Below are 72089 nucleotides of genomic sequence, written 5' to 3' on the forward strand. Positions count from 1 at the left end.
GCAACAAGTAGCACATAACAAATACATAACCTAGGGGTAGTTTTTCCCTCACAGAGTTAGATAGGGGACTTACCTCGCCCCGAAGTTCTATAGCCAGCTCCAAAGCCTCTCTAACACCTCAAACAGATGCCCATCGATCCGAAACTAGTCAAACAATATGCAAACCAATCAAAATATACTCTAATGTCCATAATTAGTCAATTTAAATAATTTTCAACTCCGCTCGAAGCGTCGATAAAGTCAACGCTCGGGCCCACGTGCCCGAATTTCAAAATATTTCGAAGATAAACATTACCCATAACAATACGAACTCAAATATATGATTTATTCCCAATTCCATATCCAATTTCATGGTCAAAATCTAAAAATACCAATTTCTAGGTTTTCTACCAAAATCTCAATTTTTATAAATTTTCATGCTTAAATCCATATATAAACCATGTATTTAACTCATAATGTGAAGAAATCACTTACCCCATAATAGATGATGAAAATGGCACTCCAAAATTGCTCCCAACTCAGCTCACATGGGCGAAATGAAGTGAAAATGAGCCAAACCCCTATTTTTAAAAATCACACTGCCCAGAAAATCCTACTTCTGCGGTCCAAAATGTTGCTTCTGCGACGGCCGCTTCTGCGGCTTCAATCTCGCACCTGCGAGGACCCAAGCCAGGTCGTTGGCCGCTTCTACGGCCCTGATGGGCATCTGCGCCCCCGCTTCTGTGCTGCCCCACTCCGCAAGTGTGGTCCCGCTTCTGCGGTGAAACGACCGCATCTGCAGTCCCAGCACTGCCCAACAGGATCCGCTCCTGTGCTTGCCTGACCGCTTTTGCGGCATCGACCTGCGGCCCGCAGGTGCGATTGCACCAGTACTCAGGCCCTTCAGCAATACAACAAAGCTCCAAAGTGATCCGCGACTTATCCAAAACACACCCGAGTCCCCTGGGACCCCCGTCCGAATTTACCAACAAGTTCTATAACATAACACGGGCCTACTCGGGGTCTCAAATCACACCAAATAATATCACAATTGCTAATCGACGATCGAAACCTTTTTTAAAACTTTCAAACTTTTAAACTTCGACGAACGCGTCCGAATCACTCCAAAACATTCCGGAATGACGCCAAACTTTTCGTACAAGTCATAAATCACAACACGAACCTATTCCAAGGCTAGGAATCCATAACAGACATCGATAAGACCAAAATCCACCGCAAATCAAACTTAGGAAATTCTAAAACTTTCAAAATGCCAACTTTTCATAATACGCGCCGAAATGCTCCTCGGTGATCCGAAACTCAACCCGAACATACGCCCAAGTCCGAAATCATCATACGTACCTATTGGAACCTTCAAATCTCGATTCCTAGGTCTTTTACTCAAAAGTCAAACCTTAGTCAATTTTTCCAACTTAAAGCTTCCGAAATTAGAATTTTCCTTCCAAATCAACTCTGAACTTCCCGAAATTCAATTTCGACCACGCGTACAAGTCATAATATCTGATGTGAAGCTACTCAAGGTCTCAAACCGCCGGACGATACGCAAAAGCCCAAAACGATCGGTCGGATCATTACAATATATATATATATATATATATATATATATATATATATATATATATATATATATATATATATCTAGTTTACGACTTCTATTGTAATACATTATTAAATAACATTTTAATTGCCATTTGAAAAGAACCATAGGTTCAACTGCGTTGTCTGGATTTTTATCTAAAACAATGCATCTTTCGTCACAATTACTAAGACACAATTCATATATTGTTTCCATTTTAATTTATATGACACAGTTTGAATTGGTACAAAATATAAGAAATAAATGACGATTTTTGAAATCAGTTAGACATGATATAATACTTGTGTATATAAAATATTTGAAACTTGTGTCTTTAAACATGTTATAATATTTGTGTAGTTTCCGAAGATTTTCACTAAGAATAAAATTAGAAGTATTAAGTTAATTGTATATGTCACGACCCGAAATTCTCACCTTCGGAACCATGATGACGCCTAACATTTCACTTGCTAGACAAGCCAACGTTATAATATAATTAGCTATTTTAACAAAATTTTAAATTAATTAATACCAAGGAAAAAAATGCAGAAATAATGTCTGAATTAATCCATAATAATCGCGATATCTAAATACCATCCTAGAACTAGAGTCACAAGTGCACGAACTTCTAGAATAATACAAATAAGGGTCTGAATAAAATAAAGCTGTCTGAAAGCAAACACATAGCTAAAATAAAGTAGACGGAGACTTCAGAACTGCGGACAATGTGCAGTTATAGCTCAAGTCTCCTCTGGTTAGCTGAAATACGAGCAAGTCTATGGTACACTGCTGGGACCAACTCCGAAATCTGCACAAGAAGTGCAGAATATAGTATCAGTACAACCGACCCAATGTACTGGTAAGTGTCGAGCCTAACCTCGATGAAGTAGTGACGAGGCTAAGGTAGGTCACTTACATTAACCTGTACGCAATAATAATAATAATAATAATAATAATAATAATAATAATAATAATAATAATAATAATAATAATAATAATAATAATAATAATAATAATAATAATAAAAACAATAATAGAAATAAAACAGGTATCTCTTTTCAACAATTGAAGCCAACTCGGCAGTCATAACCAATTATTATTTTAATGAGTTTTTGTTGCGGCGTGCAACCCGATCCCACAATATATTCACATTCAATTCTGTTGCGGGGTGCAACCTGCCCCAACAATATAATTCCTCAATAAATTTTCGTTGCGGCGTGCAACCCGCTCCAACAATATAAATTTAAATAAATCTGTTGCGGCGTGCAATCCGATCCTCCAATATAAACTTTAAATAACTCTGTTGCGGCGTGCAACCCGATCCCCCAATATATTTATTTTTATTTTCATTGCGGCGTGCAACCCGATCCCCCCATATATATTTAAATAACTCTTAAATGTAATAAAAATACTCCAATAAATACCACGTTCAATGAGAAACTATTAAGCATCAAGGCATACAATAATTATAATTCATTTACGAAACAACAATGAAAAGTAGCAATTAATTGTGAAAATCAGGGAGAAAATAGGCAGTATAATATTTAATATGCTAAATGTCAAGTAACAATTAAGACACATAAATTAAATAAGCATGTGACAATTATTACAGGAATTCAAGAATTAATATTTGACAAGGAATAGGAGAGAAAAAATTATTATAACAATTAATTCGTGTCTTAAAATAATTTAAGATGTTTAAATAATTAAGCAAACAATTAAATTGACAAAGTGTAGGCACTCGTCACCTTGCCTATACATCGTTGCACATGAAATTCACATAGCAAATAATTCAGGGGTTTTATTCCCTCAAGTCAAGGTTAACCAAGACACTCACCTCGCTTTGCAACCAAGTTCAAGAATCCAATAAACCTTTGCCTCGCGAATTCGTGTCCGAAATACTCAAATCTAGTCATAAACAATTCAATATACTCAATACAAATCGTAGAAATTAATTCCATATGAATTTATTAATTTTCCGTATTAAAATCCGAAATCATCTCAAAATCGACAGTGGGGCCCACATCTCAAATCTCATAAAAACTTATGAAATCCGAACACCCGTTCCGATACGAGTTCAACCATATAAAAATTATTGAATTCTGACATCGGATTGGCTTTCAAATCTTTATTTTATATTTTATGAAGGTTTTATAAATATCTGATTTTTCTTCCATAAATTCACGGATTCATGATGTAAATGAGTATGGAATTATGAAATATAATCAATATAGGATAAGGAACACTTACCCCAATATTTTCCCATAAATATCGCCCAAAAAGCTTCTTCCCCGAGCTCAAAATCGAAAATGGTGGAAAATGGGACGAAATCCCATTTCCAGAACTTAAGTTCTGTTTGCCCAGATTTTTACTCATCGCGAACGCGGGAATTCGTTCGCAATCGCGTAGAAGAATTTTTGCCTGGTCCATTTTAACTCTACGTGATCGCGTAAATGCTCATGCAATCGCAGAGAACATTTTCTCAGCCTTACGCGATCGTGTACTCACTTGTGCGATCGTGTAGCACAAATGGCGTGCCCAGCTTCTGCCTTCATTCCTTCTACGCGGACGTGATCCACTCTACGCGTTCGCGGTGTACTAGGAGCTAACCTTCCGCGATCGCATGCCTATTTTAGCGAACGCGAAGGGTAAAACTCACGGCTCAAAAATTCCTCTTCGCGATCGCGAAAATGGCTTCGCGATCGCGAAGCACCAGGCACCAGATGACAGTTGAATCTCAAAAAACCAGATTCTTTTCAAAGTTTAAATGGTCCGTAGGATATCCGAAACTCACCCGAGCACTCAGAGCTCTAAACCGTACATACACACAAATCCAAAAATATTATACAAACTTGCTCGCACGATCAAAATACCAAAATAATGTCTAGAACTACGAATCGAACACCAAATCAAATGAAATTTTTAAGAAAACTTTAAAACTTCTATTTTCACAACGGAACGTCCGAATCACGTCAAATCAACTCCGTTTCTCACCAAATTAGACAGACAAGTCATAAATAACATAATAGACCTATAAAAATTTTCAGAACCCGAATTCGACCCCGATATCAATAAAAATCAATTGTGGTCAAACTTTGAAATCTTTAAACCTTTAGGCTTCTAGTTTTCGCCAACTAGCGATAATTTAATCTCGGGACATCCAAATTAAATTTCAGGCACACGCCCAAATCTCAAATCACGATACGGACCTACCGAAACTGTCAAAATACTGATCCAAATTCTTTTGCTCAAAATATTGACCAAAGTCAACTCAGTTGAGTTTTAAAGCTCTATTTCACATTTTAATCCATTTTCCACATAAAAACTTTTCAGAAAATTATACGGATTGTGCACGTAAGTTGAGAAATAATAAAATAGTACTTTTCGATGTCTTAGAACACAAAATTAATTATTAAATTTAAAGATGACCTTTTGGGTCATCACATTCTCCACCTCTAAAACAAACGTTCGTCCTCAAATGGAATTTAAAAAAAGTACCTGAGGTGGTGAAAAACTGTGGATATTTACTCCGTATGTCCGACTCGAACTCCCGGGTAGATGCTTCTACCGGCTGACCTCTCCATTGTACCTAAACTGAAAGATAACTCTTAGACCTCAACTGTCGGACCTGCCGGGCTAGAATAGCTACCGGTTTCTCTTCATAAATCAAATCTTTGTCCAACTGGACTGAGCTGAAATCTAGTACATGGGACGGATCATCATGATATTTCAGGAGCATAGACACATGAAACACCTGATGAACTGCTGATAAACTAGGTGGTAGTGCAAGCATGTAGGCTACTTCACCCACTCTTTCAAGAATTTCGAAGGGTCCTATATACCTAGGGCTCAACTTGCCCTTCTTTCCGAACCTCATTACACCTTTCATAGGTGAAACCCGGAGCAATACTCTTTCTCCAACCATGAATGCAATATCATGAACTTTACGTTCGACATAACTCTTTTGCCTAGACTGAGCTGTGCGAAGTCGACCCTGAATAACCTTGACCTTATCCAAGGCATCCTGTACCAAATCGGTACCCAACAACCGAGCCTCTCCCGGTTCAAACCAACCAACTGGCGATCGGCATCGCCTTCCGTATAATGCCTCATATGGAGCCATCTAAATGCTGGATTGGTAGCTATTATTATAAGCAAACTCCGCAAGTGGCAATAACTGATCCTAAGAACCTCCAAAGTCTATAACACAAGTGCGAAGCATATCTTCCAATATCTAAATGGTGCGCTCTGACTGTCCGTTTGTCTGTGGATGAAATGTTGTACTCAACTCAACCCGCGTGCCTAACTCATGCTGTACAGCCCTCCAGAAGTGTGAGGTAAACTGCGTACCCGATCTGAAATAATAGACAGGGCACACCGTGAAGGCGGACAATCTCACGAATGTAAATTTCTGCTAACCACTCTGAAGAATAGGTAACTTCCACCAGAATGAAATGTGCTGACTTGGTCAACTTGTCCACAATTATCCAAACTGCGTCAAATTTTCTCTAGGTCCATGGGAGTCCAACAACAAAATCTATAGTGATACGCTCCCACTTCCACTCAGGAATTTCTAACTTCTGAAGCAAACAACCAAGTCTCTGATGCTCGTACTTAACTTGCTGACAATTCAGACACCGAGCAACATATGCAACTATATCCTTCTTCATTATCCTCCACCAATAATGTTGTTGCAAATCTTGATACATTTTGGCGGCACCTGGATGAATAGAATACCTGGAACTGTGGGCCTCTTCCAGAATTAATTCACGAAGCCCATCCACATTAGGCACACAAATACGACCCTGCATTCGCAGATCTCCATCTCCCACCACAGCAACTTATTTGGGATCACCGTGCCGCACCGTGTCCTTAAGGACAAGCAAATGAGGATCATCATATTGTCGCTCTCTGATGCGCACATATAAAGAAGACCGAGCGATTGTGCAAGCTATAACCCGACTGGGTTCTGAAATATCTAGCCTCACAAACTGATTAGCCAAAGTCTGAACATCTGCAGCTAACGGCCTCTCACCAACTGAAATATAAGCAAGGCTACCCATACTCACAACCTTTCTACTCAAAGTATCGGCCACCACATTAGCCTTTCCGGGTTGATATAAAATGGTGATATCATAGTCTTTCAACAACTCCAACCATCTTCTCTACCTCAAATTGAGATCTTTTTGTTTGAACAGATATTGAAGGCTACGATGATCAGTAAATACCTCACACGAGACACCATAGAGGTAATGCCTCTAAATCTTCAGCGCGTGAATAATGGCTGTCAATTCTAAGTCATGAACAGGATAATTCTTCTCGTGAACTTTCAACTACCACGACGCATATGCAATCACCCTGCCATCTTACATCAATATTGTACCAAGCCCAACATGAGATGCATCACAATACACCGTATAAGATCCTGAACCTGTGGGTAATACCAACACTGGTGCCGTAGTCAAAGCAGTCTTGAGCTTCTGAAAGCTCAACTCACACTCGTCTGACCATCTGAATGGGACACCTTTCTGGGTCAGTCTGGTCAATGGGCTTGCTATAGATGAAAATCCCTCCACGAACCGACGATAATAACCTGCCAAACCCAGGAGACTCCGAATCTCTGTAACTGAAGTAGGTCTAGGCCAATTCTGAATAGCCTCAATCTTCTTAGGGTCCACCTTTATACCTTCTGCCGATACAACATGCCCCAAAAAGGCAACTGAGTCTAACCAAAATTCACATTTTGAAAATTTGGCGTATAAGTGATTATTTTTCAAAGTTTGAAGCACACTCCGAAGATGCTGCTCATGCTCCCCTCGACTGCTGGAGTAAATCAAGATATAATCAATGAATACAACCACAAAAGAATCCAAATAGGGCTTGACACCCGATTCATCAAATCTATAAATGCTGCTGGGGCATTTGTCAACCCAAATGACATCACTAGGAATTCATAATGCCCATACCGAGTCCGAAAAGCTATCTTAGGGATATCAGATGCCCTAATCTTCAACTGATGGTAACCAAACTTCAAGTCGATCTTTGAAAACACCTTGGCACCCTGAAGCTGATCGAATAAGTCATCAATTCTTGGTAGTGGATACTTGTTCTTGATAGTAACCTTGTCCAACTACCGATAATCTATACACATTCGCATTGAACCATCTTTATTCTTTACAAATAACACTGGTGCACCCCAGGGCGAGACACTGGCTCTAATGAATCCCTGATCAAGCAAGTCTTGTAACTGCTCCTTTAATTCTTTCAACTCCGGCGGGGCCATACGGTATGGTGGGATAGAAATGGGCTGAGTGCCCGAAGCTAAATCAATACAGAAGTCAATATCTCTGTCGGGTGGCATCCCCGGCAAATTTAAAAGAAATACTTCTGAAAATTCACGAACAACTGGTACTGAGTCCCTAGAAGGAACATCCGCACTAGGATCACGAATAAAAGCCAAATAGGCTAGACACCCTTTCTCGACCATACGCCGAGCCTTCATATAAGAAATAACCCTGCTGGTAGAATGACCAGGAGTTCCTTTCCACTCTAACAGAGGTAACCCCGGCATGGCTAGGGTCACCGTCTTGGCATGACAATCCAATATAGCATGATAAGGTGACATCCAATCCATACCCAAGATGGCATCAAAATCTACCATATCAAGAAGTAGAAGATCCACACTAGTCTCAAGACTACCAAAAGTAACCACACACGAATGATAGACATGGTTTACTACAACAGAGTCTCCCACCGGTGTAGATACACACACAGAAGCATTTAGAGAATCACGAGGAACAACCAAATATGAAGCAAAATAGGAGGACACGTAGGAATAAGTAGATCCTAGATCAAATAAAACTGAAGCATCTCTATGGAAAACTGGAATAATACCTGTGATCACGGCATCGGATGACTCGGCCTCAGGCATAGCTGGAAAAGCATAAAATCGAGGCTGGGCCCCACCACTCTGAACTGCATCTCTGGGACAGCCTCTAACTGGCTGGCCTCCACCTCAAACGGTCTAACCTCTATCTCTAATGGCCTGACCTCTACCTCTAGCTGCCTGACCCCTACCTCTAGCTGGCTGAGCAGGCGGTGAAGCAACCAGTGCCGGTATGATGGCACGAGAATCCTGCCGAGATTTGTTACTCGATAACCTAGGGCAATACCTCCTGATGTGACCAATGTTCCCACACTCATAACACCCATCCTGATGATGTGGCTGCTGAAGCTGAAGCTGACCCGAACGGGCCGGATAACCGTTATAGTGACTCTGGAGTGGTGGTGCACTGATAGGAGCTGAATGTGCACTAAATGTTGGCTGCCCAGAGTAAGGCATAATAGGACCAAGACTCCCTGAAGCACCGTGAGATGCCTGAAGTGCTGAATGAAACGGCCTGGGAGGATGACCCCTACAAAAATTACCCCTGCCTCCAGACGAGGTACCACTAAAACCACTGAACTGACAAGACCTCTTATCAGACCTCTGCCCTCTATCCTGTGCAAGAACCATCTCGATCCTCCGCACGATATTAGCAGCCGCCTGAAAGGAAATCTCACTTCCGGTCTCCTTGGCCATCTGAAGCCTGATAGGGTGAGTGAGTCCCTCAATAAACCTCCTCACTTTCTCTCCCTCAGTAGATAGTAAAAGGAGAGCATGACGGGCTAAATCCACAAAACGGGATTCATACTGAGCAACAGTCATACTGCCCTACTGTAGATGCTCAAATTGCCTGCGGTAATCCTCTCTCAATGTGTTAGGGAGGAACTTCTCTAGAAATAGCCGTGAAAAATGCTCCTAGGTCAATGCAGGCGATCCAGTTGGTCTGGTCAATGTATAATCTCTCCACCACCTCTTGGCGGAACCCGTCATCTGAAATACAGCAAAATCGACCCCATTGGTCTCAACTATACCCATGTTCCGCAGCACCTCATGAAAGCGGTCAAGATAATCCTGCAGGTCCTCAGAAAGTGTACCACTGAAGTGAACTGGAAAGAGCTTAGTAAACTTATCCAGTCTCAATAAGGCTTCAAAAGATATGGCGGGCCTATCACCGGCCTGTTCTGCAATAACTGGCTAAACTACCCCAACTGGCATGGCTGTTGGAGCCTCATTTTGGGGAGCCATCTGCTCCGGAGCGGGAGTAGTGGGAGTTTGTGCTTTTCCCCTATCCTGTGAGACGGCTGGTGCCACTGAAAATGTACCATTCTGGGCCACGCTCTCCATAAGACTTACCAAACGGACTAGAGCATCCTGAAGTACTAGAGTAGCTATGAATCCTTCCGGGGCCTAAACTGGTCCAACTGGTATAGTCTAAAGTGGAACCTCCTCCTGAAGATCCACCTGAGGTTCTACAACAGGTGCGACTTCTCAAGCTCTAGAATGAGCCCTACCTCTGCCTCGTCCTCTAGCACGACCTCGACCTCGACCTCTACCCCTGGCCATAGTTTCCACCAGAGACTCTGGTTCCTGTCCGTCGGTAGATGTATTAGGGTTCTCGCCATCTGCGAGAGAATAAGAATAGAATAGTTCAATTATCAAAGATAGAATAAAATCGCACGACAGGATAAGAAAGAAGTGATATTATTCCTAAACTTCATAGCCTCAGAAAGATAAATACAGACGTCTCTGTACCGATTCTTCAGACTCTACTAAGTTTGCTCGTGGCTCGTGAGACCTATGTAACCTAGTGCTCTGATACCAATTGTCACGACCCGGAATTTCCACCTTCGGAACCGTGATGGCGCCTAACATTTCACTTGCTAGGCAAGCCAACGTTAGAATATAATTAGCCATTTTAACAAAATTTTAAATTAATCAATACCAAGGAAACAAATGCGGAAATAATGTCTAAAATAATCCATAATAATCACGATATCTAAATACCATCCCAGAACTGGAGTCACAAGTGCAAGAGCTTCTAGAATGATACAAATAAGGGTTTGAATAAAATAAAGTTGTCTGAAAGCAAACACACAACTAAAATAAAGTAGACGGGAACTTCAGAACTGCGAACGCGGTGCAGTTATAGCTCAAGTCTCCTCTAGGTAGCTGAAATCCGAGCAAGTCTATGGTACGCTGCTGGGACCAACTCCGAAATCTGCACAAGGAGTGCAGAGTGTAGTATCAGTACAAGCGACCCCATATACTAGTAAGTGCCGAGCCTAACCTCGACGAAGTAGTGACGAGGCTAAGGCAGGTCACTTATATTAACCTATACGCAATAATAATAATAACAACAATAATAGAAATAAAACAGGTATCGCTTATCAACAATTGAAGCCAACTCGGCAGTCATAACCAATTATTATTTCAATGAGTTTTCGTTGCGGCGTGCAACCCGATCCCACAATATATTCACATTCAATTCTGTTGCGGAGTGCAACACGCCCCAACAATATAATTCCTCAATAAATTTCCGTTGCGGCATGCAACCCGCTCCAATAATATAAACTTTAAATAAATTTATTGCGGCGTGCAACCCGATCCCCCAATATAAACTTTAAATAACTCTGTTACGGCGTGCAACTCGATCCCCCAATATATTTATTTTTATTTTCATTGCGGCGTGTAACCCGATCCCCTCATATATTTTAACAACTCTTAAATGTAATAAAAATACTCCAATAAATACCACGTTCAATGAGAAACTATTAAGCATCAAGGCATACAATAATTATAATTCATTTATGAAACAACAATGACAAGTAGCAATTAATTGTGGAAATGAGGGAGAAAATAGGCAGTATAATATTTAATATGCTAAATGTCAAGTAGCAATTATGACACATAAATTAAATAAGCATGTGACAATTATTACAGGAATTCAAAAATTAATATTTGACAAGGAATATGAGAGAAATAATTATTATAACAATTAATTCGTGTCTAAAAATAATTTAAAATGATTAAATAATTAAGCAAATAATTAAATTGACAAAATATAGGCACTCTTCACCTTGACTATACATCGTTGTACATGAAATTCACATAGCAAATAATTCAGGGGTTCTATTCCCTCAAGTCAAGGTTAATCAAGACACTTACCTCGCTTTGTAACCAAGTTCAAAAATCCAATAAACCTTTGCCTCGCGAATTAGTGTCTGAAATCCTCAAATCTAGTCATAAACAATTCAATATACTCAATACAAATCGTAGGAATTAATTCCATATGAATTTACTAATTTTTCGGATTAAAATTTAAAATTCATCTCAAAAGTCGACAGTGGGGCCCACGTCTCGAATCTCGGGAAAACTTACGAAATACGAACACCCGTTCTGATACGAGTTCAACCATACAAAAATTATCGAATTCCGACATCGGATTGGCTTTCAAATCTTCATTTTATATTTTTGGAGATTTTATAAAAATCTGATTTTTCTTTCATAAATTCACGGATTCATGATGTAAATGAGTATGGAATTATGAAATATAATCAATATAGGATAAGGAATACTTACGCCAATGTTTTCTCGTAAAAATCGCCCAAAAAGCTTCTTACCCGAGCTCAAAATCGAAAATGGTAAAAATTGGGATGAAATCCCATTTCCAGAACTTAAGTTCTGTTTGCCCAGATATTTACTCATCGCGATCGCGGGAATTCGTTTGCGGTCGCGTAGAACAATTTCTGCCTGGTCCATTTTAACTCTACGCGATCGCGTAAATGCTCGTGCGATTGCAGAGAATATTTTCTCAGCCTTACGCGATCGCGTACTCACTTGTGCGATCGCGTAGCACAAATGGCATGCCCAGCTTCTGCCTTCATTCCTTCGATGCAGACGCGATCCACTCTACGCGTTCGCGGTGTACTGGGAGCTAACCTTCCGCGATCGCGTGCCTATTTTCGCGAACGCGAAGGGTAAAACTCACGGCTCAAAAATTCCTCTTCGTGATCGCGGAAATGACTTCGTGATCGCGATGCACCATGAGCCAGATGACAGCTGAAGCTCAAAAAACCAGATTCTTTCCAAAGTTCAAATGGTCCGTAGGCAATTCGAAACTCACCCGAGCCCTCGGGGCTCTAAACCGTACATGCACACAAGTTCAAAAATATCATATGAACTTACTCGCACGATCAAAATACTAAAATAATGTCTAGAACTATGAATCGGATACCAAATCAAATAAGATTTTTAAGAAAACTTTAAAACTTCTATTTTTACAACCGAACGTCCGAATCATGTCAAATCTACTCCGTTTCTTACCAAATTCGACAGACAAGTCATAAATAATATAACGGACCTATAACAATTTTTAAAACTCGAATCCGACCCTGATATCAATAAAAGTCAATTTGTGGTCAAACTTTAAAATCTTTAAGTCTGTAGGCTTCTAGTTTTCGCCAACTGGAGATAATTCAATCTAGGGACCTCCAAATTAAATTCCGGACATACGCCCAAGTCCCAAATTACGATACGGACCTACTGAAACTGTCAAAATACTGATCCGAGTCCATTTACTCAAAATATTGACCAAAGTCAACTCAGTTGAGTTTTAAAGCTCTATTTCATATTTTAATCCATTTTTCACATAAATACTTTCCGAAAAATTATACGGACTGCACACGCAAGTCGAGAAATAATAAATAGTACTTTTTAAGGTCTTAAAATATAAAATTAATTATTAAATTTAATGATGACCTTTTGGGTCATCACAGTATATGATAAATGATGGAAAGTGCATGTTTCCGAGTATGTTTACATATCATTTCTTGTGTATATATGATAAATGATGGAAAGTGCATGTTTCCGAGTATGTTTACATATCATTTCTTGTGTAAGTGCGGGAAGTTACATAGTTTTTTAAAGTGAAATATGCTCATTACGTATTTTTATATGTAGGAACGAGTTCAGATAAAAGTAAAGTAAAAGAAGAAGAATTATCGCCAAAAACAGAAGTAAGGGAGCAAAATTGGGAGCTCGTCTATGCCCGTGCGTCGCGCGAGGGAAGACGCGCTAGATGAGACAGCAGCGATGCAAAACAGTGAAGTATGAAAAAGGTGTGAATCACTTCGCGAAACAAAACTAAAAGAGCTGGGAGCTCGTCTGTGGTCGCGCGCTGCACGAAAGTTAACGCGCCTTCCATTTCTCCTATCCTACTTTTGGATTACATTGGACGAACCTCCACCCTACCTAGGTCATATAAATACACTCTAAATATACTTTTTACATAACTTTGGAGGAGGAGACACTACTTTAGGGTTAGACAACGCCTTTGGAGGCAAGAATACACTAGGAGCAAGGAGGAAGATTCAACCACGAGTTTTTTCTTTCTTCTTCTTCTTCTTCCTGTTTTTCATTGTTGGTTATGAATTTTAGTATTGTATTTTCACATACTACTATGAGTAGCTAATTCATTATTTAGAGTTTTGATGAGACCTTTTGCAGGATGAATTCTTGTTAAGTTTGAATATAATTTAGCCTTTGAATTTCTTTACTTGTTCAACTACGTGCTTATTTCTGTTGATTGATTGACCATCAATTGACTGTGCCTATTTATTATGTATTGCTTGGGAAAGGGTACATATTTAGGTAGTTTTTGAACAACGTCACTCCAAACGTATATGAAGAATCAATACGGAAGATTTAAAGGTGGGTTTAGGAATAACAAAGCCTTGACGTGGTCATAGTGAGCGGTAAGATTGTGCCAGCTAGCGTAGTTCGGGAGAATATATCTAGTAAATTATTGTATTTGCTCGGGAGAGAATTACGACACCTGAAGTACTCACGATCTGTAGAGAACAATTAGGCGAAATTATAGGAGACGTAGCGGGAAGGATTTCGAAAATTGAAAAAATCATAATTCTAGACCTCCTTAATCTTGTCTCCAACCCTTAGTATCTTTGGTTATTAATTAACTTTTTTAATTTGTTAGTTAATTAGTTAGACATAAGACTCTTAATATTTATAACTTAGGAATTGCTCAAACTTGTCTTCTTGGTGATAGTGAACAGTTGTATCTAAATCTTAGTTCTCTATGGGATTCGACTCCGGACTCTTAGACCGGATTATATTTGCAGCGACCGCTTATCCTTTTTAGGGCTAGAGTTGAGCGTGATCAGTATACGAATTCAAAAATATATCATTCTTTTTGGAACGAAAGCAAAAAAAAATTATCACATAAACTAAAACAAAAAGAATACTATATAACTTTCGATGATTCAAAGTCATTTCACGATTAAAATGTTAAATATTGATGTGATATTGTTACTATTAAGTTTTTTTGTAGTTGTTTTAATGTTTTTCTTCTAGTTCCACTAGTATTATATAGAAAAAATGCATAAGTACCCCTCACTTATAGCCGAATTTTTAATTACACACTCTACCTTTACGGAATTTTTATTACCCCCTAAACTATTTTAAAGTCAAATAAATTTACCCTTAAAATACCACAACCGAATTTCTATTTGGGCAGTGAACCACACTCGCTTGACACATCATATTTAATTAAAAAACAAAAAAATAATTCTTTTCCTTTCTCTTTTCTCTTCTTCATTACTCCAATCACCACCAATAAACCGAAATAACAAAGATTCACTCATATTTTTTTTTTTTGCTGCTACACTTCTTTAATGGCTATTATGGTAGAAGATTTTCGGATGGTGGCTACAATTGGTGATTGTGGGTGGCATAAAGATGATGACTGTTATAATTAAGAGGTGAGTGATGATATATAATATGAGTATAAATGTGTCTGCTACGTTAGAAGAAGACTTTTTCAGTTAAAATTTCAATACCTTCATTTTTTCTGGCGTGAGAAGGTTTTTCGATGATGAATTTTTCCTCCAAATCTGAGTGTATTTTGCTTTGCTTATGAATAGATCTTTTTGAGAGTTTAAATTGTGTGTAAAAGGGATAGAAAGAGGAAGAAGAAAAACATAATATATGGAAGAAGAATGGTTAGACAAAGTCGTCGGCGAGTGAATATCCATCGAAATTAGAGAAGAAACGAAAAAAGAAGTAAAAGAAAAAAAAAAGATAAAGGAAAAGGAAAAAGTAAGAAATTTTATCTCACTAAAAATGGTAAAAAACAAAAAAAAAAAATCTGAAAATCGTTTTTTCTTGCTTTTCAATCTCCCTGGAAGAGTGTAGAGTGAAATACACACACTCTACAAATAGTTCTACTTTAAAATAGTTTAGAGGTAATAAAACTCCTACAACTTTGTAGTTGAAAATTCGACTATACTTATAATTGAGCCGCATATTCGGTCAAATACTATATTCATATAAGGAGTATTTTATCCAATCATCAGGCATTTTGAAATTCTTCCGTCCATAGGGCCTCTAATAGCCTGTTTGCCTGTTTTTTTTGTCAGAAGTATTTTTATTTAAATTTAAGGTGTTTGGCCAAATTCTTAAAAAAAAATATATATTTTTAAATAGAAATAAAAATCTTTTTTAAGATATGTTCTAAAGAAGCACGGCAAAAAATAGCATATATTATAATATATATTTTTTATAACAATATTTTTTTATATTATTTAAAAATATTCGGAACATAGAAAAATTTGACTATATAAGTTTTAACTATATAAACAAACAAACAAATAAAAAAAATGTAAACACATGGTCCAAAAGATGCTTCTGAAAGCAACTGACACATTGAAAAGTCCTCCAAAGCATTGGGGCTGTAGCCCTATGCAATAATTACGAAAAAACATAAAGGACTCTGTTTTCTTTCAATTCCAAGGTCATTTATAGTTCAACGGAGTGGACGTGAATTTAAGATATACTGTATACTGCATTGGGTCCAAAATAAAAGTTGTTTAAGGTTTTGATTAAATTATGCTTCTTCCTTTCTCAAACTTTATAAATCCTCAAACTTTCAAATTATTTATTAGAGTAAGTGTAGAATTTTTTTTATAAAAAACTTATTTTGGTGTCCTAAAGTAACATTTATTTTGGATCAAATTAATTCGGTTAAAATGGCGTAAAAATTGCCCGGGACGTCTTATTTGGTCGCCCACATTTAACTTATACCTATTTTTTAAAAAGTTTTAACTTGTACCCACTTTTTAAACAATTTCAGGCCTCTTTCTCCTCCTACTTCTCCTCGTTCGTTTTCTGAATGTTGAAACTTGAGATATTGTTATGCGTTCTAGCCTGATGATTCATATATATCTGCTTGTCCCATTATGTTCAGTTTGGTCTTATTCACAATAATTTAACCTCTTAAATATTTTAGCTTTATAGGCACATTAGTTTTTGGTTCTAATTTATCTGTAGTAACTTGTTTTCATGTCGAAAATATTTTTCATTCTTTAATCTTTGAAATTAACAGCATCAATAGATGCTAATTATGATCTATTAAATTCGTTGTTGTTTAGAACTTCAGCTCTAAAAATGCTGAAGTTCAGCAAATATAAACAAAAATTTTAGCTCCTAGAATGCTGAAATTCAACAATTACAAACAAACTTAGCTCCTAGAATGCTGAAATTCAGCAATTACAAAACAAAAATTTCAGCTCCTGGAATGCTGAAATTCAACAATTACAAAACAAAAATTTCAGCCAAAATATGCTGTAGTTTTATTGAACTGAAGTTTGCTATTTCACTATGAACTGAAGTTTGCGTGATTGTCTTTGCAAGTCAGGCCAAACTTCAGGCAAAAATATGAACATTGTGAAGTTCAAACTTCAGACATAAATTTTTGCTACTTAAGGCCCGTATGTCTGAAGTTACGCGAAAAGTGAGTACGCTTGCAATTGTTTTTGCAAAGCGGGTATAAGTTAAAAGGTGACCCAAAAACTGAATATAGATGCAAATGCTCCTAAAATGACTCTTACTTGGACCTGAATCTAACCACTAACTTTTTAAAGCTCATTTGTCATATATTTGTACTCCCTTTGGTTTAATTTAATTGATTTTTAGTCTTTTTCTTGTGGTCCATAATATTTTATTTTTTCAAATATCAAAAAAGAATTATCTTTTTTTTTCAAAGTTTTCCTTAGAGTAAAGAGCCTATGAGTATGGCTCATAAGTGCGGGATGAACTACTATACATTATACTCTAATCAAGCACTAACATCCTTGTCCAAGCTTAAAATATCTAAGCAATCATTTTGTTAGGTTTCTGAAGGTAAGTTACAAAATCTCCTGACACAACTTTGACAAACCTGGCCCAAACAGCTAGAATCATCAATAATACGCTGGCCCAGACAGCTAGAATCATCAATAATACGCTCGCCCAAACAGCTAGAATCATGAATAATACGCTCGTCCAAACGAAAACAATTTTTGGGGCCCAAAAATATCAGTAGTACATATTAGAGAAAACTACCCTTTGTAGCCCTTCAAAATTTTAATAACCCATATTTTTCTAATTGATCCGAAATATCTCTCCGGCCCAAATATATTACATCTAATAGCCCAAAATATTTATTTTGTATATTTTTTGTATAGTGACAGTCTATTTTGTATATATTTTGTATAGTGAAGACTATGCATGAGATAAATAATTAAAAATTTTAAAAACAAAATACTCCAAAACTAATACTAAAATGGAATCCTTCCCTCAAAATACACGTAACTTCTATTTTTGGAGTATTTTGCTTTTTACAATTTTAATTACTTATCTCACTTACAGTATGGGCACATATTGAACTCACTTACATTATGAGCACATTTTAATTACTTATCTCACTAAAATTGAATCCTTCCCTCATACTCATATAGGAATAAGTATGTATAAAATATTAATATCTAAATAGCATAAAAGCCAAAAAAGAATAAAATAATGAATAGAATAAATTAAAAGTCATCTTAGAAGCCATATCCCATTGTGTTTCCGTGGTAGTTTAATTAGGTTTGTCAATTTCGGTGGCTAGCCACTAGAATTAGTTTTGGGCAATAAAATGTATATTGTAATTTGTGGCTACCGATTGTCATTAGTTTTTGGCGGATGGCTAGAAATGATAAAAGCTCTACATATTACAAGTTTTCATACCATAAACATTAAAGGAAAAATTACACTCTATAACCACTCTCAAAATAATAGCTGATATATATATATATATATATATATATATATATATATATATATATATATATATATATGTTACACCTTGTGCGTCTCAAGGTGGCATAATGAATATGAGACTTGTTAATCATGATTTAAATAATTTTAAAGTCATAATATGTCTATATATGATGTTTGGACAGAAAATATGAAGTTTGGGAAAAATCGGATTAAAGTTGCGGAAAAACCGACTAAAGATTTGACTTGTAATAGAGCTTTTTGAGAAATAAATTTCGTCTGATATATGAGGTCTTTTTGGGACATATTATATATCAAAATGAAGGTCTTGGAATGTAGTTTCCAACTCTCTTAACTGTTCGTTCATACTATACCCGGATAAAAAGTTAAAGCATTGGAAGAAGGACCAATGCGAGGGTGCCAAGTAGCACCTTTTGACTTTTCAAACACAATGGATATTTATATCCTTATCTCGTTTCTTTCTTCAATTTTTCAGAACACACAATCAAATAAGACCCCTAACTTTACTATTAAGCTCTGGGCAAGAGCTTCAAACAATATTATCATCGCGAGCATGGAATCAAAAAGCGATAACATTAAAACGATCCATACGACGTAAGTATCGCTATATCGTCTCTCTTTTTCTTTGTAGTTTGAGTTTTGGAAGATACTTCATAGTTAATAAAACGTGTACTTTCTGTATTTAAGTGTTTAAATATCAAGGAAGGTTGATAAATTCGTTTTCTAATAGTTAGAAGTCACGGGACGGTGAACGAAAGCCGTGAGTTCGGGTTATTCACTTGTAGCGGACTGTTTTGTGGATTATTTTCTGTTGCTTTTGGGCTGCGTATTTTACTACTGTTTTGTGGAGTTTTGAAGGAGTACGGTTGTGAAGAAACACCACATAAATGCAGGGTAGTGGGCTGGTCGTTTGTCGTAATATTTTCGGGCCGTTTGACACTACTATGGTGGTCGTTTTGTGTATGAAGAGATTGGGGTGTGTTGGGCTGTTTTGTAGTATTTTATGGTGTATATAAGGTTGAAAAATAATGTATACATGTTGATATTGTTGTGTTTGGTGTTATCTTTAATTTGAAGGAAGTAAGAATTATAGGGGAGATGCTGCCCGTTTTAATACAAAATAAGCTTGTCGTTCGTTGTGCGATAGTTGTACCTTTCGTAACTTAATGATAGTATTATTATTGTTGTTTTAGATTAAGGTACGAAGAGGAGAGTTCAACTTGGTGATTGGAAAGATTGTGATAAGGTATGTTAAGGCTATCCATTCTTTCCTTTTTGGCATGATCCATATGATGCAAGAAATGAGCAAGTACGCAACTTTCACAAATAATTCTATTCCTAGAAGTACTAGGGTTGCCTATGTTCTTGATTTCCCATATGTCCTCCTATCATATCGTCTGTTCATGGGTCTTATGATATTTTGAGAGATCTTATAGATTTACTTCCTTATGCATTGCATTCATTTATACATGTATATTGACCCATGACCACATGGCGTTATATACGCGTATATTATATGTATATGGAATATGGAAAAGGTTATGGCGTTATATACTCACCACCACCTGATCAGCTGGTATACATTGATGATTTCGCCCACAGTGGCTGAGATGATATGATGGGATGCCCTCAGAGGCTTGATGATATTATATACGCATATGCTTATGCATGGTATAACATTTATATACACATGCATGACATTATAAATATTTTCATGATTCACAGAGCTATTCAGACTCTCAGGTTAAGTTCCTTACTCCATATTTCTTTCATGCCTTTCATACTCGGTACTTTATTTGTATTGACGTCACTTTTACCTGGGGATGCTGCGTTTCATGCCCGCAGGGCCCGATAGACAGGTTGAGAGTTCTCCTAGTAGGCTATCAACTCAACAGAAGGTGTTTGTGCACTTCACTTGCTCCGGAGTTGCCTATTTGGTCAGTATGATTTGAATTTGTATTGATTGGTATGACGGGGCTTTGTCCCGACCTTTATGACATTTATGTACTCTTAGAGGCTTGTAGACAGATGACATGTATATGGATACTTGTATGGCCTTATCGGCCTATGTCTTGAGTATACAAATGATTATGTCGGCCTTATAGGCTCGTATGTCACATGTATAAGTTTCTATATCATGTTGGGTCGTCTTATGTCTAGTATTCCCTTATGTTGTATTCTAGTTATCTCATGACGGCCTTTCTAGTTCATTTACCCATGATAGTATGATAATAATGATACGTTACGTTGGTACTCGATTGAGTTAGGCATCGGGTGCTCATCGCGGCCCTACGGTTTGGGTCGTGACAAAACTGGTATCAGAGTAGTTCTGTCCTAGGGAGTGTACAAGCTGTGTCTAGTAGAGTCTTATTTATGGGTGTGTTGTTCACCATACTTATAAGTAGGAGGCTACAGGGCATTTAGGACTATCACTCTTTCTTCTTACTCTAGATCGTGTGGTATAGCTCAGTTATAAGAAATTCAAACTCCTAAATTCTGTTTTATTCGTTATACAACGACATCTACATCCAGAAAGATAGTTGGTAAGAGATTGAATGTGGTTGTGGAAGAGTTGAGTCAGAGGAACTCGATTTTGCGTCATGCTTATGATGAGTAAATGTAAGGCCTTCAGTAGATATGTGTGTACTACGACGTGTGAGCATCTTGATAAGGAGCCCTAAGGCATGAATATCTATATACCCTTATGGTAAAAAGCAACAAGAGAATCAGAAGGTAGATACAAGTTTCAACAAGTAAAAGAATCTATGTGAAGAAGGATACGAGGTACCCAGTTAGTGAAGATGATCTGTATTTACAATTCAGGCAGAGAAATATAAGCATTCTGAGTTACTTTCAACAATAACAAAGATATATTCACTTGACAATACCTATTTCAGTTATGCCCTGTGGGAGCTAACGAATATAATTTAAGAGAAGGATGTGATATCAGCATCCAGCTGGGGTTAGAGTAACCCAAAATTGTGGGTGGATTGTTATCATTAGCTCACATTTTCGAGGGATATTGAAAACGTGGTAATGGTTCTCCTTGTGAGACATCCAGATGGTGCACTCTAGAATAGTACAATCAGATATGAATACTAGAATGTTCAGAAATTTTAGAAGATTGACATTAGAATCCTAGAAGGGATAAATATTTACCTTTGTATGGCTCTCGTCCCTAGTAAAGAGAGAGTGTTAGGTGACTCGAAGAGCCAGTGAGTTGAATCAAGGGGGGCTAAAAGTGAAAGAATGTTTTGAAGAAGTTTTCATAATAAGGTGATATACAAAAATATTAGCAGGAGAATAAGAAGAAAGTAAATGAAGCATTATGAGTAAGATATGATAAATGGATGATAGCGGTAAATCAAAATATGACAGGACTATAGATTCTATAGTCAAGAGAAGGAAAAGACAAGAAGTTACATGCCTTGAGACAATAAAATAGTATAAGCCATAAAGTCATGTCCCCATTTTGAGAAATGAGTTGGTGACTCATACGTGATTATCAGAAGGAAAAGTTAGACCCCCGTAGTAATAGAAATTAGTATGGGCTAGTGAATAAGATAAACTGAACATGAATTCATGACCGAAGGATTCGATAATAGTTGACATCATGAGAATTTCAGAGATCGCGTTCCGGGCGATAATTGAATGGACAACAAAAGAATAACTTTTAAAGGTCATTCAGGAAGACGTTTCCCTAAAACAAGCGCTGTGAGCAGAGTTAAGCTTAAGGGACTAAGTGTGCCAGTTACACTAGGTGTCACCTTTGTGTGTAAGAAATTAAATTATCCCTGGTACAGAAGGGTTACCGCAAGGCAAGTAAGAGTCCGTGAAGATGTGAAAAGACGCCAAATATGAAGAGGTGAAACATTTATAGGTAAATATTCATAGCAATAAATGTTAGTACTCCCCTAAAGGGGGGAAGATAGTATGATCTGGTATTAAGTCGGAGTTATATGGTTAAGGTAACTATGGAATAGTAAAGGAAGAATATGGTAGAAAGGCGAAAGGAATGAGATTGCATTTATTCAGATCCTACGGATATGATACGACTCCAGAACATTATGTAAGCATGACGATGGGGAGAGGAAGAAAGTGTTCCATCACTAGATGTCATTGATAAATAAGTACAAATGAACACTGGATACATAAGGAGCCAGTATGCGGGGTAAGTTAAGACAAAGGATATAACCCAAGAGAGATTACGCAGAATATAGATATGAGAATGGACTAACGTGTAGTTAGTAGTTGATTCAGGAAGAGCCTAGCCATGACTAAACAAGAGGATACAGACAAATCAGTAGGTTGTGCAAGATAAACATAGTAAAACCCAACATATGGAATTCAGTCTTGCAAATACGATGACATCGTAATCCTTGAGAAATATTAAGATCGGAGTTGGGGTTGTTAAAGGTACCGTATAAGTGTTACGAAAATAAAAAAAAATGTTGCCACTGAGAAGACAGTCAAAATTTTTAGTTCAGAATCAACCTTACGAGCACAAGGGCATGGAGGTAAGTAATTAAGGATAATTATAGGCGAGTAAGAACGTCAAAAATTCTTTCGAGCATACGATGTAATAAGCTCGCAACTTTACAGAAGTCAAAGGGTCTCTCTTAAGTACTGCAAAGAAAGACTAGCTGAGGGAATAAGGAAGAAGGCTTCAACTTAAGCATAGTGACATAAGGAAGAAATAGTCTTGTAACAACAGTCTCACAACAACATTGTATGCACTCCATAAGAAAGTGGCACCTATCGTGGCTAATGAACTGGGAAAAAAAATCAAAAGATGATATTTGAGATCATATGAGTTACAGAAAATTCCAGTATTTGTGGGCAATAAGATAAGCCATGTATTCATGTACAAGTGGCAGAACGACCATGAAAAGTAAATGCTTATGTTTAAAGACAACTAAGAAAGCACGAGAAGAATTATCCGACCCACGATTTAGAGTTAGCCACGGTGATTCATGGACTAAAGATGTGGAGGCACTATTTGTATGGCATTCATGTTGATATCTATATGGATCACAAGCGCCTTCAATATATCTTCAATCAAAAGGAATTGAATTTACGCCAAAGGGGATAGTTGGAGCTACTGAAAGACTATGACGTTGATATTTTATACCATCTGGGGAAGGCGAATGTAGTAGCCGACGCCCCCAGCCATAGTTCTATGGGTAGCATGTCATATTTACAGCCAGAGAAGTGTGGGATAGCCCATGAGATTCATCAACTAGCTATTCTTGGAGTTCGATTACTGGACTCAAGTGATACCGGAGTTACTATTTAGGAGACGACAACATCCTATTTAGTTACTGAAGTGAAGGAACGCCAGTATGAGGATCCTGTGCTAGCTCATTACAGATATACATCCCCTCAAAAGGAGAATTCACCATTTGAGATTACAAGAGATGGAGTCCTCAGATATCGAGGTCGATTATGTGTTCTAATGTGGTAGGGTTGCGCCAACAGGTTATGGGAGAAGCTCACTATTCTCGTTATTCTATTTATCTAGGAGCGACGAAGATGTATCATTATATTAGGGGAATAAACTGGTGGGACGAAATGAAGAAGGATATAGCAGAGTTTGTTGCTCAGTGCCCTAATTGTCAGCAGGTTAAGATTGAGCATCAGAAACACTGTGGATTATTACAGGCTATAAAGATTCCGACTTGGAAATGGGAAATGATTAATATGGATTTCATCATAGGCTTACCTTGCACCCAACGTAAGTTCGATGCTATATGGGTTATTGTCGATAGACTTACAAAAGCAGCCCATTTTCTGTCTGTCAGGACTACTTACTCAGCAGAGGATTATGCAAGGCTTTACATTATGGAGATAGTACGACTTCATAGTATCCCTATATCTATTATCTCAGATAGAGGTGCTCAGTTTACAGCTAATTTCTGGAGGTCCTTCCAAAAAGGATTGGGGACTCATATAAGTCTTAGTACAATATTTCATCCCCAGACAGACGGCCAGGCTGAACGTACTATTCAGACACTAGAGGATATGCTACAGGCTTGTGTGATGGACTTCAGGGGTATCTGGGATGATCATCTTCCATTTATTGAGTTTGCATATAATAATAGTTATCATTCCAGCATTCAGATGGCTCCATACAAAGCTCTTTACGGACGGAAGTATAGGTCATCTATTGGATGGTTCGAGGTTGGGGAAACTAAGTTAGTAGGACCAGATTTGGTACAACATGCAGTTGAGAAGATTAAGCTTATACGGGAAAGGCTATTAGCAGCTCAGAGTCATCAGAAGTCTTATGCAGATAATCGACGACAAGACTTGGAGTTTCAGGTAGATGACTGGGTATTCCTAAAGGTATCACCGATGAAAGGCGTTATGAGATTCGGTAAGAAAGGAAAGCTTAGCCCTCGGTACATTGGACCTTATAAGATTATACGCAGAGTAGGCCAAGTAGCATATGAGTTAGACTTGCCTTCCAAATTGGAGTATGTACATCCAGTATTTCATGTGTCTATGCTCCTTAGGTGTATTGGCGATCCCTCTAAATTCATTCCAGTTGACGATGTTAAAGTTACAGAGCAGCTATCATATGAGGAAGCTCTCATTGCTATACTATATAGACAAGTTCGGAGATTAAGAACTAAGGATGTAGCTTCGATTAAAGAACTTTGGATTAACAATAATGTGGAGTAGATGACTTGGGAAGCTAAAGAATAAATGAAGACTAGGTATCCTCACTTGTTTCCACTTTTGGAGGAGGATCAGACTGAGACATCACATCCTTTAGGTACGTATAAGGTACTTGATTCTTATGTTAGTTATTGTTATTGGTCGTGTGAGGCCATTGGTGTTATTGATGATTGTGGCCCTGTGTGGCTTTCTATTATTGGGTTTGTTGTGTGACAGATTGGTAGTAGTACCATTACAGAGGAGACTATGCAAAAATTTCTATAGATTTCTAGGAGTTTAACATTCGAGGACGAATGTTTCTAAGGGGAGAAGATTGTTACACTCTGTGCGTCCCAAGGTGACATAATAAATATGAGATTTTTTAATCATGATTTAAATAATTTTAAAGTCATAATATGGCTATATATGATGTTTGGATAGAAAATATGAAATTTGGGAAAAATCGGATTAAAGTTGCGAAAAAATCGACTAAGGATTTACCTTGTAACAGAGCTTTTTGAGAAATAAATTTCATATTATATATGAGGTCTTTTAGGGACATATTATATACGAAATGGAATTTATTGGAATGTAGTTTCCAACTCTCTTAACCGTTCATTCATACGACACCCGGATAAAAAGTTATAAACGTTGGAAGAAGGACCAATGCGAGGGTGCCAAGTAGCACCTTTTGACTTTTCAAACAAAATGGATATTTATATCCTTATCTCATTTCTTTCTTCAATTTTCCAGAACACACAACCAAATAAGACCCCTAACTTTACTCTTAAGCTCTCTGCAAGAGTTTCAAATAAGATTATCATCCCGGGCATGGAATCAAGAAGCGATAACATTAAAACGATCCCTACGACATAAGTATCGCTATATCGCCTCTCTTTTTCTTTGTAGTTTGAGTTTTGGAAGGTACTTCATAATTAAGAAAACATGTACTTTCTGTATTTAAGTGTTTAAATATCAAGAAAGGTTGATAAATTCGTTTCCTAATAGTTAGAACTCACGGGACGGTGATCAGAAGCCATGAGTTCGAGTTATTCACTTGTAGCAGACTGTTTTGTGGATTATTTTGTGTTGTAGTTGGTCTGCATGTTTTAATACTATTTTGTGGAGTTTTGGAGGAGTAAGGTTGTGGAGAAATACCACATAAATACAGGGTGGTAGGCTGGTCGTTTGTCGTAACATTTTCGTACTGTTTGACACTACTATAGTGGTCGTTTTGTGTATGAAGAGATTGAGGTGTATTGGGCTATTTTGTAGTATTTTGTGGTGTATATAAGATTGGAAAATAATGTATACATGTTGATATTGTTGTGTTTGGTGTTATCTTGAATTTGAAGGAAGTAAGGATTATAGGGGAGATGATGCCCGTTTTAATACAAAATAAGCTTGTTGTTTGTTGTGCGATAGTTGTACCTTTCGTAACTTAATAATAGTATTATTATTGTTGTTTTAGATTAAGGTACGAAGAGGCGAGTTCAACTTGATGATTGGAAAGATTGTGATAAGGTATGTTAAGGCTATCCCTTATTTCCTTTTTGGCATGATCCATATGATACAAGAAATGAGCAAGTACGCAACTTTCACAAATAATTCTATTCCTAGAAGTACTAGGGTTTCCTATGTTCTTGATTCCCCATATGTCCTACTATCATATCGTCTGTTCATGGGTCTTATGATATTCTGAGAGATCTTATAGATTTACTTCCTTATGCATTGCATTCATTTATACATGTACATTGATCCATGACCACATGGCGTTATATATGCGTATATTATATGTATATGGGATATGAAAAAGGTTATGGCGTTATATACTCACCACCACTTGATTAGCTGGTATACGTTGATGATTTCGCCCACAGTGGCTGAGATGATATGATGGGATGCCCTCAGAGGCTTGATGATGTTATGTACGCATATACTTATGCATGGTATGGCATTTATACGCACATGCATGACATTATAAATATTTTCATAATTCACAAAGCTATTCAGATTTAAAGGTTGAGTTCCTTACTCCATGTTTCTTTCATGCCTTTTATACTCGGCACTTTATTTGTACTTACGTCCCTTTTGCCTGGGGACGCTGCATTTCATGACAGAAGGTCCCGATAGATAGGTTGAGAGTTCTCCTAGTAGGCTATCAGCTCAGCAGAAGGTGTTTGTGCACTCCACTTGCTCCGAAGTTGCCTATTTGGTTAGTATGATTTGAATATGTATTGATTGGTATGATGAGGCTTTGTCCCGACCTTTATGATATTTATGTACTCTTAGAGGCTTGTAGATAGATGACATGTATATGGATACTTGTATGGCCTTATCGGCTTATGTCTTGAGTATACAAATAATTATGTCGGCCTTATAGGCTCGTATGCCACATGTATAAGTTTCTATATCATGTTGGGTCATCCTATGTCTAGTATTCCCTTATGTTTTATTCTAGTTATCTCATGACTGCCTTTCTGGTTCATTTACCCATGATAGTATGATAAGAATGATACGTTACGTTGGTACTCGGTTGAGTTAGGCATCGGGTGCTTGTCGTGGCCCTACGGTTTGGGTCGTGACTTATATATATATATATATATATATATATATATATATATATATATATATATATATATATATATATATATATATTATGTATGTTATATACAAAAATTTTATAAATTTTATAATCTTTTTCTGCTACCGAATGTAAATAGTTTCTGGTACGGGCTAAAAGTGATAATACCCCAATATAGAGGAATTTACACGTAATATAACTTTTTCAAAACTTATTTAAATATATTACAATGTAAATATTTTGGCCAATCGCTCAAATGTGTTAAAAGTCCTATTCTTTTGATATTGCCATACAAGTGATCAAGGAGGCATGCAGCTTTTGAGGTGGGGGGGGGGGGGGGGGGGAATGCTTCTCTACGACCTTGAATTGCTTGTGAATATATAGTTCATAAACATGGGTTTTAGAACTATGATGTCAATTATTTGGTGCTATAATTGATTCATGTCAAATAATGCTAAGTGTACAGTTAGAAACATAATATGACAAACAAGATGAACTTTATTAAATACAACAGAAATTTATTTCTGTAACACCTCAATTAATTATCTAATAGCTGTATTCAGGGTAGGGCTGGCAAGTGGGCCGGTCCCGAGTAAAGTGGGCCGATCCAAATGGTCCCGGGCCCGGTCCCGGACCTGTTAAAAATTAAACGGGCCAAACAGGCCTGGGCCTAAACGGGTTTTGTATGGACCGGCCGGGGACCGGGACCGGGACCGGGACCGTTTGGTCCCGGGCTAAACGGTCCCGGCCCGCGGGCTAAACGGGCTAAGTGGGCCCAACATATATTTAAAAAAAAAAATTAAATAGATATTAGAGACAAAAGGATGTTAAAAAAATATCTAAGGCAATGCTTTGTAAATTTTATTATAGAATTGTGACCTAAATTTTATTTAACATCCTAAATTTTAATATTCAATATTTAATATCGAATATATATAATATATACATCTTATATATAGTATATAAGATGTATATATAGTATATCGATATAAGATGTATATATATATATAAGCTATATTCGAAAAGCTATATATACATCTTATATACTATATATAAGATGTATATATAGTATAGTATATATATTAAATGTATATATAATATATATATATATAGTATAGTATATATATAAGATGTATATATAATATATATATATATATATATATATATATATATATATATATATAGTATATAGTATATAAGATGTATCTATAATATATAAGATGTATATATAGAAATGTATATATATATATATAAAAGTTATATTCGATAAGTTATATATACAGCTTATATACTATATATAAGATGTATATATAGTATAGTATATATACATATATATTAGTCTAAAGACAAAAGGATGTTAAAAATAATATCTAAGTCTAAAGACAAAAATATTGTAAAGAGATATGCCTTGTAATTTTATTATAGCATTAAAAAATATGGCAATTTTTAACAGCTATTAAAAAATGTTGGGGGGGGGTTAAATGGCTATTTTATAAATAGCCAACGACTATTTTTGACAGCCCAACGGCTATATTTTTTTAAAATAATAATAATAAAAAAATTATTTTTAAAATAGCCGTTGGGACCGTTTGGCCTTCTTAGGGACCGGGCCGGTCCCGGGCCCTGGGGGGCTTAACGGTCCGGGCCTGACTGGTCCAAATCATAGGACCGGCCCACGAGACCGGCCCAGGCCCGCTAAAACCGGGCCAAACGATCCTGGCCCGTTTAGCCTGTTTGGCCCGCGGTCCCGGGCCTGGACCGGCCCACTTGCCACCCTTAATTCAGGGAATCAACAACTTTGCAATCTTTTATTTTGTGAAAGTATATATAGCACTCGGAGCATTTGTTTTACATATAGGCTATACCAATTAGTTGGGATTATGTTCTACTAATGTTAATATATTTGCTGTAGGTTCAATATTTTCTAGGAGTCTTTTAGACATGTTAGAAATTTATAGAATATGCCATTTAGAAAATATAGAAAACTTCCACAACTTTTTATCTTTTTTGAATTTTATTTCATTTAGTGTTTACACTGAGACTTGAGACTCAGAAGAACTTAAATGGAGTGACATGAATAGTAAGGATTTATATAGTTGACTACAAATCGCTTGAGAAATAGGAACATGTAATAATAGTATTAGTAGTTGTTGTTATAACTTTGCCCGTGTGAGCTTGCTCACGATAATCCTAGGCCCGGATAAAGGAGAAAGTTACTATAGGTTGGTAGCCAGCTTAAAAACTTGTCAATTCTTGATGAAGTAGTTGTTATAATATATACTCCATATAGCACCACTTAATATGAGCCAGCTTGAAGGAAACACATATATGGAATGGAAACTTTCCAGTAAATATATCATATGTGCTCTTTCCATAATGTTTTCTTACTTAAGCAACTTTTATGAATTTTATCGAGAAATATATATTTTTAGTCGTTCAAAAAAGTAATGGTCTATAATTTTGTTTTTGCATATATGAGTATTATATACAAAAAAAATATGTATATTTTATATACTTTTCGACAATTCGCGCGACTAGCAATATAATTAGTTTTAGCAGATCGTCCAGTTTTATATTTTTTTCAATTTTATCGTCCACAATTTTCTAAGTATCTCTTACATGAGTATTAAGAACTTGGTCATATTGTTTTTTAATGAAATTCAAATTCAGTAATTTGATGTTCCTGAACACTTGTTAGTAACATTTTGTTCCTCTATGAATGTTCCATAATGAGTTATATTTTTTGACAACTACGAGCGCAAGTTAGTTTGATCAATGAAACACAACAGGTCTGAGGTGGATGAGTTCTTAGCTAAAAACGTGAACAGATGCAAGTAACACTCCATGTCACTGCAAAGTCCGCAATGAAAACAAAAATACATTATAATATATCATTTGTCACTAGAGACTTTGGCAAATTTGTGCTAAAAAAACTAGTTTATCTTTGACCCATTAGTGTCTTGAGAAAGTAAAGGAACATCAAACAAATAACTTATGATTAATTGGAAAGAAAGCATGCAACCATCAATTTGCAGCAATTTTCAGTTTGCTTCTTATAAGGTGTTGTGGAGGTATGTCCACAATTGTTGGATCCCTCTTACAGCAATGAGGAATGTTTCTGTTGAACTGTGAACAATTCCCTCTCTCAATAGCTTGATTTCCTAGTGCACTCCAAATTATTTCTCCATTGGCCCATGTACATTTGCAACACATAAAGTCTTTAAGCTCACAACAAACATCTGATAGTAATATTATTATTATTTATATTGGTGATGATCAATTCAACTTAATAAGATGTTAGCTATGTATTTGCAATATATTATTTTTGATCTTGTTGTAAAAACTTTTTTTACTGTAAAATAAAGATTTGAGTAGTTTAAAATTTTCAAAATATTTCTAGTATTAAAATATGTAAAAACAAAATACTTATAGAGGATTATAATTCCTAGGGATCTTTAGGGTATGCATAGATTATACACAATTATTTAGGATAATTCTTCTAATTCGGGTACACAAATAACAGATCGAATCCACTGTTTACTTTTTCTAACCGGAAATATACTATACACAAATTATACATATAATACTATACATTTGTTGGTTATTTATAATTTAAGTGATTGGGTGGGCGGCAATTTAGTATAATTCTATAGATCGTTTTGCCCGTTTGATGGTATAAGATTGAATAAAAGTCTGACCAATGTTGGGGAAAAAAAGATGAGTGTAGTGTGTAATTATTGATTGCGATGTAGATGGACATGAATTCTGCAACATTAATTTAGTTTTAACGGTTGTGTGATCATATTTGCATGATTACCGGATGGAAGCTTAAATTTTAGAGAAAACTATCACCTTTTAAATTTTAATAGTCCATATATTTTTTCACTTACACGAAATGGCCCTTCACCCAAACATATTACATCTAATAGTCCGAAATATCTATTTTGTATATTTTTTGTATAATGGCAGTCTATTTTGTATATTATTTGTATAGTGACAGTCTATTTGGTATATTTTTTTGTATGGTGACAGTTTATTTTGTATATATTTTGTATAGTGTCAGTCTATTTAGTATATTTTTTTGTATAGTCAGTCTATTTTGTATATTTTTTGTATAGTGACAATCTATTTAGTATATAGTGACAGTCTATTTTGTATATATGTTATATAGTGACAGTCTATTTAGTATATATTTTTTTAAAAAAAAATTATTTATGAATTAAACTAAGTTCACTAGCTATGCAGGGTTTAAGTTAATACCTGAGTTTTTCTCTGCAATTTCATATCACGCCTTGAGGGGGAAAAGAGAGTATTTCTTAAGGTGCAGAATTCTTCAAAGGCACAGAATCAGCCTCCAATCGTTTCTGGAAGAGAAAAATCAAGACCTCTCGGAGTGATAATATGATCTACTCTTGTTTCTTTGGAATAATTTTAAGTATCAGTACCTGCTTTGTCCTTATCAAAAAGAGGAGATATGAGTCCAGCAAGGCTGGGGTTTTTCTGGATTTAGAGCCCATCTTACCGGGAATTATGCTAACTCGGTTCTCTTACAATGAGTTGAAAATAATTACAAAAGATTTCAGCTTTGATTTTCCAGTAATGTGCGGTGAGGGACCGGAGGAGCAGAAAGAAAAACAGCCCTTATTATTGTTTTTAGGCTATGACTTGTATGGGATCATTTATGGCTATCAGATGATATAAGTTCTGGCCGAGTGGCTACAAATAAATTTTGCTCTAAATTTTACCTGCGATATCTAGGGCTGGCAAAAATGGCCCAAGCCCAGCTAACCCGCTCAATATTTCATGGGTTGGGCATGATATAGTTTTCTGCTGGGCCGACTTTGGGCATAGCCCATATTAACCCGTGAAATCAGCTGGCCCAAGTGCAACCCGTGAAGGAACCCAAAGCTAACCCGTGCCCAGGCTTTAATGACAAAGAAGAAGATGATGAACTCACAAATGAAATTCTCTTTGCTCCATTTTCCAATATCAGTTAGTTTTTCTCTATTTCTTTAATAATAATACATTCATTATTTGACTAACTCAAACTTAATTACTGAATTTGTATTCTAGAAAGAACTGAAAAATATTTTTTTCATGTTTTTTTTTTGTTTCAGAAAACAATGCATAATGTTAAGTCTAATAAAATATGTAAACAAATAGACCTAGAAGTATTAGCTATTTTTTTTCATTCTTTAGAAAATTATTAGACTAGACAATAATAGCAAAATATAAAGAATTCTCTGATTGGTTTTGATTAATTATTTCTTTTTTTGATAAGGTCAAATTAAATTATTTAGATAATCACTAAATATCGGTTTTACATTAATTAATTTTATTAGAGAAATATGTGAGTACTAGTAAAACTTATGACTAACAAAATCTAAAACGTCAACAACTCAACGTAATTAGTTATGTGATGTCAAATTCTGAAATGTTTGTACTATTATAAAAATTTGCAATGCATTGTTTTGCTGCTGCAATTTCACGAGAATAAGTTAATTACATACTAGTTAAATTATGCTTTGAAAATTTGTAATGAGAAGATTGAAATTGTATTGTTGATTTACATTGGACAAATGTAAAAGTTGATAACATTGTAAAATTTTGGGTCAAATTGGACGGGTTGGGATATAATCCATTGTTTAACCCATCTTGATTCAATTTATTTTGACCCAAGTGAACTTTGAGTTGGGTTGGGTATTGACCCATTTATTGGTTCAACCCATCTTAACCAGCCAAACATTGTCCAAACAGTTCATTTGCCACCCCTAGCGATATCCTTTCATTTTTTAACTAAGACGTGCATTCTTTGGCATGATTTAAAAAAATTAAATTAAGAAACAATACGTGATTTACCATTATAACTAACATAAAACTCTGTTTTTAAGGATATTCCTAGGAAGTCTTGACTGTATATGAAGAGAATATCCAACACATCAGAACAAAGTAAGATTCACCTTTTAGGATTCAACCCAATAACCTGGGGAACTATTGTTAGTAATATAAATATAAATTTACATGCTTTAGGTCAAGAGAAATAATCAAACTCGTACATTATTCTACATGCTACAGATATAAAATAAACAATAAAGAATTTCATTTTTCAATATCTATTTCCAAGTTTCTTGATCTTGATCTTGCATTTTGGATTAATTATTTATACTCTTGACAGGGTACCAACCAATCCAATAGCGTTGACCTAGATCTTATATACTCCATGTGTTAAAGAAATTCACAAATTATGAATAAATATTAAATCTCAAACCTCATTATTAACACTTAAGATCGCTGTCATAAAATTTCGAGCCTATAAAATTTAAATTATGATTCTGCTTCTGCCTAGAGCATAAGTCAAACGAATCTAGTAAATTAAAATTGCCGTCGTGTTTACCGTTTACCTTTGAGTTTCCACATCAAATTAAACTCAAGACTTTTTACAGACTCAAAGTTTCAACAAGAATTACTTTTTTATCTTTTAAAGAGATATATGACTAGAATAGACTCCATATAATTTTGTTTTCTACTGGAAGATTATATTAGCAGCACAAGTAGCATTAAATTTGATGTATAACGACCAACTATAAAAAAAATTGTTATAGTTTAATACCAAACACAAGAATCTGCCAGAAAAGCAATGGGGCACATAAACTTAAATTTTCTAAAGCTAGAAATGATTGACTATTGTCAACCTGACCATTAAACTGTACAATGCCAGAACACTCCTCTACTATCTTATGATATTTCCAAACAGAGATGTTCTAACAAAGAATATATAATAAGCTTGAGACCTTCATTATATGGCCAGCTGTCACCAATTACCTAGCTTTAGTTGAACTAAAGGAGGTGGGTGAGGTGTATGAGAATATAATACACCCGTGGTTGGAGAGGCGGATCCAGGATTTGATTATTACGGGTGCCACTATATAAACCTACCATTAGTGAAGAAGATTGAATTATAGTATATATTGAGTCATTTGGATCCATTCGAATTAATTCGGCTTGGTTCAGTTCAATTCATTCTAAATTAATTTAGTTCGATTTACAAGATTTTTATGCAAGAATAGATACATTATCTCCAAACTGAATAAGTTTTGTCCAATTCGAACTAATTCTCTCGATTCAAATTCTATTTGTTAATGTGACTTAAAAATATAAAATAAAAACAAATTCTTTTAACCTACGCATAACTAGATTAATATTATGTCTATCGATGCCATCATTCTATATAACATGAATCTGTGATGATCCAAAATTGTCATCTTTAATTTAATCATTCATTTCTGTGTTTTATGAAGATGTTGGGAGCTTACCTGTTATGAGTTACGTATCACTTGAATAGTTGATGTTAATGGCGTTCATTTTCTAGAAATATATTGTATATGGGGCCACTGTTAGTATTATTTTCATGTTATGTTACATTGATTGGATTATGTATGTGTTGTTAGGATGGTTTCTGGGATTCTCTGGCAGGTGGATATGCCCAGTTACAAAGGAAACTCTGGCGAAATTTTTGAAAATTTTGGGAGTTAGTAAAATTCGAAAAAATTAAAATGTGCGAAAGAAGAGATAAGTTATGTTATGTGTTTGGGGACAGACTCTACTTCTCATTCGAGGACTATTAACATGATGGACACCTATTGAATATGATAATAAGTGTACGAGGCATATTATAAGTGATATGGGCTCTAAGGAAAGTCCTAAGTCTAAGCCAAGTTGGAAAATTTTATAATAGACTAAAGTTTCAAATGAGTACGCACAAGTCCAAACTTTGGAAGAGCATATATACATATATAAGGATTTAGTGATGGACGGCCTATCAAATGAAAGCTCTTCGGGTCTAGTTTCTAACGTTTCAAACCGTTCATCATTTGGATATGTATACAGAGAGTTGTGGCCATTTTACTAGACCTATGTCATATGCGCGGCCGCGCAATTTGAGACTTTCTGCCTCAGGTGTGCGGCCGGATACGCGGTCACTTTCCCAGGTGCGCGGCCGCATACATAAGAGCTCATTTAATACCCCCAAGGCCGGGTAGGGAGCGGGGTTAAGTCATTTTTTAAAGCTAAAAACTGATATTTTAGAGAGAAGTGAGAGTGTTCTAGAGAGAGGAAGAAGCTCAAGTGTTTTGTTCATCAAATCTTACTCAAACCTTGAAATCCAACAATAAATCTATCAAGTTCTTCATTTAAGAGGTAAGGTTTCATACCCTAATTTTTCAATTTCGGATTTGGGGAGAAAATGGTTGATTAGGGGTATGATTCTTATGTGTAAGAGTATTGTTTATATATGCTTATACCAATAAGGTTTGTGGAAAATTTTTTGAGTTCAAATGGGTAAAGATTGGGTTGAAAATGGTAGAAATCTTCAAAGACTTTAATTTAAGATTTGAAGGTCCATTTGGCATCGATTGAATAATTTTTGTATGGATGAACTCATAGCGGAATGGGTATTCGGATTCCGCGAGTTTTTTCGGGATTTGAGACGTGGGTCCCACTGTCGAATATTTAAATAAATTTTAAATTTTATCCGAAAAATTATTAAATTCATATGGAATTAATTCCTATGATTCGTATTGAGTATATCGAATTGTTTGTGAATAGATTTGACACTTTTGGAGACAAATTTAAAAGGAAAAGTTGTGGTCGAATAATTTATTGGAATTTGCAAAGCGAGGTAAGTGTCGTGGTTAACCTTGACTTGAGGGAGTAAAACCCTTAAATTATTTGTTATGTGAAATGCATGTGAACGACGTATAGGCGAGGTGACGAGTGTCTATACGTTGTCAAATTAATTATTTTCATATTTACTTGAAAAATTATAAATTATTTTAAATCATGAATTAATTGTTATAATAATTGTTTCTCTCATATTCTTTGTCAAATATTAATTCCTGAATTCCTGCATTAATTGTTACATCTTATTTGAATTATGTGTATTAATTGCTACTTGACATTTAGCATATTAAACATTAAACTACCTATTTTCTCCCTAATTTCTATAATAAATTACTATTTATCATTAGTTGTTTCATAATTAAATCATAATTATTCTATGCTTATTGTCTTAAAATTTTATATTAATTGTTGTATTTATTGGGACAATTTCTTCTATAAGAATTGGTAAATGAATATATTGGAGGAGCGGGTTGCACGCCGTAACAGAATCGATTGAAATGAATGTATTGGGGGATCGGGTTGCACGCCGTAACAGACTTATTAAAAAGTCCATATACGTAACAGAATTGATTGAAATGAATATATTGGGGGATCGGGTTGCACGCCGCAACAGACTTATTAAAAAGTTCATATACGTAACAGAATTGATTGAAATAAATATATTGGGGGATCGGGTTGTACGTCGCAACAAACTTATTAAAAAGTCCATATTGGGAGGTCGGGTTGCACGCGGCAACAGATTTGTTAAAAGTATATATATACTTGATTAAAATAATATATTGGAGGGTTGAAAATGTATATATTGTGGGAATGGGTTGCACGCTACAACAAAAATTGGTTGAAATAATAATTGGTTATGACTGCCGAGTTGGCTTCAACTATTATAAATGAGTTACCTGATTTATTTCTATTATTTGTTGTTGTTACTAATATTACGTACAGGTTAATATAAGTGACCCGCCTTAGCCTCGTCACTACTTCGTCGAGGTTAGGCTCAGCACTTACCAGTATATGGGGTCGGTTATAACGATACTACACTCTGCACTTCTTGTGCAGATTTCAGAGTTGGTCCCAACAGCGTACCATAGACTTGCTCGGATTTCAGCTACTCAGAGAAGACTTGAGGTATAACTGCATGGAATCCGCAGTTCTGAAGTCCCTGTCTATTTTACTTTAGCTGTGTGTTTGTTTTCAGACAGCTTTATTTTATTCAGACCTTATTTGTATTATTCTAGAAGCTCGTGTACTTGTGACACCAATTCTGGGATGGTATTTAGACACCGTTATTTTTATGGATTATTCACTATATTTCAGACCTTACTTCTGCATTTATTTCTTTGTTATTAATAAATTTAAGAACTGTTTAAAATGGCTAATATTATTCTAACGTTGGCTTGCCTAGCAAGTGAAATGTTAGGCGCCATCACGGTCTCAAGGTGGAAATTTTGGGTCGTGATAGTTGGTATCAGAGCACTAGGTTACATAGGTCTCACGAGTCACGAGCAAGCTTTGTAGAGTCTGAAGGATCGGTACAGAGACGTCTTTACTTATCTCTTAGAGGCTATGAGTTTAGAAAAAATATCACTTCTTTCTTATTCTGTCGTTTGAATTTATTCTATCATCGATGATTGAACCATTCTACTCTTATTCTCTCGCAGATGGTGAGAACATGTAATACCTCTACCGATAGACAGGGACCAGAACCCCCGGTGGAAACTATGATCAGGGGTAGAGGTCGAGGCCGAGGTCGTTCTAGAGGCCCAGGTAGAGCTCAGTCCAGAGCTCGAGCAGCTGCACCTATTGTAGGACCTCAGGTGGACTTTCAGGAGGAGGTTCCAGTTCAGGATGTACTAGTCGGATCAGATCAGGTACCGAAAGGATTCATAGCTACTCCAGTACTTCAGGACGCTCTAGTCCGTTTGGTGAGTCTTATGGAGGGCGTGGCCCAGAATGGTACATTTCCAATGGTACCAGCCATTTCACAGGCTGAGGGAGGAGCACAAACTCCCACTACTCCCGCTCCGGAGCACATAGCTCCCTAGAATCAGGTTCTAGCAGCCCCGCCAGTCGGGGTTGTTCATCCAGTTATTGCGGCACAGATCGGTGATAGGCCCGCCATGTCTTTTGAGGCTTTATTGAGACTGGATAAGTTTACTAAGCTCTTTCCAGTTCACTTCAGTGGTACACCTTCTGAGGACCCACAGGATTATCTTGAACGCTGCCATGAGGTGCTGCGGAACATGGCTATAGTTGAGACCAATGGGGTTGATTTTGCTGTATTTCAGATGACGGGTTCCGCCAAGAGGTGGTGGAGAGATTATACATTGACCAGACCAGTTGGATCGCCTGCACTTACCTGGGAGCAGTTCTCTCAGCTATTTCTGGAGAAGTTCCTTCCTATCACATTGAGAAAGGAGTACCGCAAGCAATTTGAGCGTCTACCGTAGGGCAGTATGATTGTTACTCAGTATGAGTCCCGTCCCGTTTTGTGGATTTGGCCTGTCATGCTCTCCTTTTACTACCTACTGAGGGAGAGAGAGTGAGGAGGTTTATTGAGGGACTCACTCACCCTATCAGGATTTAAATGGCCAATGAGACCGGAAGTGAGATTTCTTTTCAGGCAGCTGCTAATATCGCGAGGAGGATCGAGATGGTTCTTGCACAGGAGAGAGGGCATAGGTCTAATAAGAGGCCTCGTCAGTTCGGTGGTTTCAGTGGTGCCTCGTCTGGAGGCAGGGGTAATTTTGGTAGGGGTCATCCTTCCAGACCATTTCATTCAGCACTTCATGCATCTCACGGTGCTTCAGGGAGTCACGGTCCTATTATGCCTTACTATGGGCAGCCAGCATTCAGTGCACATTCAGCTTCTATTAGTGCACCACTACTCCAGAGTTACTACATCGGTTATCCGGCCCATTTGGGTCAGCTTCAGCTTCAGCAGCCACGACACCAGGATGGGTGTTATGAGTATGGGAACATTGGTCACATCAAGAGGTATTGCCCTAGGTTGGTGAGTAACAGATCTCGGCACGATTCTCGTGCCATCATACCGGCCCCGGTTGCTACACCGACTGCTCAACCAGCTAGAGGTAGGGGTCAAGCATCTAGATGTGGAGGTCAGGCCATTAGAGGTAGAGGTCAGGCCATTAGAGGTGGAGGTCAGGCCATTAGAGGTGGAGGTCAGGCCGTTAGAGGTATAGGTCAGACCGTTAGAGGTGGAGGTCATCCAGTTAGAGGTCGTCCCAGAGACGCAGTTCTGAGTGGTAGGGCCCAGCCTCGATTTTATGCATTTCCAGCTAGGCCTGAGGCCGAGTCATCTGATGTTGTGATCATAGGTATTATTCCAATTTGCCATAGAGATGCTTTAGTTCTATTTGATCCAGGATCTACTTATTCCTATGTGTCCTCCTATTTTGCTTCATATTTGGTTGTGCCTTGTGATTCTCTGAGTGCTTTTGTGTGTGTATCTACACCTGTGGGAGACTCCGTTGTAGTAGGTCCTTTCTATCATTTGTGTGTGGTTTCTATTGGTAGTCTTGAGACTAGTGTGGATCTTTTACTTCTTGATATGGTAGATTTTGATGTCATATTGGGTATGGATTGGTTGTCACCTTATCTTGCTATATTGGATTGTCATGCCAAGACAGTGACCCTAGCCATGCCGGGGTTACCTCGGTTAGAGTGGAAAGGAACTCCTGGTCATTCTACTAGCAGGGTTATTTCTTATATGAAAGCTCGGCGTATGGTAGAGAAAGGGTGTCTAGCCTATTTGGCTTATATTCGCGATCCCAGTGCGGATGTTCTTTCTATGGACTCAGTACCAGTTGTTCGGGAATTTCCAGAAGTATTTCCTGCAGATTTTCTGGGGATGCCACCCGACATGGATATTGACTTCTGTATTGATTTGGCTCTGTGCACTCAGCCTATTTCTATTCCACCCTACCGTATGGCCCCGCCGGAGTTGAAAGAATTGAAAGAGTAGTTACAAGACTTGCTTGATCAAGGATTCATTAGACCTAGTGTCTCTTCCTGGGGTGCACCAGTATTATTTGTAAAGAAGAAAGATGGCTCTATGCGGATGCATATAAACTATCAGCAGTTGAACAAGGCCACTATAAAAAACAAATATTCGTTGCCAATAATTGATGACTTATTTGATCAGCTTCAAGGTGCCAAGGTATTTTTGAAAATTAATTTGAGGTTTGGTTACCATCAGTTGAAGATTAGGGCATCTGATGTCCTTAAAACAGCTTTTCGAACTCGGTATGGGCATTACGAATTCCTAGTGATGTCATTTGGGTTGACAAATGCCCCAGCAGCATTTATGGATTTGATGAATCGGGTGTTCAAGCCTTATTTGGATTCTTTTATGGTTGTATTCATTGATGATATCTTGATTTACTCCAGCGGTCGAGAGGAACATGAGCAGCATCTTCGAAGTGTGCTTCACACCTTGAAGAATAATCAGTTATATACTAAGTTTTCAAAATGTGAGTTTTGGTTAGACTCAGTTGCCTTTTGGGGGAATGTTGTATCGGCAGAAGGCATAAAGGTGGATCCTAAGAAGATTGAGGCTGTTCAGAATTGGCCTAGACCTATTTCAGTTACGGAGATTCGGAATTTCCTGGGTTTAGCAGGTTATTATCGTCGGTTCGTGGAAGGATTTTCATCTATAGCAAGCCTATTGACCAGACTGGCCCAAAAGTATGTCCTATTCAGATGGTCAGACGAGTGTGAGTTGAGCTTTCAGAAGCTCAAGACTGCTTTGACTATGGCGCCAGTGTTGGTGTTACCCACAGGTTCAGGATCGTATACGGTATATTGTGACGCATCTCACATTGGGCTTGGTGCAGTATTAATGCAAGATGGCAGGGTGATTGCATATGCGTCGCGGCAGTTGAAAGTTCACGAGAAGAATTATCCTATTCATGATTTTGAATTGGCAGTCATTGTTCACGCGCTAAAGATTTGGAGGTATTACCTCTACGGTGTCTCGTGTGAGGTATTTACTGATCATCATAGCCTTCAGTATTTGTTCAAACAAAAAGATCTTAATTTGAGGCAGAGAAGATGGTTGGAGTTGTTGAAAGACTATGATATCACCATTTTGTATCACCTCGGAAAGGCCAATGTGGTGGCCGATGCTTTGAGTAGAAAAGCTATGAGTACGGGCAGTCTTGCGTATATCCCAGTTGGTGAGAGGCCATTAGCTGCAGATGTTCAGACTTTGGCTAATCAGTTCATGAGGTTAGATGTTTCAGAACCCAGTCGGGTTCTAGCTTTCACAGTCGCTCGATCTTCTTTATATGAGCGCATTAGAGAGAGGCAGTATGTTGATCCTCATTTACTTGTCCTTAAGGACACGGTACGGCACGGTGATGCCAAATAGGTTGTTGTGGGGGAAGATATAGTTCTGCGAATGCAGGGTCGTATTTGTGTGCCTAATGTTGACGGGCTTCGTGAATTAATTCTTGAAGAGGCACACAGTTCCAGGTATTCTATTCATCCAGGTACCGGGAAAATGTATCAAGATTTGCGGCAACATTATTGGTGGAGGAGAATGAAGAAGGATATAGTTGCATATGTAGCTCGGTGTCTGAATTGTCAGCAAGTTAAGTACGAGCATTAGAGACCTGGTGGTTTGCTTCAGAAGTTAGAAATTCCTGAGTGGAAGTGAGAGCGTATCACTATGGATTTTGTTGTTGGACTCCCACGGACTCAGAGAAAATTTGACGCAGTTTGGGTCATTGTGGACAGGTTGACCAAGTCAGCACATTTCATTCCAGTGGCAGTTACCTATTCTTCAGAAAGGTTAGCTGAAATTTACATTCGTGAGATTGTCCTCCTTCACGGTGTGCCGGTGTCTATTATTTAAGATCGAGGTATGCAGTTTACCTCACACTTCTGGAGGGCTGTACAACGTGAGTTAGGCATGCGGGTTAAGTTGAGTACGTCATTTCATCCACATACAGACGGACAGTCAGAGCGCACCATTCAGATTCTGGAAAATATGCTTCACGCTTGTGTTATAGACTTTGGAGGTTCTTGGGATCAGTTCTTGCCACTTGCAGAATTCGCTTATAATAATAGCTACCAGTCGAGCATTCAGATGGCTCCATATGAGGCATTATACGGAAGGCGATGTCGTTGGCTAGTTGGCTGGTTTGAACCGGGAGAGGCTCGGTTGTTGGGTACCGATTTGGTATAGGATGCCTTGGATAAGGTCAAAGTTATTCAAGATCGACTTCGCACAACTCAGTCTAGGAAAAAGAGTTATACCGACCGTAAATTTTGTGATATTGCATTCATGGTTGGAGAAATAATATTGCTCCGGGTTTCACCTATGAAAGGTGTAATGAGGTTCAGAAAGAAGAGCAAGTTGAGCCCTAGGTATATTGGACCCTTTGAAATTCTTGAAAGGGTGGGTGAAGTAGCCTACAGGCTTGCATTACCACCTAGTTTATTAGCGGTTTATCCGGTGTTCCATGTGTCTATGCTCCGAAAATATAATGGTGATCCGTCCCATGTGTTAGATTTGAGCTCAGTCCAATTGGACAAGGATTTGACTTATGAGGAGGAGCCGGTAGCTATTCTAGCCCGGCAGGTCCGGCAGTTGAGGTCTAAGAGTTATCCTTCAGTTCGAGTGCAATGGAGAGGTCAGCCGGTAGAGGCATCTACCTGGGAGTCCGAGTCAGACATGCGGAGTAAATATCCACACTTATTCACCAGCTCGGGTACTTTTTCTAACTTCATTCGAGGACGAACGTTTGTTTTAGAGGTGGAGAATGTGATGAACTAAAAATGTCATCTTTAATTTAAACATTCATTTATGTGTTTTATGAAGATGTTGGGAGCTTACCTGTTATAAGTTACGTATCACCTGAATAGTTGATGTTAATGGCGTTCATTTTCTAGAAATATATTGCGTATGAGGCCACTGTTAGTATTGTTTTCATGTTATGTTACGTTGATTGGATTATGTATGTGTTGTTAGGATGGTTTCTGAGATTCTCTGGTAGGTGGATAGGTTCAGTTACAAAGGAAACTCTGGCGTAATTCGAGAAAATTGAATGTGCGAAAGAAGAGATAAGTTATGTTATGTGTTTGGGGATAGACTCTACTTCTCATTCGAGGACTATTAACATGATGGACACCTATTGGATATGATAATAAGTATACGAGGCATATTATAAGTGATATGGGCTCTAAGGAAAGTCATAAGTCTAAGCCAAGTTGGAAAATTTCATAATAGACTAAAGTTCCAAATGAGTACGCACAAGACCAAACTTTGGACGAGCATATATACATATATATAAGGAGTTATGTGATGGACAACCTAGAAAATACAAGCTCTTCGAGTCTAGTTTCTAACGCTTCACACCGTTTATCATTTGGATATGTATACAGAGAGTTATGGCCATTTTACTAGACCAATGTCATATGCGCGGCCGCGCAAATTTGAGACTTCCTGCCTCAGGTGCGCGGCCGGATGCACGGTCACTTGCCCAGGTGCGCGGCCGCGCACGTAGGAGCTCATTTAATACCCCCAAGGCCGGGTAGGGAGCGGGGTTAAGTCATTTTTGAGCTAAAAACTGATATTTTAGAGAGAAGTGAGAATGTTCTAGAGAGAGGAAGAAGCTCAAGTGTTTTGTTCATCAAATCTTGATCAAACCTTGAAATCCAACAATAAATCTCTCAAGTTCTTCATCTAAGAGGTAAGGTTTCATACCCTAGTTTTTCAATTTCGGATTTGGGGAGAAGGTGGTTGATTAGGAGTATGATTCTTGGGTGTAAGAGTATTATTTATATATGCTTATACCAATAAGGTTTGTGGGAAGATTTTTGAGTTCAAATGAGTAAAGATTGGGTTGAAAATGGTAGAAATCTTCAAAGATTTTAATTTAAGATTTGAAGGTCCATTTGATATCGAAATTAAATGATTTTTGTATGGTTGAACTCATAGCAGAACGAGTGTTCGAATTCCGCGAGTTTTTCCGGGATTTGAGATGTGAGTCCCATTATCGAATATTTAAATGAATTTTGAATTTTATCCGAAAAATTATTAAATTCATATGGAATTAATTCCTATGATTCGAATTGAGTATATCGAATTGTTTGTGAATAGATTTGACGCTTTTGGAGACAAATTTAAAAGGAAAAGCTGTGGTAGAATAATTTATTAGAATTTGCAAAGCGAGGTAAGTGTCGTGGTTAACCTTGACTTGAGGGAATAGAACCCTTAAATTATTTATTATGTGAAATGCATGTGAACGACGTATAGGCGAGGTGACGAGTGTCTATATGTTGTCAAATTAATTGTTTGCATATTTACTTGAAAAATCATAAATTATTTTAAATCATGAATTAATTGTTATAATAATTATTTCTCTCCTATTTTTTGTCAAATATTAATTACTGAATTCCTGCATTAATTGTTACATCTTATTTGAATTATGTGTATTAATTGCTACTTGACATTTAGCATATTAAACGTTAAACCGCCTATTTTCTCCCTAATATCCATAATAAATTGCTATTTATCATTGGTTGTTTCATAATTAATTCATAATTATTCTATGCTTGTTGTCTTAAAATTTTATATTAATTGTTGCATTTATTGGGGCAATTTCTTCTATAAGAATTGGTAAATGAATATATTGGAGGAGCGGGTTGCACGCCGTAACAGAATCGATTGAAATGAATGTATTGGGGGATCGAGTTACACGCCGCAACAGACTTATTAAAAAGTCCATATACGTAATAGAATTGATTAAAATGAATATATCGGGGGATCGGATTGCACGCCGCAACAGACTTATTAAAAAGTCCATATACGTAACAGAATTGATTGAAATGAATATATTGTGGGATCGGGTTGCACGCCGCAACAGACTTATTAAAAAGTCCATATTGGAGGATCGAGTTGCACGCCGCAACAGACTTGTTAAAAGTATATATATACTTGATTAAAATAATATATTGGAGGGTTGAAAATGTATATATTGTGGGAATGGGTTGCACGCTGCAACGGAAATTGGTTGAAATAATAATTGGTTATGACTGTCGAGTTGGCTTCAACTATTATAAATGAGTTACCTGATTTATTTCTATTATTTGTTGTTGTTACTCATATTGCGTACAGGTTAATATAAGTGACCCGCCTTAGCCTCGTCACTACTTCTTCGAGGTTAGGCTCAGCACTTACCAGTACATGGGGTCGGTTATACTGATACTACACTCTGCACTTTTTGTGCAGATTTCGGAGTTGGTCCCAGCGGCGTACCATAGACTTGCTCGGATTTTAGCTACTCAGAGAAGACTTGAGGTATAACTGCATGGCGTCCGCAGTTCTGAAGTCCCCGTCTATTTTACTTTAGCTGTGTATTTATTTTCAGACAGCTTTATTTTATTCAGACCTTATTTGTATTATTCTAGAAGCTCGTGTACTTGTGACACCAATTCTGGGATGGTCTTTAGACACAATTATTTTTATGGATTATTCACTATATTCCAGACCTTACTTCCATATATATTTTTTTGTTATTAATAAATTTAAGAACTGTTTAAAAATGGCTAATATTATTCTAACGTTGGCTTACCTAGCAAGTGAAATATTATGCGTCACCACGGTCCGAATGTGGAAATTTCGGGTAGTGACAGAATCCAAGAAAAAGATAATATTATATGGATAAAAAGAGAAAAAATGATTAAAATCACGAATATTTAAAAATGTAGAAAGAAAGAAAAAAGGACTCAAACATATAATTTAATAAACAATAAAAATGGGGATGTACAAAAAGAAAGGACCGGAAGAGGGAACAAGGGTAAGTAAATTGACTTGTGAATTGAGAGAGTCTTTATCTTGCATCTTGCGTGAGGAAATTGGTAGTTTAACCATGACACTTAGAGTTACTTTGTGATTGAGGGTGCCACTCTTTACTTATATAGATATTCTTGTGTAAAATATCAATATATACATAAAATTTTCTTCGAGCGTCCGGGTGGCGTGGCACCCCAAACCCACTGCTGGCCACATAAGCCACGAAAAAAGTCCACTTAAGCAAATGATTTCTATTTTCATCAATTATCTGACTCCACATTTCATTAACACTATATTATACACCAACCAAGGTTGTCGTAGAGTGGTAAGCACTTATTCATCCTTAATTAGAGGTCTTAAGTTCGAGCCCTAAATATAGAGTCGTCTTTATTAGGGAGTATTTTATCCCAATATGGAACTTTCTAGCGCAAATTCGGATTTAGTTGGAACCCAATGCAGATACCGGACACCGGATGATAAACCAAAATAATACTAGACTATACGTACTAGGGGTGTCAATAGTTCAGTTCAGACGGTTATTTTCTAAAATTTGTATCATACTAATTTTTCGGTTATTCTAGTATGCATAACAAAAATTAGACTTTTCGAAACCATCCCAATCATGTCGGTTTCTCTTCGGTATCGGTACAGTTCGGTTAATTTTCGATATTTATTTTAAATATCATGTAAAAGTCACTAGTAGAAGTAGAATGCAATAACATACGTGCTTTTATAGGACTTAGCAAACTCTCTAGATATTTTTACTCTTTAAATGGTGATGAATTAAGAAAATATTAAACATGACGAGAGTATAGATCCATCAACTATTCTATAGCAGCGTAAAAGAAACTATACAAAAATATTAACCGAGTGAAAAGATATTAACCAAGCTAGAACTCAAGAATAAAGTCTATAGAAGATTAAATATTCAAAAATATAAATCTAAATCATATGAAATGAAACATATTCAACACATTATAGTTTGTTACTAATCGCTAGAATACCTTGTGTCTTGCTAGTGAACATGTTGGAAATAATTTAGTTTCAATAGGAGTAGCATTATAGGTTTGAGAATTAAGATTTTGAGTTTAATTACTTGCTTGCTTGTAACCGTTTTCACAATTTCAAGGCCCAATGATAATTTTAATACATTATTATTCTTAAACTTAATATATAAATGTAATGTCGGTACGATAAAGTTCGGTCGATACAATTCGTTCGATTTAGTCGGTTTTTAAATATTCATTTACACCCCTAATACGTACGGTTCTAATTACTAGACACTAGAAGTGTTAGTCCCGCCAATATTGCTGTATTTGTAAATAATAATTATGCAAAATATAAGTTATCGTAATGAAACAGTAATTAATTCGAGCCCACTGAATTCACAGTGTTTCCTTAAGGAATTTAATTCCCTCCTAGTACCCAAGGTAATAGATTATTTTCTCCCAGGATAGAACGAATCACACACAGGTGTAGCGGTACTTCAAACCCCAGTGTTTCAGCGAACACAAAGTTCGGTAGCAAATCACACTTACAGTTGCTTTGTTTGAAGTTAAAACAATGCAGAACAAAGGAGTAGAAACTCAGAAAATCGTATGAAAATGCTAAGAGGAAGGAGTAAAATGTATAGCCAAATTTGTTGAGCGATTTCAGTTTTGTGTCTTGTGTATTGTGTGTTGTGTGTGTCTTTCTTCAACAGCTGCTGCACATATATATAGTAGCCAGTGTTGAAGAAGAACAATCGTCCACCCTCCATGGTGGAGCAAGTATTAGCTTGTTTGTGGAGCAAGCACATTCATGGTGGGAAGAGCATTAGGCGGCTGCCTTGTGGTCAATACACGAATTGAAAAATATCCGTTACAAATGCGGATAATCTTACGTTAATATTTACTATTAACAAATAAATTTGGTCCAAAAAATTAATCAATCAATCGATCATTTGACCAAATCCAAATCCGAATCCGAAGCCGAAGCCGAAGCCGAAGCCGTAGCCGTAGCCGAAGCCGAGCCAAGCGAGCGACGACAACGACGGCGCGAGGCTTGCTTTCTTCTTAACTCTTTAAGAGCTACAAGAAGAGCAATTATATATATACCCACCAAAAATCTTTTCCACTTTCAATATGGGACAATGTCTCATTATCAAGAGGGGAAAACTTAAAAGTTTACTCAAAAATTTCATTTTCCCTCCATTTCCCATTCACCCTCATTTTAAGAATATTTCATCTTAAAAACAAAAAACCTCAACAATCCCCCACATGAATGGGGAATGGCTATATCACGGAAGTATGCATGGAAAAACAGTGTGATTTACAAGCAAGGATTAATCGCATCTGGATAAGTAGGTTTCCCTTTGAACTTTCCGTAGTAAACTTATGTCGGATATATTCGGTCAATCGGTAGATTTGATATCTTTGAACCGTCGATCTTTGGTGTATACCTAGACAACCATAAGTCATACAATCAACCCTTAACCGTCTTTGATTCTCATTTTTGTGTTCGTTTCAGCCATGAACACCGCCTGGTTTCATAAGTGCGTAGAGAACTGGCCTTACAAAGTTCTCCTTGAAGCGGCTAACACTTCACACTTACATAGGTGATTCCTAAATGTGTCATCCTGTAGATACACTTTTTGATATACCCGTATCAAATTTAGAAATCATTAAAAAGCCTTAATGCTTTATCCTTGGTACTGAACATTGTCTCATCATGAGAACGAACTAAAATTTTATTTGACAATGTTGAACCGTCATTAATGACTTTGTTTGATCTCCTTGAACCTAGATCTTGGGATCTCCAGTCTTCTAGGTAGAGTTACCGCCACAATGACTTGTTCTCGGCCATAGCCCCATTCTCCTTGATGATTTCTCAACTACCTCTCTAGTTAGGCCTTTTGTAAGTGGATCCGACACATTATCACTTGACTTTACATAGTCAATCGTGATAATTCCTCTAGAGAGTAATTGCCTAACGGTTTTATGTCTTCGTCGTATATGACGAGATTTACCGTTATACATAACGCTCCCAGCCCTTCCAATTGCCGCTTGACTATCACAATGTATGCATATTGGTGCCAACGGTTTGGGCCAAAATGGAATGTCTTCCAAGAAATTCCGGAGCCATTCAGCTTCTTCACCGGCTTTATCTAAGGCTATGAATTCAGCCTCCATTGTAGAGCGGGCAATACATGTTTGTTTGGACGACTTCCAAGATACCGCTCCTCCACCAATAGTGAATACATATCCACTCGTGGACTTAGAATCAGTTGAACCGGTGATCCAATTTGCATCACAGTATCCCTCAATCACCGCAGGAAAATTACTGTAGTGCAATTCAAAGTTCTGGGTATGTTCTAAATATCCCAAAACTCGTTTCATTGCCATCCAATGAGATTGGCCTGGATTGCTCGTATATCGACTCAGTTTACTTATAGCACAAGCTATATCTGGTCGTGTACAATTCATGATATACATTAAGCATCCCAACACACGAGCATAATCCAATTGTGATATGCTTTGGCCTTTATTCTTTGCTAATGCAAGATTCACGTCAATTGGAGTCTTTGCAACTTTAAAGCCCAAGTGCTTGAATTTTTCAAGTACTGTCTTAATATAATGAGATTGTGACAATGCCAGACCTTGAGGAGTCTTATGGATCTTAATTCCCAGAATTAAATCAGCAACTCCCAAGTCTTTCATATCAAACTTGCTATTGAGCATACGCTTAGTAGCATTTATGTTGGCAATGTCATTACTCATTATCAGCATATCATCCACATATAGACAAACAATGACTATGTGATTTGGAACATTTTTAATGTACAAACATTTATCACATTCATTTATCTTAAAACCATTTGACAACATTGTTTGGTCAAATTTCGCATGCCATTGTTTGGGTGCTTGTTTTAGTCCGTAAAGAGACTTAACAAGTCTACATACCTTCTTTTCTTTACCTGGAACCACAAACCCTTCAGGTTGTTCCATGTAAATTTCTTCCTCCAACTCTCCATTTAAGAAGGCCGTCTTAACATCCATTTGATGAATTTCAAGACCATACACTGCAGCTAATGCTACTAACATCCGTATGGACGTAATTCTTGTAACTGGAGAGTATGTATCAAAGTAGTCTAGACCTTCTTGTTGTCTATATCCTTTGACTATGAGTCTTGCTTGAATTTATCAATAGTGCCATCATCTTTGATTTTTCTCTTAAAAATCCATTTAGAACCTAAAGGTTTATTTCCAGGAGGAAGATCAACCAATTCCCATGTATGGTTGTTCAATATGGATTTTATTTCACTATTGACTGCCTCTTTCCAAAACAATGATTCGGAAGAAGTCATAACTTCTTTAAACGTTTGAGGCTCATTCTCCAATAAGAAAGTCACAAAATCTGGTCCAAATGAAGTAGAAGTTCTTTGACGTTTACTACGTCTTGGATCCTCCTGATTACATGTACTTTCTTTTGTTTCTTCCCGAGGTCGTTTAGATCCTTCACCAAACGACTCACATTCCTTTTTATACAGATATATATTTTCAAAGAACTTAGCATTATCTGATTCCATAACTGTATTATTATGAATATCGAGATTTTCTGATTTATGAACCAGAAATCGATATGCTTTACTATTTATCGCATATCCTATGAAAACACAATCAACGGTTTTCGGTCCTATCTTTATCCTTTTGGGTTTAGGAACTTGCACTTTTGCCAAACACCCTCACATTTTAAAATAATTCAAGTTGGGCTTCCTTCCTTTCCATTTTTTATATGGAATGGATTGTGTTTTGCTATGGGGCACTCGATTTAATATTCGATTAGCCGTAAGAATGGCTTCCCCCACAAGTTCTGTGGCAACCCAGAACTTATCAACAACGCGTTCATCATCTCCTTTAAGGTGTGATTCTTTCTTTCCGCAATCCCATTAGATTGGGGCGTGTAAGGGGCTGTTGTTTAATGAATAATTCCATATTCTAAACATATTTCTTCAAAAGGAGATTCATATTCACCACCCCTATCACTTCTTATCATTTTTACTTTCTTGTTAAGTTGCGTTTCAACTTCATTTTTGTATTGCCTGAATGCGTCTATTACTTCATCTTTACTATTCAGTAAGTAAACATAGCAATATCGAGTACCATCATCAATAAAAGTTATGAAATACTTCTTTCCACCGCGAGATGGTATTGACTTCATGTCACAAATATCTGTGTGAATTAAGTCTAAAGGATTTGAATTCCTTTCAACTGACTTATAAGGATGTTTAACATACTTAGATTCCACACATGTTTGACATTTTGATTTTTCGCATTCAAACTTAGGCAGTACTTCCAAGTTAATCATTTTCCGCAAGGTTTTATAATTGACATGACCCAAACGTACATGCCATAAATCATTTGACTCAAGTAAGTAAGAAGAAGCTGAAATATTATTATTGTTTTCCACAACCATTACATTTAGATTGAAAAGGCCCTCGGTGAGGTAACCTTTTCCTACAAATATTTCATTCTTACTTATGACAACCTTGTTGGACACAAAAATGTACTTAAAACCGTGCTTAACAAGAAGTCCAGTAGAGACTAAATTCTTTCTCATTTCGGGAACATGAAGGACATTGTTCAAAGTCATGACCTTGCCAGAAGTCATTTTCAGAAATATCTTCCCATATCCTTCAACTTTTGCTGTTGAAGCATTTCCCATATAAACTGTCTCTCCGGGTCCAGCAGGAGCATAAGTAGCAAAAGCTTCTCTAACTGCACAAACATGGCGAGTGGCTCCTGAATCAAACCACCACAGTTTAGGATTTCCTACTAAGTTACATTCAGAAAGCATGGCACACAAGTTATCAACATTATCATGCTTTACTACCATATTTGCTTGACCCTTTTCTTGTCTTTCTTCGGAGCACGACACTCCGTAGATTTGTGTCCGTTTTTCCCACAGTTGTAGCAGTTTTCACTGAACCGCTTCTTGCTTGGGTTGTATTTCGGACCAGAAGCCTTCTTCCTCTTTTTGTTATCTTCAACAATATTTGCTCCCATTATTGTTGAATTTTCACGGCCTCTCCTTCCAGCAGCTTTATTGTCCTCTTCGATTCTCAACCGAACAATGAGATCTTCAAGGGATATTTTCTTTCGTTTGTGTTTCAAATAATTTTTGAAGTCTTTCCACAACGGAGGCAACTTCTCAATCATTGCTGCTACTTGGAATGCTTCATTGATGACAAGACCTTCAGCAAGTAGATCATGAATAATCACTTGCAATTCCTGGACTTGGGTAATAACAGACTTGCTGTCTACCATTTTGTAGTCCAAAAATTTTGCGGCAACGAATTTCTTCATCCCGGCATCTTCAGTTTTATATTTCTTTTCAAGCGCATTCCACAATTCTTTTGACGTCTCCACGCCACTGTATACATTATACAGATTATCATCCAGTCTGCTAAGAATATAATTCTTGCATAAAAAATCAGAATGCTTCCACGCTTCAATCACGATAAAGCGTTCATTCTCTGGAGTTTTATCTGGCAGATCAGGAACATCTTCCTTGATGAACTTCTGTAGACATAACGTAGTTAAGTAGAAGAACATCTTCTGCTGCCAGCGCTTGAAATCAATCCCGAAAATTTTTTCGGGTTTTTCTGCCGGTGCCAACGCCGGTGTTCGGCTTGTCGATGCGTTGGCAGTCACCATCGGAACAACTTGGTTTTCGCTTTCAGTCGTCATTTTTTTCTGTAAAAGAATGACACAAACGATTGTTCTTCGAAAAGAGGTGTCGTAACTGTCTTGGGTACTACTGTTATGAGAAGAGATATAGAGAAATTTAGATACCAAACTGCCTCTTAGAGGTGGCAAAATCAGCCCATGTTTTGTAATTTGTCCTACTGGTTCAAGTTTAGACGGTTAGAGTAATGACATGTTTGTGACCGGTGAAACCCGAAATGACCCATTAAACTATTGGGTTGAAACGAGTCAAATAGTGTAATTCAACAGGTTAAAATGCTATCCAAATCTGAACATAAAACATCAAATTTGGGGATTAGGAAATACGTAAATTTGGAATAATACAAGTTAATAATTTAAGAAAAATATTTTAGCTTTCAAATTGTCTTTTACAAAAAGGAAATTAGAAGATGAGGGAAGGTTTGGTCATGTTGGAGATGTTGGGTTATGAACCTTCATTTGACAAATACGGACCCAACTTTTTGACCCAATTCAATTTTGAATGGGTTGAATCATGATCCAGTTATTAATTTGATCCGTCTACGTTTGATTCAACCCATCTTTTTCACCTTTAGGTACAACATAATTATTTGCTCATTGTTGAGTATTTAAGGGCTTCAAAAAGGTTTTATAAAAGTCCTAGGCATAGCCGAATTTAGGATTTCTAAGATATGAGTGCATCATTGGAAAAGTGAGAAAAAAAGTAATAAATGAGAGTCAATTTATATTCCTTTGGATAAATAACTCAACATTTAATCAGGTGCACCGTTCAGTCTTTTTGGAGCATGGAAGTCAACATATAATATTAGATTAATTTTATGAAATATATAAATAAAAATATTCGGTTTGACGAAAAGAACATGGGTTTATGTGCACCATAAGATTTTTAAAATTTTTGATTGAATGCTCAGCATCTCTATCTTGGGGGATAAGCAATCTAGATTATTGTATAACGTTCAAATTTAACTCTACAACCATGTGGGAAAATCAAAGCCAAGTTTGATATTAAAATTTTGATGCTTTTAATGACCAGTTAAATGTAAAGAAGAAGAATCTATTACTACTATAAAAAAAAAAAAAAGGACTATATAATTTATGTTTTTCCTCTGTCCAATTCTGTTTTTAACACTTCTCCATATAGGGTTATATTTAATATAATAAGTTTTAAAAGTTTTTCTTTTTAAAGTCTTTTGTCGAGTCAAACACCATCATATAAATTGAAATAAAAGGAGCTAAGCTATTTCTGCTAGTACTTCTTTTCTCGCTTAATTACATGTCAGAACAGAAAGGAGTGGTGATTTTCTATCTATATAATCTGAAAAATAAAACAGCTAGCATTGAATAATAAAAGTTTAGAATGCAATTTCCTTCAGAAGACCCAAAAATTACATAAAACCAATTGTATGCACAAGAAGAGATATGACAATTAAAAGAATATACTATATAATTGCTCCTGTAGGGGACAATTTCCCTGCCAGAAGGTCCAAACAAATGAGAAATTAAGAAGTAATAACCAAAAAATCTTCTGTCAAATCTTTATACCTATAAGCAACTGCAAAAGTTGTTGCCTTAAGTACCCTCAATCTTTAGCCGATCCCAATTTATTTGGGATAGAGACGTGGTTATTGTTGTTTGTAGAGAAGATTGATATGGAACTAAAATTTGGAAGTTTCTTCTTTGGGAATGAAACAATATTTTTGTGGTTACAGTAAGTTCTTGAATCTGTTCCTTTCAGATTGTGCAGTGCACAGCTGCAATTTCTATGATATGGTCTTCTTTCCATACTCTCAAAATTTGATAAGCTTGCATCAAATATACATTGAAACACCATCTCAGCTGCTCCATTGGCCATTAATTATCTCCTTAATTTGTTCTCTTCTTTTGGTTGAATTTGTTCCCTTAGTATATGTTTATTAGTACATGTTTCTAAGATGTGTATATATAGTGTAATGATTAAGTGTAGTTATCTGGAGACAGATATTTCTTTGCATATAAAATTCAAGAAAAGTCTAGACTGGTGAGTTGTCCAATTAGTAAAATTAATTCTTTTCATATGGTTTGGGGTCTTTAAGTGGAAGTTAGTAGCCTAACATGGTTCCACCATTGGTTACTAAGTAAAGTAATTTTCTTTATTATTATTATTATTATTATTATTATTATTATTATTATTATTATTATTATTATTATTATTATTATTATTATTATTATTATTATTATTATTATTTTAAGATTTACGTGTGGGGAATGTTATTTTTGCAGAAACGAATATGTAAGGTTGATTTTCTTGATTTTAAAGTGTGTAATGCTAGTTTATTGCATGCAAAGGATAAATGTGTACAGCTGGTCTAAATATGATGGTTGGTTTATACAGTTAAGCTTTTATTCCTTTATTTAATTAATATAATTGTCAAGTTTGAAATGGTTCTTTTCTTATTGATGCTGACCACTATTAAAGGTTGTAGTTGTGTATTTTGGGCCTTTTCTCACCTTCTTAGCTATACCTTGAACTTTAAGATGGTTCTTCTAAGAACATATCGACAAAAATAGAATACTTTTGTCCCACTTTTGATTTTTCGACATCGATAACAAAATTTTTGAGAAAATAGCTTAGGTGTCAATTTTAATTCACGCTCACTAGAATTTCAGCAAGTTATGGCGATTGTTAAGTTTTATAACAAAATCTTGATGATCACAAGAATTTTTAAGATTGCGGCTGAATCCTTAGTACTTTAAAATTCTGACGATTGCCGGAATCGCTTCCTAGAACTCTGACTAGTGTGTTTAAAATTTTTAGCCAAAGGTTAGTTTTTAAGACCTTTTTTACCGGAACCAAAATTTAAATAGTGGTCCTAAAAAAGTTCATCCAATGTAATTTAATGAATGGTAAAAAGATGTTTATATACTTAAATCACTTATATAATTACAGATATATTATTTGCTAAAAATAATTAACTAACATACTATCATATGTTAAACTACACTTATAATGTAAAATCTTTTATATATTTAAGAGTTTCAGTATATATAGTTTAAACCCTTATTATAAATTTTATATCAAATCTTGGACTCACATGATGAAACATAAACACATATTAATTAATTATTTGCTTAAATGGACCTTTTTCTTGGCTTATGTGGCCAGCCAAAGGTGCATGCCACATACCCCTGGTCCCTACCCACCTCCTTCAGTTTGATTACAGTTGGGTAACCAGTAATTGGTGGCAGCTGGCCATATAATTAAAGTTTCAAGCTTATTAATTATATACTTTGTTATGTTTATTAGAACTTCTAAATTTGGAAATATCATCATTGACAATAAAGGAAAGTTCTACATTTGTGATCATACAGGTCAATGGTCAAGGCGACAATAGTTAATAAGAATACAATCTCGTATGCTTCAATAACTCTGTTCTTAATACTCTTTTCATTTCAAATTATTTATCGTGTTTGTGTTTTATAATGCCCTTAAGAAACATTAATTAAAAGATTTTTTTTTTGACTATTTTACCTTTATTCATATCTTAAGATATAATTTTTTTTATTAAATATTTATTCTATTTATGTGTCATCTTCATCTTCAAGAATAATTATTATTAAGAATAAAAAAAAATTGTCTTGAACTTCTAAAATGATAAATAATTTGAGACAGAGGAAATATTAAATTACATATAATCATGAATGCAATCATTTCTAGCTAGCTCGAGAACAAGATTTTTGCCACCATTACTTCTCTTACAGATTCTTGTGTTTAAAGTTTTAGTTGGTGTTATATATCATATTTAATGCCTACTTGTGCTGCTAAATTAATATTCACCTGCAATTATTTTTATGGAGTCTAATCTAGTCAAAATATATCTCATATTATCTTTCCAAGAAGTTATAACAATCAAGATCATTATGTGAGGTTCCAATTAAATCTACAACCATTGCAAGAAAAGGTGGAAGATCATTTTTCTTTTCTACCTCAAAGTAACATAATAAAACCAATGGTATGTACAAGAGAAGATATATGGTAAAAAAGAATAGTATAATTTTTCCTGTGGGGCACAATTTCCCTGCAACCAAAAGAACTTCTATCATAGATGTTTATCAATTATAAGCAGCTGCAAATGTTGTGCCTTAAACTCTAGTCTGGTGAGTCGTATGGGTACTGTGCATCTTTTGGCCAGCGGGTTATGTGGAAGTTAGTAGCGTAATACGGAGTTAGGATCTTAAATTTATGGGTCTGAATTTTAAAAAAAACGGTCTACTAAATTATGAATAAATTATCTATATATATTAAATGAATTTATTAACAAAAAAAATATAAAGTCTGGACCAAAACTATAGGTTCTACTGAACCGATATGTGCTTGTGGCTCCGCTCCAGCCCTAACATGCTTCCACCATTGGTTAGTAATTAAAGAAATTAAGATGCTCTTCAATCCATTATTAATTTATAGTTTGCGTGGGGAATGTTTTTCTTTTTGCTCCAAAAGATAATTATACACAAGAGCCAAAAGAACACGTTTAATATGGCGGGGAATGTTATCTTTGCAAAAAGAATCTATATGGCTGATTTAATAAAATTTTAAACTATATAAAGCTCGTGTTTTCTTTTGGAAAGTAAAAAAATGTATACTGCTAGTCCAAACATGCTGATGCTGGCTGAGTGGCCGGTCAAACACTTAAGCTTTTTGTTTCATGCCTTTTAAACTTTTGATATTTAATAGCTTTAATTATACAAATATTTGTCAAATTTCTTTATTTTTATTTTTTTAATATATCACTCCATTAAAACTTCAGTAATCAGAACCGTACGTATGGGTAAATCTGAATTAAAACGTCAAGTATTTGGCACAAGAATGCAATATTATCAAGTTTGACATGATTCTTCTTCTTATTGATGCAGACAACTATAAAAGGCAGTAGTGTCTGGTATAGTCTACACACTTCTTGTTGAGGTTTTTTGTTTTTAAAATGATATAGTCTTAAAATGAGGGTGAATGAGAAATGGAGGGAAAATAAAATTTTTGAGTAAAATTTTAAGTTTTCCTCTTGACAATGAGACATTGTCCCATATTGGAAGAGGAAAAGATTTTTGGTGGGTATATATATAATTGCTCTTCTTGTAGCTCTTAAAGAGTTAAGAAGAAAGCAAGTCTCGCGCCGTTGTCGTCGTCGCTCGGCACGGCTTCGGCTACGGCTACGGCTACGGCTTCGGATTAATTTTTTGGACCAAATTTATTTGTTAATGGTAAATATTAACGTAAGATTATCCGATGTGCTTGCTCCCCAAACAAGCTAATGCTTGCTCCACCATGGAGGGTGGATGATTGTTCTTCTACAACACTGGCTGCTATATATATGTGCAGCAGCTGTTGAAGAAAGACACACACAACACACAATACACAAGACACAAAACTGAAATCGCTCAACAGATTTGGCTATACATTGTACTCCTTCCTCTCAGCATTTCCATACGATTTTCTGAGTTTCTACTCCTTTGTTCTGCATTGTTTTAACTTCAAACAAAGCAGCTGTGAGTGTGATTTGCTACCGAACTTTGTGTTCGCTGAAACACAGGGGTTTGAAGTACCGCTACACCAGTGTGTGATTCGTTCTATCCTGGGAAGAAATAATCCATTACCTTGGGTACTAGGAGGGGATTAAATTCCTTAAGGAAACACTGTGAATTTAGTGGGCTCGAATTAATTACTGTTTCATTACGATAACTTATATTTTACAGAATTATTATTTACAAATACAGCAATATTGGCGGGACTAATAACTTTCTGACCTGAATTCCCATCTGTATTTGTGTTATTGTTATTATTCTGCAAACTAAAACCTTTGTGATTTTGTGTACTCCCGTTTTGGAGAGTAAAGCCTTCGTGGCGTTTTGTTGGAGATTAAAATCTACGTGATTTTTACTCCATTTTAAAAACGTTTATTAAACATTTGTTTGTGTCATTATTTTACAGAAAATATGACGACTGAAAGCGAAAACCAAGCTGTTCCGATGGTGACTGCCAATGCATCGAGAAGCCGAACACCGGCGTTGGCACCGGCAGAAAAACTCGGAAAATTTTTCAGGATTGATTTCAAGCGCTGGCAACAGAAGATGTTCTTCTACTTAACTACGTTATGTCTACAGAAGTTCATCAAGGAAGATGTTCCTGATCTGCCAGATAAAACTCCAGAGAATGAATGCTTTATCGTGATTGAAGCGTGAAAGCATTCTGATTTTTTATGCAAGAATTATATTCTTAGCGGACTGGATGATAATCTGTATAATGTATACAGTGGCGTGGAGACGTCAAAAGAATTGTGGAATGCGCTTGAAAAGAAATATAAAACTGAAGATGCCGGGATGAAGAAATTCGTTGCCGCAAAATTTTTGGACTACAAAATGGTAGATAGCAAGTCTGTTATTACCCAAGTCCAGGAATTGCAAGTGATTATTCATGATCTACTTGCTGAAGGTCTTGTCATCAATGAAGCATTCCAAGTAGCAGCAATGATTGAGAAGTTGCCTCCGTTGTGGAAGGACTTCAAAAATTATTTGAAACACAAACGAAAGGAAATGTCCCTTGAAGATCTCATTGTTCGGTTGAGAATCGAAGAGGACAATAAAGCTGCTGAAAGGAGAGGCCATAGAAATTCAACAATAATGGGAGCAAATATTGTTGAAGATAACAAAAAGAGAAAGAAGGCTTCTGGTCCGAAATACAACCCAAGCAAGAAGCGGTTCAGTGGAAACTGCTACAACTGTGAAAAAAACGGATACAAATCTACGGAGTGTCGTGCTCCGAAGAAAGACAAGAAGAGGGGTCAAGCAAACATGGTAGTAAAGCATGATGATGTTGATAACTTGTGTGCCATGCTTTCTGAATGTAACTTGGTGGGAAATCCTAAACTGTGGTGGTTTGATTCAGGAGCCACTCGCCATGTTTGTGCAGTTAGAGAAGCTTTTGCAACTTATGCTCCTACTGGACCCGGAGAGACAGTCTATATGGGAAATGCTTCAACAGCAAAAGTTGAAGGATATGGGAAGATGTTTCTGAAAATGACTTCTGGCAAGGTCATGACTTTGAACAATGTCCTTCATGTTCCCGAAATGAGAAAGAATTTAGTCTCTACTGGACTTCTTGTTAAGCACGGTTTTAAGTGCATTTTTGTGTCCAACAAGGTTGTCATAAGTAAGAATGAAATATTTGTAGGAAAATGTTATCTCACCGAGGGCCTTTTCAATCTTAATGTAATAGTTGTGGAAAACAATAATAATATTTCAGCTTCTTCTTACTTACTTGAGTCAAATGATTTATGGCATGTACGTTTGGGTCATGTCAATTATAAAACCTTGCGAAAAATGATTAACTTGGAAGTACTGCCTAAGTTTGAATGCGAAAAATCAAAATGTCAAACATGTGTGGAATCTAAGTATGTTAAACATCCTTATAAGTCAGTTGAAAGGAATTCAAATCCTTTAGACTTAATTCACACAGATATTTGTGACATGAAGTCAATACCATCTCGCGGTGAAAAGAAGTATTTCATAACTTTTATTGACGATGGTACTCGATATTGCTATGTTTACTTACTGAATAGTAAAGATGAAGCAATAGACGCATTCAGGCAATACAAAAATGAAGTTGAAACGCAACTTAACAAGAAAGTAAAAATGATAAGAAGTGATAGGGGTGGTGAATATGAATCTCCTTTTGAAGAAATATGTTTAGAATATGGAATTATTCATCAAACAACAGCCCTTACACGCCCCAATCTAATGGGATTGCGGAAAGAAAGAATCGCACATTAAAGGAGATGATGAATGCGTTGTTGATAAGTTCTGGTTTGCCACAGAACTTGTGGGGGAGAAGCAATTCTTACGGCTAGTCGAATATTAAATCGAGTGCCCCAGAGCAAAACACAATCCATTCCATATGAAAAATGGAAAGGAAGGAAGCCCAACTTGAATTATTTTAAAGTGTGGGGGTGTTTGGTGCTTGGCAAAAGTGCAAGTTCCTAAACCCAAAAGGGTAAAGATATGACCGAAAACCGTTGATTGTGTTTTCATAGGATATGCGACAAATAGTAAAGCATATCGATTTCTGGTTCATAAATCAGAAAATCCCGACATTCATAATAATACGGTTATAGAATCAGATAATGCTGAGTTCTTTGAAAATATATATCCGTATAAAAAGGAATGTGAGTCGTTTGGTGAAGGATCTAAACGATCTCGGGAAGAAACAAAAGAAAGTACATATAATCAGGAGGATCCAAGACGCAGTAAACGTCAAAGGACTTCTACTTCATTTGGACCAGATTTTGTGACTTTCTTATTGGAGAATGAGCCTCAAACATTCAAAGAAGTTATGACTTCTTCGGAATTATTATTTTGGAAAGAGGCAGTCAATAGTGAAATAGAATCCATATTGAACAACCATACATGGGAATTGGTTGATCTTCCTCCTGGAAATAAACCTTTGGGTTCTAAATGGATTTTTAAGAGAAAAATCAAAGATGATGGCACTATTGATAAATTCAAGGCAAGACTCGTAGTCAAAGGGTATAGACAACGAGAAGGTCTAGACTACTTTGATACATACTCTCCAGTTACAAGAATTACGTCCATACGGATGTTAGTAGCATTAGCTGCAGTGTATGGTCTTGAAATTCATCAAATGGATATTAAGACGGCCTTCTTAAATGGAGAGTTGGAGGAAGAAATTTACATGGAACAACCTGAAGGGTTTGTGGTTTCAGGTAAAGAAAAGAAGGTATGTAGACTTGTTAAGTCTCTTTACGGACTAAAACAAGCACCCAAACAATGGCATGCGAAATTTGACCAAACAATGTTGTCAAATGGTTTTAAGATAAATGAATGTGATAAATGTGTGTACATTAAAAATGTTCCAAATCACATAGTCATTGTTTGCCTATATGTGGATGATATGCTGATAATGAGTAATGACATTGCCAACATAAATGCTACTAAGCATATGCTCAATAGCAAGTTTGATATGAAAGACTTGGGAGTTGCTGATTTAATTCTGGGAATTAAGATCCATAAGACTCCTCAAGGTCTGGTATTGTCACAATCTCATTATATTAAGACAGTACTTGAGCACTTGGGCTTTAAAATTGCAAAGACTCCAATTGACGTGAATCTTGCATTAGCAAAGAATAAAGGCCAAAGCATATCACAATTGGATTATGCTCGTGTGTTGGGATACTTAATGTATATCATGAATTGTACACGACCAGATATAGCTTGTGCTATAAGTAAACTGAGTCGATATACGAGCAATCCAGGCCAATCTCATTGGATGGCAATGAAACGAGTTTTGGGATATTTAGAACATACCAAGAACTTTGACTTGCACTACAGTAAATTCCCTGCGGTGATTGAGGGATACTGTGATGCAAATTGGATCACCGGTTCAACTGATTCTAAGTCCACGAGTGGATATATATTCACTATTGGTGGAGGAGCGGTATCTTGGAAGTCGTCCAAACAAACATGTATTGCCCGCTCTACAATGGAGGCTGAATTCATAGCCTTAGATAAAGCCGGTGAAGAAGCTGAATGGCTCCGGAATTTCTTGGAAGACATTCCATTTTGGCCCAAACCGTTGGCACCAATATGCATACATTGTGATAGTCAAGCGGCAATTGGAAGGGCTGGGAGCATTATGTATAACGGTAAATCTCGTCATATACGACGAAGACATAAAACCGTTAGGCAATTACTCTCTAGAGGAATTATCACGATTGACTATGTAAAGTCAAGTGATAATGTGTCGGATCCACTTACAAAAGGCCTAACTAGAGAGGTAGTTGAGAAATCATCAAGGGGAATGGGGCTTTGGCCGAGAACAAGTCAATGTGGCGGTAACTCTACCTAGAAGACTGGAGATCCCAAGATCTAGGTTCAAGGAGATCAAACAAAGTCATTAATGACGGTTCAACATTGTCAAATAAAATTTTAGTCCGTTCCCGTGATGAGACAATGTTCGGTACCAAGGATAAAGCATTAAGGCTTTTTAATGATTTCTAAATTTAATACGGGGTATATCAAAAAGTGTATCTACAGGATGACACGTTTAGGAATCACCTATGTAAGTGTGAAGTGTTAGCCGCTTCAAGGAGAACTTTGTAAGGCTAGTTCTCTACGCACTTATGAAACCAGGCGGTATTCATGGCTGAAACGAACACAACAATGAGAACCAAAGACGGTTAAGGGTTGATTGTGTGACTTATGGTTGTCTAGGTATACATCAAAGATCGACGGTTCAAATATATCAAATCTACCGATTGACCGAGTATATCCGACATAAGTTTACTACGGAAAGTTCAAAGGGAAACCTACTTATCCAGATGCGATTAATCCTTGCTTGTAAATCACAAAGTTTTTTCATGCATACTTCCGTGATATAGCCATTCCCCATTCATGTGGGGGATTGTTGAGGTTTTTTGTTTTTAAGATGAAATAGTCTTAAAATGAGGGTGAATGGGAAATGGAGGGAAAATGAAAATTTTGAGTAAAATTTTAAGTTTTCCCCTCTTGACAATGAGACATTGTCCCATATTGGAAGAGGAAAAGATTTTTGGTGGGTATATATATAATTGCTCTTCTTGTAGCTCTTAAAGATTTAAGAAGAAAGCAAGCCTCGCGCCGTCGTCGTCGTCGCTCGCTCTGCTCGGTTACGGCTACGGCTTCGGATTTGGTCAAATGATTGATTGATTAATTTTTTGGACCAAATTTATTTGTTAATAGTAAATATTAACGTAAGATTATCCGTATTTGTAACGGATATTTTCCAATCCGTGTATTGACCACAAGGCAGCCGCCTAATGCTCTTCCCACCATAAATGTGCTTGCTCCACAAACAAGCTAATGCTTGCTCCACCATGGAGGATGGACGATTGTTCTTCTTCAACACTGGCTGCTATATATATGTGCAGCAGCTGTTGAAGAAAGACACACACAACACACAACACACAACACACAAGATACAAAACTGAAATCGCTCAACAGATTTGGCTATACATTGCACTCCTTCCTCTCAGCATTTCCATACGATTTTCTGAGTTTCTACTCCTTCGTTCTGCATTGTTTTAACTTCAAACAAAGCAACTGTAAGTGTGATTTGCTACCAAACTTTGTGTTCGCTGAAACACTAGGGTTTGAAGTACCGCTACACCAGTGTGTGATTCGTTCTATCTTGGGAGAAAATAATCCATTACCTTGGGTACTAGGAGGGGATTAAATTCCTTAAGGAAACACTGTGAATTCAGTGGGCTCGAATTAATTACTGTTTCATTACGATAACTTATATTTTACAGAATTATTATTTACAAATACAGCAATATTGGCGGAACTAACAATTATATTCCATTATAGTAGCACAATATTGCAAAAGCCCTGAATTACAGACACCAGCATAGTTAGCAAGTACTATTTGTAGAGATAGAACCATTTCGTCAACAGAAATTACAGTTATCAGCATTCAAAAAAGAAGAAGCAATTGGAGGATACTAATTACTACTCTACTAAGTTGGACGTCAATTCTTCTGTCACGTGCCCTAAGAAATGCCATCACAAATCAAAGCTAGTTTCACATTGTTGCCCAAGTGAAGTTTGTTTTGAAGATTGACAAAGGAACTCATGCATGAACCATGTCCATCCTCCGTGTACACAGACACATGCAGATTCGAGCATAAGAGATGTACGTGAATGAGATAAGCTTAACTTGTTATATCTGATATCTCCTGATCGAAAATGTTGCATAATTGATAAGGAGAAGGACTCCTTAATCAAAGAGAACTCTATCCAAGATAAGAGAGGAGTTAGAAGTTGAGGATAACTAGAATTCTTCCACCAAGGAAGAGTAGCATTAGAACTCTAGTTATTTCTTATTCTACTAACTCTATAAATTGCAGGATGTTCTCATTCTACAAGTACGCACAAACGCTGAAGTTAAACGTAAGTTGAGAGCAAAATAGCAAGGCATTTTGCAAGCAATTCTTGTGTGATTCAAGTGTGCGAACCTGAAGCTACATGAACGAGATAGAAGAACCAGTTTCAAGTGTCTGTCTTTTATTCTAGTTTCATTGTAATAGGTGATTTTCAAATTGTACCTTACAGCTTTATCTAGAAGCAATTGTATTAGGTACTCTGAGTATTCAAGTTAGAGTTAACTTGAAGTTGTCGCAACAGTTAGAGGCTGATTGCCACAACGGGTTTAGAGTTAATCCTTAGAAACACAAAGAGTTTTGTAAATGCTGTTTTGGCTCATTGATTTAGTGAAGTATTGGGGAAAATCCTAGTGAGTAGTAGGTAGTGGTTTTTTTCATCTTTTGAGCCAGGTGTTTTCCACGTAAAATACTTTTGTTCTTTACTTTTCGCTTTTATTATAGAGTTATGGGGTGTTCCACCCATAAAATTAAAGATCTATGAGTCTATTTTTCAACGCATTAAACCGTTTCTCAATACGATATTGGAGTAGAGAGTTATGGGCATTTTTTCGAGACTGCGCAGATTGTCACCTACTTGCTTAAACGAGAATCCAAAACTGGGTCTGTTCGGGTCGTCCAAAAATGGGCCAGTTCGGGTAGTTCAAAGATGCCTTTTTAAATTCGTATCCCCTTCATATATTAGGCTGATAATAGGGCAAAATAACTAGACTTAATCTCTGCAAAAATCCTCCCAAAACTTTCCCACAAACCCCAATTGATTTTCTCTCTCTTTCAAGTTCTAATTGGAGGTAAAGCCTAGAGTTTGAAGAACAAAGATAGGAGCCGAGTTATCCAATAAATAAGGTAAGTTTACTGATCTCTTTCATTCATTTTTTTCTGCTGTAGATGCATAGTAAGTCATTCTATATTTGTAAGAACTCATGGGACGGTGATCGGAAGCCGTGAGTTCGAGTTATTCACTTGTAGCGGACTGTTTTGTAGTGCTGTTGGGCTGCATGTTTTACTACTATTTTGTGGAGTGTTGGAAGAGAAAGGGTGTGGATAAACACCACATAAATGCAGGATGTTGGGCTGGTCGTTCGTCGTAACATTTTCGGGTTGTTGACACTACTACAGTGGTCGTTTTGTGTATGAAGAGATTGGGGTGTGTTGGGCTATTTTGTAGTATTATGTGGTGTGCATAAGGTTGGAAAATAATGTATATATGTTGTTATTGTTGTTTTTAGGGTTATCTTGAATTTGGAGGAAGTAAGGATTATAGGGGAGATGTTGTCCATTTTAATACAAAATAAGCTTGTCGTTCGTTGTGCGTTAGTTGTACCTTTCGTAACTTAATGATAGTATTATTATCGTTGTTGTAGATTAAGGTGAGAAGAGGCGAGTTCAAGTTGGTGATTGGAAAGATTGTGATAAGGTATGTTAAGGCTAAACCTTTTTTTTATTTTGTCATGATCCCGTTACTACATGAGTTTGATAATGAGGCATAAAGAGAAGTTCGCATTCCTGAATTTATTCACATTATCCTAGTCTCAGAAGTTATAGTATTATCCCTTATCGGTACTTCATATTCATTTTAGTATTGTCTTCTTTCAGCCAAGAGAGCAGAGAGTGTGTGTATATATATATATATATATATATATATATATATATATATATATATATATATATATATATATATATATATATATATATATATATATATATATATATATACAGTATTACAGTATTTTCACCACCATCGAGCTATAATCGGTGGGCAGGCCCCTATTTGGCAACCTCTGATCAGATGGTAAGTTATATACCGAGCCTACTGTGGCCGAGCGCCTATGAGCGAGCCCAGAATGGCCGAGATACAGAGCCTAGTATGGCTGATCGCCTATGAGCGAGCCTACTACGGCAGGGCAGTTACACATACCGAGCCTTATAGGGCCGGACAACTATTTTACATACTATATGGAGAGAGTTGAGTCGGTATCAACAGGTAAGCATATCTTCAGATTATTTTTGTCTTCCAGTTACATTCAGTTATTATATCATCAGTTCAGTTTCAGCTTTCAGTTATTTTGTTGCCTTACATACTCAGTACATTATTTGTACTGACGCCCCTTTGCTGGGGATGTTGCATTTCATGCCTGCAGGTCCTGATAGACAGCTAGATAGACCTTCCCAGTAGACAGAGCCAAATATCAGCTTGTTTGATGGGTATTTCGAGGCCCTGTCCCGACCATGATGCAGTTCAACTATCTCTAGAGGCTTGTAGACAAGTCTTGTATAGTTTGTATATCAGTAGATGTTCATGGCAGCCTCGTCAGCCTCTACACACACTATCTCTAGAGGCTTGTAGACAAGTCCTGTATAGTTTGTATATCAGTAGATATTCATGGCGGCCTCGTCAGCCTGCACATTTATATATAGATATATATATTTAAATATATATGAGTTTTTGGGTATGTTTACCCCTCAGATGAGAGAGACGATATTTTCAGATGATTCAGAATATGGCCTCATCGGCCTAGGTTGAGGGTTACCCCTCTAGAGTTCACAGTTACAGAGTGGTACGCTCGGGTCGAGTATGGTACTGGGTGCCAACCACGCCTCTTCAGGTTTGTGGCGTGACATTGCATTTACTTTTGTTGTTGCTGCATTTACCTGTTAATTTTCTTTGTAGTCTTACTGATTTATGAAATTACCTGTCTACTCCTCTTTGTACTTAATTGTGGAAATAATAATTGGATTATTCTGCTTAGCTCGTCATTACTGCTCAGTTCCTTAGTTATTTCTGTTACTACTGAGTCGGTTGTACTCACACTACACCCTACACTTTATGTGCAGATCCAGGTGAGTTAGAAAGCGGCGATCATTGAGTTCAGACCGGCTATCTTTGGAGAATGCAAGGTAGTTGTTAGCGTCCGCAGGACCTTGTTACTCCTCTTTTCATTTCTTCTTTTGGAGAGTTAGTTAGCTTATAGATCTTAGTTCATAGTTTTAGATGCTCATGATTTAGTGACATCCTGATGTTTGGGGCTAGTTTTCGTATTTTCTATATTATATTTAGAGTTGATTTAGTTTATGAGAAATTCAAATGTTGTTATTGTTTTATTAAATTTTTATAATCGATTTAGTAGTAATATTTTGGAAAATAGGCTTACCTTGTAACACGATAGGCGCCATCACGACCATGGTTAGATTTTGGGTCGTGACAACAACAGTAGTATAAGGAACACTTAGAAGAACTAGGTCCTTCTATAATTAGTGCACGTGAAAATTGGACACCACACAAATCACCCCCATCTTGTGTGACATTGACGTATAAAATATCAGTTGGTATCAGAGCGGGTTATCCTTGAAGAGGCTAACACCCTAGGAGAAGATCAAGATGAGTGCACCACCTGAAAACTAGGAAGGGCAATCCACTGCTAGGCCACCACTCTTCAATGACTAGTATTACTCTTGGTGGAAAAACAAGATGAGAGATCACTTTATAGGAGAGGACTATGAGTTATGGGACATTGTTACCGATGGTCCACCGGCTACCCTGAAGAAAAATGCTGAAGGAGTAGATGTGCCAAAGACAAGAGCTAATTGCACTGTTGAGGACTTGATGAAATGGGAGAAGAACACTAAAGCCAAGAAATGGATTGTTTGTGGACTTCGTCCAGATAAGTACAGTAGAATCCAAAGTTGTACCACTGCTAAGGAAATTTGGCACACTCTGCAAGTGGCTCATGAAGGAACACCTCAGGTGAAGAGATCCAGAGGAACTCTACTGTATTCTCAATATGAGAACTTTACTATGAAGTAAGGAGAAACTATTTAAGAGATGTACACAAGGTTCACTACATTGACAAATGAACTAAAGTCTCTTGGAAGGATTATTCCTGAAGAAGATAGAGTCGAGAAGATATTGACAAGGGTTCTGCCTATTACTTAGGAAAGCAAAATCACGGTCATCCAGGAATCAAAGAACTTTGTCACTCTCCCACTGGATGAATTAATTGAAAATCTTACTGCCTATGAACTTAGGAGACAAACCATGAAAATAGATGTACCTAAGAAGGAAAGGAGTCTGGCACTCAGAATCACTGAAGTTTCTGATCTAGAAGATGATGAAATGGCTATGATCACCAAGGACTTTAAGAAGTACCTGAGGAGAGGAAAGGGTCCTTTAAGAAGTGGAATCTATAGTAAGTCAAAAGTTCCTGAGAAGCAAACCAATGATGGATGCTAAAAGTGTGGAAAGACTGATCACCACATCAAGAACTGTCCTCAATGGGAAATTGAATGGAAGAAGGAAAGAGTTGAACGAAGGAACAGGAAGAATGAACATGTTCAACCTAAGAAAAGCAAAGGATCAACCAAGGCTATGGTTGCTGCTTGGGGAGAAAGTTCAGATGAAAGTTCAGATGATGATGGGGGATGAACAAACACTTATGGCTATTGGAGAATCTGATGAAGAAATTGAGGTAAGTATAATTCATCTCAAAGATAAGATTAAATTATTGTCTAATGAAAGGTTATCTGAGTTACTTCTAGAACTAATTGATGAATTTGAGGATGTAAACAATGAAAAGGAATAGTTGTCTAAAGAATTTGTGATTTTGAAGGCTAAGTGCAAAAATATGGAACTGAGGGTTAGTGAGACTGTAAGTGAAAATACTGTATTGAAAAACTAGGTTCAAGCACTTGAATCAACTGTTCTAGAACTTAGATATGAAAATCTAAAATTAAAATTAGAAGCAGGTAAAAAGACAACTGATCACACACAACTCACTCTAGAAGAAAATGTAGGGAAAATGAAAGATGAGTTATATAAAAGGGATGAGCAGGTAAGAATCCTAAAGGAGGATCTAAGCAAGGTCAAGCATGAGCTAGACAGAACTTGTAAATGGAACAGGTCCTCCGATGCACTTTCATGGTTAAAGGAACACCATAGTAGCAACAAAAAAGGACTTGGCTTTGGGAATCTGGCACCTAAATGGGATCCCAAAAGCAAGTACCTCACACTTCCTGAGAGCAAGATTTGCACACACTGTGGTAAAACATGTCACTATAAAAGTGAATGCACTGCAAAAGAAAAGGCAAGTCAAAGGAACAAAGAATTTATTCAAGGGAAGAATAGGCTACCAAGTTGGGCTAAAAAGAATTTGATTCATCCTTTTGCCTATAGAAAGGGACCCAAACTAGTTTGGGTTCCTAATACTAACCCCTGATTTCCTTTTGCAGGTCTAAGTAAAGGGGAACCGTCAAATATGGTACATGGATAGTGGCTGCTCAAAGCACATGACAGGAAACAAGAACCAGTTCCTTTCACTTGAGGACCTTAAAGGAGGTACTGTCTCCTTTGGAAATAGAAAGAAAGGTGAGATCATTGGGGTTGGAAAGGTAGATAAGACTGATTCTCACTCTATTGATAGATAGACTAAAATACAGTCTAATAAGTGTATCACAATTGTGTGATAGAGGTAACATGGTAGCATTCATCTCTACCAAATGCTTTGTGATTAATCTTACCAGTGACAAGATTGTTTTGCAGGGAAAAAGAGTGAACAACATATATATTATAGATCTGTCCACCCTTTCATAAAATGAACTCACTTGCTTAAGTGTGTTGGATAATGATCCCCTCATTTGGTACAAGAGACTTGGACATGCCAGTCTAAGTTAACTCAATAAACTAGTCTCCAAGGACTTACTGATAGGACTGCCTAACATTAAGTTTAAGGAAGATAAAGTTTGTGAAACTTGTGCAAGGGGAAGCAGGTAAGATCCTCTTTTAAAAGCAAGAAGTAAGCACCACCAGGACGATGGAACTGGTCCATATGGATCTTTGTGGACCAATGAGAATATTAAGCAGAGGTGGTAAGAGATATGTGATAGTGCTTGTTGATGATTACTCTAGGTTTACTTGGACATTGTTTTTAACATCTAAAGATGAAGCATTTGACATGTTCAGTTCTTTTGTTAGAAAAACTCAAAAATAACTAGGTAATCAACTTGCATCAATTAGGTATAATCATGATACTGAATTTGAGAATGCTGAATTTGCTGAATTTTGTGATGAGCATGGCATAGATCATAATTTTTCTGCTTCTAGGACTCCACAACAAAATGGAATAGTTGAAAGAAAGAATAGGACACTTGAAGATTTGGCTAGGACTATGCTTCTTTCTAGTAAACTACCACATAGTTTCTGGCCAGAAGCTGTGAACACTGCATGTTACATCATAAATAGGTGCATGACTAGACCTCTTGTAGAGAAGACTCCCTATGAGTTACTTAAAGGGAGAAAACCAAACATATCCCATCTTAGGGCATTTAGATGCAAATATTTTGTGCACAATAATGGTAAAGACTCCCTAGGTAAGTTTGATACCTGAAGTGATGAGGGAGTATTCTTGTGATATTCTTCACATATTAAAGCTTATAAGATTTATAACAAAAGAACTATGTGTGTAGAAGAAAGTGTACATATGGTTTTTGATGAAACTAACATTCTTTCTGAGAGACAGGAACATGATGATGAAGCAATTGGGCTGGTAAGAAACTCAAATGAAACCACAACCCAGACTGAAGATGCACCAGAAGTAGGAACAGGTAATGGAATAGTTCCTTCCACCCAGGGCAACTTGAAAGGGGGAACTGAACAAAGGGGAAGTGATCCTCAAACCTCAAGGGAACCTATCCATGAACTTGTTCCTCAGCAACAAAACATTGAAGGAGCATCTAGGGGAAACCAGTTGGTTGTGAAACCTTACAAGTATCAAAGTTCTCATCCCATTGAGAACATAATTGCTGATCCAACCTCTGGAATCAAAATAAGATCTTTGTTGAAGAATCTTTGTGTGTTTGATGCTTTTCTATCTCTAATTGAACCTAAAAATGTTGCTGAAGCTTTGCAAGATGCATACTGGGTAAATGCAATGCAAGATGAGCTCAATCAATTTGAGAGAAGTCAAGTTTGGCATCTGGTACAAAGACCCAAGGACAGATCAGTAATTGGCACAAAATGGGTCTTCAGAAACAAACTTGATGAAGATGGAACAGTTAAAAAGAACAAGGCAAGATTGGTGGTTCAAGGAT

The 72089-nt window shown here is 36.7% G+C and overlaps 2 long non-coding RNA genes across 3 annotated transcripts; both read left to right on the forward strand.

Moving 5' to 3' along the window:
* The first annotated feature begins 19053 nt into the window (after positions 1-19053).
* LOC138900831 (uncharacterized) lies at positions 19054-27603 on the forward strand. Of its 2 annotated transcripts, XR_011412148.1 has the most exons (5): positions 19054-19169; positions 19769-19821; positions 20421-20512; positions 26707-26759; positions 27356-27603. It is a non-coding gene; the product is annotated as an uncharacterized lncRNA (long non-coding RNA). The 2 variants fall into 2 exon arrangements; XR_011412147.1 differs by lacking the exons at positions 26707-26759; positions 27356-27603 and having other exon boundaries at positions 20421-20702.
* Positions 27604-30897: 3294 nt separating this feature from the next.
* On the forward strand, positions 30898-32166 carry LOC138900894 (uncharacterized). Its single transcript, XR_011412224.1, has 2 exons — positions 30898-31035; positions 32085-32166. It is a non-coding gene; the product is annotated as an uncharacterized lncRNA (long non-coding RNA).
* Positions 32167-72089: the final 39923 nt, after the last annotated feature.

Source organism: Nicotiana tomentosiformis, chromosome 11, assembly GCF_000390325.3.
Source record: "Nicotiana tomentosiformis chromosome 11, ASM39032v3, whole genome shotgun sequence".
NCBI classification, from domain to species: domain Eukaryota; kingdom Viridiplantae; phylum Streptophyta; class Magnoliopsida; order Solanales; family Solanaceae; genus Nicotiana; species Nicotiana tomentosiformis.